Source organism: Poecilia latipinna, unplaced genomic scaffold (genome assembly GCF_001443285.1).
Source record: "Poecilia latipinna isolate Pla-1442-1.1 unplaced genomic scaffold, P_latipinna-1.0 Scaffold55, whole genome shotgun sequence".
NCBI classification, from domain to species: Eukaryota; Metazoa; Chordata; class Actinopteri; order Cyprinodontiformes; family Poeciliidae; genus Poecilia; species Poecilia latipinna.
The window spans coordinates 273344-345432 of record NW_015112671.1 but is presented as its reverse complement, the minus strand read 5'-3'; the positions used below and the strand labels follow the sequence as shown (position 1 = coordinate 345432).

The following is a 72089-nucleotide window of genomic DNA, read 5'->3' as shown; positions in this document are numbered from 1 at the left end:
AAATCCACCATTGAGACAGAACGCTGTGAGTCTGCAGGTTGTTCTGCGTATAGATTAACCTTTGTGTTTTATTGGGGTGTGGTGTCTGGGTTTCCTCACTGCAGGCTTTCACCACTTGGAACACCCTGCAGCTGCGGCATTCGCCAGCAATTATTAGCCAGGCAATTTGTGGCAGAACCAAAGCGAACTGAGCACAATCACATCTGGCTAGTGCAGCCACAGTCTGGTCAAAATGGGCATTTCTGACATTCCTACCACCTTTTGCCTCTCAGATTGGACTCTAATTGCATCCAGCCGAAGGAGAGGAACTTTCTCTTCCTTTTATTTGGCTAAACCCATCAGGAAGAACAGATGTTTTTGTAAAGACGCCTTTTTATGCCTCTACAGGTGCATAAAATAAACACGCACACATGGATGTTATTGTAATGAAGCAGATAGTGATTCCCAAGTCTTTTATTCTTCAATTTTCTCCCTTATTTTTTAAAATTAAACTTGAATTGCAAAGATCCTCATCATGGTTTACCCCACATGTGTCAAACTCAAGGTCCTTGATCCAAATCTGGCCCGCCGTAGCTTTTTATGTGGCCCTCTAGATTTTAGACTAAACACTAAATGTGCTTAAATATTATGCTATCAATCAAATAATGCAGTTTTTATCTGTTTACTGCCTAATTATATCAATCAAATTTCTGCAAAATCAGCAAATACTGTTCTCACTCAAAAGAATGGACTACTAAGTGGCAATAAACAGTAAATCAATTAATCGCATGATAAATTAAAACAAATTCAATCATTTTCATTTGCATGATTTGTCATTTTTCTCTTTCTACCAAAAACTGGATGATAAAAGTCTTCAATCTGTCGTTTTGGTCTTAGCTATCTCTTTTTTTGAAGGGCAATTTTGTTTACAAAGACTTAATAATTCATTTTAATTTTTTCTGTTGTTTATTTGGATATTTAAAGTTCCAGTTTTAAATGTTCACTAAAATTTAAAGTTTATTAATCTTTGCAAACGTGTTTTGCCTTTACCGTTATATTACTTGAAAGTTGTCTCAAAGCAACAATATTATCATTTATCGCGACAATTTATCGTCCAGTAAAATTTGTTAGGCCTGTGAACTGCATGTGTTTAATGTCAAATTTTTACAAACACAACAGTTTCAAAATAAAGCATGTTGATTGGAGTATTGAACGATACGGAAGCATTTATATGTGAAGGGTAATATTTAGAAAACTATTCCAATATCTGGATAAAATGCATTGGGACACATTTATTGGCGTCCCTCACAATGTTCTATAAAAAACTTTAAAATAAATAAATATTTCATTGCAACAGTGTAAAAAAACATACACTAAGACACAGAAGAAACACAAGTTTTAATTGTGGGGGGTAATCAAAAAATTGTTGTTTTTAACCTCTCAGTAGAACAGAAAATGTTGAATCTCCAGACATTAAATGTGTTTCCTTTACTGTGTGTTTAATTTAACTGAACTTTGGCTGTAAATTGCTGAAATAAAGATCTCCCTTTTCGCCTGTTTTGTTGCTAATGCCACTCAAGCTGTTGTTGGGAGGGGAAAAACTGGGAGAAATTCAGCGCTTTCTTGTGGCCGTCGTTCTAAAACGATTGGATTCCTTAATTGCCATGTTGATAATAACATAAGTACATGGTTGAAAACCATAAATGCTACACTATAATTACGAAGGCATTTGGAATTTTAAGAAAAGACAAATATGAAAATGCATGAAGTGACATCAGTCGAGCAGTTATTTTAAAAGGGAGTTGGAAGTTTCCAAAAGGTTTATAAATCTACTCAATGACCTGAAATGGCATGGATTCCAGATGTGATATTTAATTTAAAAAAAGTGCATCTTAATTCCAATTATGTCAATATTTTGGAAAGTGAGTGGAATGATAAACACTACCAGCCTCTTTTGACACCTCAACTGCCTTACTCACACCACTCCCGCCTGGGGTTGCAGGTTTTTAGAAAATCCATGTAATTACAAAGGATGTTCCGCTCCAGCAAACAGCTTCGAATGCGTCTTTCAAATTAGGGTAATAATTTCTTCACACTAAAGTAAGTATACAGTAGATGAAAGAAACTGGCCCAGATTGCACCATTACATCTGTCCTTGCTTGTGGTTGTGACCCTCTCATTTTCATACCAACAAGCATGAATCAGGTCACTGTGTCTGCTGTCTGACTCAAAACGGTGTGTTTAACTGGGGCTAAAAAGGCGTTTTCCAAAACGCATTCATTAAGTAACAGGAAAATGTTTACAGAGGGAAAAACAGACATATAACAACTGTTTAATTGTGTTTTTTCCATCGATAATACTTCTCTTTTTAGTGCTATTGATCATTTTGACACCTATTCCTAATTATCTCTGTTAATCAGAATGCTGATTAGTGCAAGTAAATAAAAAAAGTAGGGCTGTAACAATTCTTCGGATGACTCAAGTAGCTCAATTATTAAAATTCCTGGAGGAAAATTATCTGCCTCGAAACTTTGTTAAATTAGGTTTGTTATTTAGCACACCATGTTCCAGCTGGGTGATTATTTGCATTGTACAGTGTTCTTATTTCCGCCTCTGAGTTGTTGACAGAAGCTAAGTGTTGGCAGCATAACGTCCAATGAAAAGCCCTCAGTTTGGGGGCTTTTCATTGATCGATGATAATGTCCGGGTTTTTATAGTTTTGCGGTGGACCAATAAGTATCCTTTAACTGACTGGTGCGATGCCTGGAGCACAGCAGCCTTTCTGCTCCCGGAGCTGGTGCCTGGTGGTGGTGAAGAGCGCGGCGGGTGTTTTTATACAGGTAAGCAGATAGACTGAACACTACAAGTGGCTCTGGCATAGTTGATGCTTAAAATAAGTGTAGTTTTACGGACAAACCAGAAAATAAATTTCTTTTCATCCCGGTCGCAACAAATGGGTGGCGTAGTGCACCGTGGCAGTACATAGCTGCCATTTTTTGTGCTTCTGTGTGACAAAGGAGCCGAATCCCATCACTAATATGGACATAGAAGCTACAAATGACTGTGCAAAGTGAGAGTTTGTCTGTTAAATTGATTGAAAATTAATACATAAACTAAAGGGTGAAGAATCAACATTTTTTACAAGTGTCTTTGTGAGCCTGCCTCTTTATTTTCAGATTGAATATAACTTCAGATTTTTGTAAACTTTTTGTCCAGGTTAACTTAAAAAGTGAGCTATTATTGTTACTAGTTAGTTTTCTAAACAACACAAAAGTAATTGTTGTGATGTAAAAATATGAAATTTGAGTTGATCTCCATATCCTATTTAAAAAATTTACGATTATTGTATTTTAGCAAATTTTTATTCATTACTCAATTAATCATCAGTATAATCAATAGAATACTCGAATACTAAAATAATTGTTTAAAAAACAAATCTTTTATAGTTTGTACCCAACAAAGTTTGCAGTCTGTATGCAGTGCCTGGGGCTCAATGTCAGTGTCAAGGTTACCTGATATTCCATTTGGAAGATGATCACCAAAGCAGCTCAGTGTTTTGATGCAGGTAGGCATACATACCTCACCTGAAAAAGGTTTTTGTCTGCAATATTATTTTATATCCAATGCATGGTTCACGTCCTACTTGTGGGACAGAACAACATGTTGTTTGTCTGCTACAGTGGCGTATAAGGAGCCTACTGTTCTCCTAAGCTGTCACGTTTAGAGCCGAAGTCTGTAAGTTCCTAAAGGAATGCCAGTAATTAGCTCCATAATCTTAAGATTTAGGAAGTCTGCAAGAACACAGACTTTATCATTGTGTGAATATCTTCCATATCACACTCCTTTGGCTTTATTGAGAAAAAACGGTTTTCTAATTATCAACAGGTTGCAATTTTTATGGGTAGAAACTGAATAGCTAAATTAGAATTGGGCGTCCTCCGGACTCACTAATGCACAATACAAGCACAAGCCATTTACAACTTACGATTTGCTGAATTTTCACAACAATAAAAAGTTTCTCTCTTTTTGGACCAACACAGGGAGGTGCTCAAGTGGAAAAATTGGCACCTTTTGCAGCACATGGAACTGCCAACTGCCTTAGTAACATGAGATTTATTACAAACAGCTTAAACATCACTTCAAATCAACAACCATATACTGTCTGATGCAAATGTTTAAGAATTTCAGCCTGTTCATATCACTTTTCAGACATAGTCTCCAAATAAGTGGTGTATTTCAATTCAGTTTAGCTGACTTCAATGTTCACCCGGAGAAAAAGTTAACTCAAAACAAAAATGCATTGTAATTCATTTAATTCTTAGGATTATAAACTGATCAACAGGTAGATCAGCTTTGAACCAGTATTCAAGTTAAACTTTCTGAACTGAATTTAGAAATTACATTACCCTTAGTATTGTTATTATTTTTACATACTGAGAACAATGTGTTTGTCTGGACTTTTTGTTCATGTATTTATGCCTTCTGGAGAAGGCACAGACCTTATGGGACCGTTCAGAACATTTTCTTGGCCATGAGAACAACACCTTGCTGGCTTCTTCTATAAACATCTCCGCACTTCATTGTCTGGTTGTGTGAAAGAAGCACTGAAACAAGTCGGGTCTCAATAGCTGCATGCACTCAGAGTGGTTTATATGTGTCAGCACGACACCCACCGTCTCTGAAATTACAAAAGGTGGTGATGAAAAGTCCTTTTTTTTCCACAAAAAGCCTGCAGTATCAGATGAGATGAAGACGACTGATCCCCTCACAGTCTGAACTTTCGCCAAACAAACGTGATTGTCGTGACTCAGCAAGGAGATGAATTCTCGCCAATGCAAAGTCCCTTGAACGCCGCACTGCCTTTTTTAGGGCTCTAGAAGGACAAGATGAGCCTGAAGGGGATGTCTGTGTGTGGGTGTGGGTGTCCTTTATCAAAGACAACCCATCTCCCTTTAGCGCTGAGTGCTTCTCTGAGGTGTACAGTACAGCTAACCAGGATGAACAGAGAAAGGACTCCTTTCTTCTAGCCTTCCTCACTCACAGTAAAAGTGCAGTTCTACCTCAAGCTCTGGTTTCTGTGCTCCTTTTGTCCAAGGCCACCGATTGAGGACACAAAATGGGTCTGAAGGGAACCCAATACAGTTCCCTCACATGTCTCATTGCCCCTGTCAGTGCTGCTGTCACAAACATGAAAAAATCTGGATCCGTTTAGCAGTGTTGAATTATGCACTTGCTGTCTCAGCGTAGAGTAATTCTCCATTTTTATCTCGAACTTGACAATAAAAATGGCAATGCTCCCTTCCTGTAACCTTTAAAGTGGTATTTTGAACTAACACTTGAAGCTTTCCCTGGTGGGCTACATAGTAAAGCAATGCCGCTGACCTGGTAATGTGAGCAGAATGCCTTCCTCTGAGTAGCTCTGCTCTGCAGGCACTCCACCAGAGTTTTACAGAGGGCCTATCCAGCAACGGCTTGAAACATGAGCTTTTTATTGGTGAAGGAATGTTGCCGGTAAACAGATTTGCCATCAGATATGTGTGGTACCAAACCTGACCTTCACTATCAAAGGTATGGGCTGCCTGTAAGAAGTCTCATCCGGACAGCCTTACGTGAATCTGGTTTTGAGCTAAAAAGAACACACATTTATTCAATATTTCCTCTGAAAATGACAAAAAAAGGACAACAATGTGACTTATTGTCTTTGCCACCAAATCAGCGAACTTTAGGCAGTGACTTATGGTTACATAAGCAGCATTTTGAAACCTTGAATTTACCTTCATGGATCTGAGACACTTAAATGTTTCTTGTGGTGTAGTTTAGATCCCAATACTGTTTGTTGTAGCTACGGAAAATATTGTAGTTCAGTTTTGAAAAAGCAAACTGTTGTAAACAAATAGTTTAGTAATTGAGTATTCTATCAATTATTCTTACAATTAATTGAGTAATCGGATTTAAAAAATGTTTATAACTCTCACCTTGCCCATTGATAGCTTTTGTGTCCATGCTAGTGACGGGATTTGACACGTTTGTTCATCACACACAGAAACACATCTACTCTCTATGTTCTGCCACGATGCGCTCCGCCACCCATTTGTTGAGACCAAGATGATATGAAAATAATTTCCGGTTCATCAGTAAAGCTACACTTCCATTAAGCATCAACTACAGAGCAGGAGCCCTTTGTGTTCAGTCTATCCGCTCATCTGTATAAATGCACCCGCCGCGTTCTTCACCACCACCAGGCAGCAGCTCCGGGAGGAGAAAGTTTGTCGTACTCCAGTCAATTTAAGGATGCTTATTGATTCCCTGAAAAATGATAAAACCCGAACATTATCATCAATCAATACAATTCTCCCAGACTAAACTTGAAAATTGGGCGTTATGCTGTTAGCACTTAACACTAAGCAGCAAGTCAGAGGCAGAAGTGAGAGTGCTGTGCAATGCAAATAATGATAAAACATAATTTAACGAAGCATCGAAGCAGATAATTTACCTAGACAAATTTTAATAATCAAAGTACTCGAGTCGTTGGAGGAATCATTACAGCTTTAGATTATTTACCAGCATCCCATACTGAGTTGTAGGAATTGCTTTTAATGGAATCAAATTTGTGTGGATTGTATAAAACATGCATGTGTGCATTGAATCTTGAATAAAATACAGTGCTTCAAGGGTCACCTGGATGGTAAATCACTTCTGATATGATACCAGTATTGTAGATTTGAATTTGATACATACTTTATTACTTTTTTGGTAGTATGGAATATTAGAAAAGACTTGATCAAATTATATTATCCAGAGAACAATAGTGAACCACAATATTAGTGGAGTGCTTCTAATGGTATGCTTATGATAACTGAGATTTTGGATGCAGGCTGATATAATATGACACTTGTTTTTGAATCTTTGGTGAGGTTTAAAGTAGTTTTTGAACTTGATACTTTCAAAAAATGGACAACTAAAAGATCCAGTAAGAAGAGCTTCGATCAGAGCAGCAGCTGCAGAGATTCACAGTTTTGTTGGAAGAATCAGATGACTTTAGTGATAAGTCTAGCAATATGCATCAATATCCTGTTGGATAACAGTTTTTACTGTTGGATAACAGTAGTTTTTACTGTTATCCAACAGTAAAAACTACAATTCAGAAAATGCCAGACCTAGCTAATTTACAAAGATTAGCAACAATATACTCTGTAGATGTGTAACGATTATTTAATTTACCCATGTTCAAAAACATTTGTGAGCTGTGTCACTAAATGTTACTTTGTGTTGATCAATTGCATAAAATCTAGACGCTTTATCTAGATTTTTGAGGTTGTAGAGTGATGAAGTGTGGAAAAGTGGGTCGCTGTAGAAGAAAATGTAATTTATACATGACAGTCCAATGACAAGAAAAAATCCCTCAACCCTACTTCTTCAACAAGCAGAGAGAAAGAAAAAAGCTTTCCCAGAAATGTTATAACTTTGGCAGCAAACAGGATTAGCAGATCAACAGTGTGTTGCTCCACATTTTGGACTTTAACCATACTCCTGATATTTTGTCTTATGCTGCTGCCCCAATGTCTCTAATCTGTATAGCAAATCTATGGAGTGAGGCGTAACCATCCACAAAAAATATATAAACATAATTTGGCTTTGCAAAAGAGCATGTCCAATGCTTTACTATGCTGTTTATGTTTGTCCTGGAACAAAATTCAAAACATGTTCAATACCACAAGTGATTCTGTACCCTGTGTCCACCCAAGTCACTCATGTCCTCTGTGATCTGTTTATGAAGGTCTTTTGGCTGAAAGGTGTCACCACTGAGTTTGTAGTGAGATGCAACTTGGTTCAAATTTGTTTTATATTCCTTCTTGACGTACTAGCAGCTGGAAAAGAGTTACTCTTCACAACAGACATAAACAGATGAACCAATATTGGAACAGGATGTTCCTGGTCGTACATGTTCTTGCAAAGAGAATCCAGTCTTATAATTTTTGTGTCAATGGATCCGCCAATTTTTTTGGTAATAAGAACAATTTGATACTGGCAAATACAAAAATAGGTTTCTGGGTCATTCGTGACTCTGTTGACCTACTTTCAGTGTAGCCAGTTCTTGTACAAGCTTCCAAATCCAAACCATCCTGTGTCAGTTCATTGAAATGTCAACTTCAACTTACATTGGGCTCTGTTCTGCGAAGGACAGAAGGGACACAGGTGTTTGTCTTAACTGTTCACATCTGATGAAATCCCTGCGTCTCGTGAAATACCGTTCTGCAAAAAACATGAAGGGTGTGTGGACATCTGTCTACCACAACTTTCCCTAATATTTCACACCTTTGTGTTGAGAGTGAAAGGTGGAAGATTTCCCTTCAAATACACAGAGGATATTATACATCCTGTAGACACTTTCATTGTATAAAAATCAAACTTTAAATCAAGAGAGAGTTGGCTCAAACCTTCAGTCACATTAGTTTTCGCAGCTCACTTATTCTATTTTTGTTTTCATCCTAACTCTATTGGACATGTAAATCTTGAACTACCCATTGTTGCACTTTATTAAAGTTAGTCATGTAGTGTTTATAACAACAAACAAGTTATTTTAGATCTTTAAACGTGATTTATTTAGCTTCTTTTAACAGCTATATGCAAACATTTTTCGCGCAAAATCATTCTTAGTGAGACTTTAGTCTGTTCAGTTCTGTCTGCTGTGAGCTCTTTTCAGAACCAGAGGTTTTAGGGCGTCTTGTCACTTTAAATCAAAATAAGGTGCTGCTGGCCACACCCCCCACCTCAACATTTACACGCGCATGTGCAAATGGCTGCAAACAGATGTGCAATTATGCAACTGTACATCTTTGAAAAGTAGAAGTAACAAGAATGCAACAAGTGGTTTCTGAATAGAAAACTCAACTACAAAACACTTCTGTTTTCCAGCAGCCATTGTACAGCGCATATAGCAGTTGTCTAAATGTGCTGGAGCTCCACTAGGGTTGCTAGGTAACCGCCTGGGCTTTATTGAGGTCTGCTGATTTGTGACATTACATAAGGAAGTTCTTTGAAAGGGCTCGTTTTCCAGATGCCAAAAGTCATTAACTTATTGCCAAAGAACGATAGGTAGGGTGGTGTAGTATAATCATCAGATCTTCTGTTGGAGTTGTTAATGATGGCAAACAGGAAAATAAAAAATGTTTTAGACCATTGTCGACCTTCCTTAGAGGTTAGTGAGTCTCTAAAAGGTTTGTTTTGCAGAGGTTTATCAAACCAGGAAAGACGAGACGATGAATCCCTAGGAAGCTAAAATAGGAGTCTGTCTGGTTTTTCTATACAATAGTTTGATGATTGCACCATTAGTCTTTTTATTTCTACTCTTCTCTCTCACTCTCTATCAATGTGAGATGAAGAAGATGTGAATTTTAAGGATTTAGGGGCGGAGTGGTTGAACATTTAAAGGTATTTGAGCATTTTGTCGTCAACACAGGTATCTCTGAGATCTGAGTTTATTTCTGGTTCTTGGGGCAACCAAGTCCTGCAGCCTTGCCTTTTGTACATCGGATAAATTTTAATGTTATGTGTCATTTGTGGTCACTGAGTGATTTTTTTTTCCTTTTATTTGTCCAATGTTTTTATTTAGACCAAACAGTCCTGACTGATTAAAATAGTGTCAAAATTACGACTTTATTCTCGTAAAACTTTACCCATATTTAAAACAGAAAACAAAAAACTCATCTTGCAAAATGCCATCGCAAACAAATAACTGTAGTTCGCAGAAAAAGGTCAGAAAAAAATAAATATTAGCAATATGGTTGTACATTTTGCACAATAAATGTTAAATTATATGCTTTGTGAAAAACAATAAGCTGAAAAAGCTGATAAGTAACCAGTTCTTTTTTACAGTTGTAAAAACCCACATCGTGAATCATTTGCACTTTTTCTCTTTCAGACTGGATAGTCTTGATTAACTTAATGTCTTAATAAACTGAACTTGGAAATTGTTTTGAGACTGTTTTATTTGTACAGATAAATTATTCAGTATGATCAGATTCCCAATAGTATTTAAATTAGGAGGGCGTGAAAAAAATTATGACAAAAAATATTTGAGAAACACTGGATTAAAAGAACATTGCGATCACATTGGCAAACATGTTTTACAAGTTTGCTGATAAAAATAACTCACAATAGGATTAACATCCCCAGAAATACGCACCGCTAACGTAGCCGTCTAAAATCATTGTAAACCACTTGCAGCTGGCTTGCCAGCTCCTACAGTCATTATTAGTAGACCTGTGGTTTTACAGTGATGTTAATGCATGGTTGTGTTGCACTTGCTCACACAGATGAGGTATACAGAAGGGGCACACAGTGACTTTGCTGTGGCAGGCGCGCTCTTTTTGAAGCCCAGTTTGTAACTCGACACAAGAGCAGGGCCAGAAGGAATTACAGGTTGGCAGATAAACAGAAGCTACGGCGCAGCAGCAGGGTGTGCTCCCTTCATGAAATTAAAAGCCACTGCTTCTCTCATCAGCTGCCAGCTCAGCTAATGAATAGCAAACTAACAGGATTTTGGCCCATTCCTCTCATGTGTTGTCTCGGTCGAACACTGAACATTGTACCAGAACATGCTGTTTGCTGTTCTTTTTAAGGGCACTAACAACAAATGTAGACAATATAAATAAGTTAATTCAGGCTAAGACCACAGCACAGTCCTAATTTACTAAAACAGAAAGAAATTTAAACTTTAGCTAGAAAACATTACATTATTTCTTTGTTTATTTTGTATAATTCACTCATTATACCACATTTGAATTGTTGTATGGAAGTCTGGGGCAATACATATTATAAGCCTGGTGGGCCACCAGGCTTCATTTATATTGAAATGTAAAAAAAACACCATCCCCTTCTAAATAATTACCTTTTTTCTCTGTCATTTATTTTATATTTCAACTCACAATGCATTGAAAACTAAAGAGTCAAGGAAACCATTTATAGGTCCAACTTTCTGTTGCATCACAGGTCAGTTTTTTATTATTGTTTCACAAAAACAATATTAGCTTCTTGGTTGAGGTGTTCAGGATCAGGCAGCGACAGGGTCAGAGGTCAGAGCACATACTCGTCAGGAATCCCGACACTCCTGCCAACAATCACAGGAACTGTTTTGTTCTCTTGGGGGGTTTGCAGTTTTTCATGACAGCTTATACAAGGCACTTACAGAGAAGTAGCCAAGGTGTTTATGCGATTATATGGCAATTATGTCACACAATTAAAAGAGTATTGTCTTTGTTTTGTAAATGCAAAGATTGCAGCGATTTAAAAGAAAAATAAAATAACTGGCCTGGGTTTGTGCTAAAGGTTGGATTTTGGGGCCTCTGATTGTAAAATCCGCCTTTTTCTGAATATAATGCTTGAAAGGTTGATATTTTTGTAAAAATTTTGCAAACCGACGCACCAGAATTTACAGAACCAACCAGTACATTGAGGTTAGTAGAAAAACATCTACCAAACCACATTCCAGACTTATGCTGGTCACAGCTTTATTGTCTTAGAAAATGTTGTTCTTTTCTAATTCAAGTCTCAAAAACTGTATGTTCAGGTGTTATCCAAAAGCCCTTGTTTTTACAGAAGCAGGTTGCAGGGAAGTGTATTAATAAAACACTGTTTTCTGTGGGATTCAACATGAATCAGACCGTTGTTGGTTGGTGGAATATGAATCAAGTATTTCAGATTTTAATTGTGAGGTTTGAGGATATTTGGGCGTTTCCACCTGATGGTGGACCACATGGTTTCTCCTGCAGGAATTAAATAAACAATTTCTGTTTTGCAGGTGTATATATAGTCTTTGTGCACTAAATATTAGCTGCTGCTTTAGCAATCAAATTAAATAAAAAAAATACAACGGGTACCATGCGGCTCTCCTTTTAAAGGTTAATGTAATGTTGTATGTTCTATCTGCATAAATAAATAAACAGTATTAACAGCTTTAACATAAAAAGATATCTATATGTTTGAGTAAAATGAACGGTGGATCTCTTCAAACGAGCCTCTGGCCACAGTTTTTTTTTTTTTTTTCCCAGCAGACATTGAAAGTTTCAGTTTCCATCTCCTGAGTGGCCAATCTGTATTAAACACTGTAACGTTATTGGCACTCAGGTAGCGCGGAGACTGTTTTTACCAATCATATGGTCAATCAACCAGCGGTCAAGCAGGGCGAACAACACTGTAGGAAAAAAAACTGCACAAAAAAACCTGCGAAGCAGCGATACCGTGAAAAGTGAACCGCATTACAGCGAGGGTTCACTGTATATGAAATAATTTATAAAAAGCAACTGAGTAATTTGTGGAATGGCTGTAGCCTATATCTGAGTTTATTCTAGGTGTATCTGGGACTTCATTCTCATGCCTCATGATGCCTCAGCATTGAGGAGGTGGATTTATTTAAATAAGACAGTTTAGTTAAACAAATGCGACACTTAACCTGCAGAACATAATATGAAAGTAAACTAAGAGTCAGTTTCAGCTGAATTTGGATTCAGATAGATAAAGTAGAAACTGACAAGAACCGGATGAAACGACAAAAACGAAAACAAATTTATTTTCCAGTATAAGATCAAAATGGCCCCACACTGCGGAAGCCTTTCGTTTGAGGCTGCTCCATAGATGACAATGTAAACGATCAAGAATTTGTTTGGCAAATGCTTTTGACAGATTCGCTTCCTTATAAACAGTTTGGCATCCAGTGTCATTTCTAAACAGTTCTTGTATCGGTCACGTGACTTGCTGAAACCAATACATGCACCGATACGGGTGTTGGTCTGTGGGCTTGATGCATGCGCCGGCGCGTCACTGTTGCTGGACCCATCACTACTGTGTACGTTCATTGGCATTCAGAAATTATTTTAATTCAACACAGAGATTTTATCTTTTAAATTTTTTACAAAAACTGGAAGTAGATGGTAAATACTATAAATCCACCAGTACTCTTTATTCAATAACTTACTTATTAAAATTATACATCAAGAAATGGATGTTAACTGTTGTTTCGAATTCAAAAATACTTTTTTAATCCCAAAGGGAAATTAAGAGTCTTTTCGACTCATCTGGGATTTATCGCTTCAGCATTACTTCAGCTTTTGTTAATCAGCGGCTTCTAATTGTAAACAACTTTTCGCTATGCTTGTGCGTCATAAAAAATGATGAGCACCATCTCCCCCCTGGGCCCGGCAATGGACGGATGACTTTTATTACCAGAGCCACTTTTTCCAGAACAAATGTTCAGCGTAATTGTTTTTTCCAGAAGAACACCATCTTCTGGTGCTTCAACAATGTTCCCAAGGCCTTTGGATTAAAAAGACAGTCAGCTCTACAGATCCTCCAAACTACTTAAATTTAAGTAGATGCTTTTCTTCATGTCCCCTCCTTGTTTTACTTTAACGCTTACATGGAAAGCAGCTGAAAAGATATAGTCTTAGACATGATTAAGTTGTAGTAAACTTCAGCAAACTGATGTTTGTGATGGTTGGACTACTAGACGCATGTTCGGTTTGGTTGCATTCCCTTTGTGATCTTAAGTTTTGCTGACAATATGGCCATTGCTTTGACTAATCAGACCATCAGCTGCCAAAATTAAATGTATATTTGCTATTGTGTTGATTCTGATTGATGAATTGTCAGCAGTTTTTTGGGATTCTTACTTTAGCTGAAGTAGATGTTATTCTAACTCACTAGAAATCAACGGTGTCGTTTAAAAGATTTAGTTAATAGACTGACATTCACTGAATTACTTATATGCTATATGTACAGCTCTGTAAAAAATTAAGAAAACCTCCTGATTATTCCATCAAACATTGATTTCTGAACTCTTACTGAGTGAAAACATTAGTGTTGTTTCTAAATTTCTAATTGTTTGCATTATTTGAGCTCTGAAAGCTCTGCATTTCTCATTTTCTGCAAATAAAAACTCATTTTTTTGGCTTGTAATTTCAGAGATATGTTGTCAATAGTTCATAGAATAAAAGAACAATGTTCATTTTACTCAAACATATACCTATAAAAATTGAAATCAGAGCAACTGATCATTTTAAGTGTTAATTTTTTTCCACATTGTAGGTGAATATTCAATACCGAAACAAAACATAAGTCCATGCAGACTTTTACATTTCAACAGCTATTTATTTTCTAAAAGTTGGTAACAAAAAATTTGCAGTGAATAAAAACAGCATTTTGCTTTATACAACTAAGAAAATGTTTACAGACAAAACTAATAATAGAAACAGATACACAACAAAACAAAGTAAAACAATAAAGAACAGAACATCCTTGCGTCAGTGTGCAAACTGTTTATACAGACGGACATGTCCCCTTTTACAAGACCACACATCCTGATAAATTATTTAAATAGCATGTATCTATACGCACACACAAATCAAGCTCTCACAAAAAGCTAAGACAAACAAAACAATAATTTATTTGCTAAGAATAGCACTGAAAATATGTGGCAAAGCAAATGTATAAAAATCTCCCATTTTTACTGGGGTACACCACGGCCCTGGGAACTCTGCTCTGTTTCTTAGATACAACAACTATTTACAGCTTATGCTATGGTAGCACTAGAACGTCCAACATTTCAGAAGATTGTGAAAAAGCATTGTTTTGTTTTATCAGATTATAAACAGCAATGAGGTAATAATTGTACATTAAAAATGTCATCTCTCTGCAGAAAAGGTACAAAAATCACACCAACTTCATATTAAAAAAGAGTTCTGAGGAATACTCAATTCACCTTGTAAATCAGCTTTTACTAGAACAAAGAATCGGATATTAGGAGTTTTACTCGTTTTAGTACTACTTCTGTTCGCTGCCTACACTGTAGGCAAGAGTCGATAAGCTAGATGTATTTACATCATTTCATCTTGAAATCCTCAAAAGTTGAGGGACAGAAATCTCTTCAGTGACTAAATGGTAATTTTAGAATTGATCATGGCTTTTTGATACCAGGTGATTAGATTTTTCTCATTGGTTTCATATAGGAAGATCGTCATTTCCATCTTATCCTGAGTCAAAAATTCAGACATCAGTTTGTGGTTCTTCTGTTTAAACTAGAACTAAGCTAAACTTAATTTCTCTACTCAACAGAGATTCTTAGGTAGACAGGTGAAGGATTTTCTTTATCCATTCATGGCTAATTTTCCACGCACACTGTTCATGAATAAACACATACCTCCCGTAACTCAACATTCCCCTCAAATCATTTCAAGCCCTAAAATGCTCTGTGTTCATTCTTTGAATCTGCAAAAGTATCATTCACAAGTCATACAAAGAGTAGTCTGGTAAAGAACAGAGAGTATATGTTTTTCTTTCTTTCTTTGGGATGTCTATCCAAAAAGTGAGACTGAAGATGAGAAACGGAGTAATGAAAAGGCATTGAAGTGAAGTGCATTTTTTTCTGAGGAACCTTTCCCAATGTTGGTGTCCATCTTGCAAAGTCAGAGTCTTTTCAGCTCCCCTTGACCTTTGATCCTCAACCGGAAGTTGGCTAGATGGTGCTTTGCCCAAACCAACTTCAAGTTACCCTGAGGCTAATAGTACGCCCTTCGCCCCATCCGAGAGTGCGTGCCACGGAAGAAAAGTAATGCAGAAATAAATCAGCTCCTGGACTTCGCAGGAGAAAATATGTTCTTACTTTACAAATAAAAGGTGCATTCCTCAGAGTTTGACCGTCATTTTATGCATCTGTTGAAAGATAACAGGAGTTAGCATATGCAACTGCGGTGTTTAGAGGAATGTTTACACTTTCTTCAATGCTACCCACCTCTGCATTCATACTTGAGGTCTGAGAAATAAACCATCTCCTGTGAGAAGACAAAAAGACCTAGCCTGCCACCTGCGTACGTCTTGTCATAGATGCTACCGGAATCTGCCATGATCTTCTTACCCTCATACATCACAACTCTGTGGAAAGACAAATACAACTGAATAAGTTCAAAGATTGGAGTTCATGAATAATAAAACGCTTTTTGTTGTTCCCACCTGATCAGTCCGGTTCTTGGCCTGTGAATCAGATGCCACCTGTAGGCAGTGAAGTCTTTCCATCCGACATTTTTAGGGTCGTGCCAGAGAGTGCGGACCTAATAACCGAGAAAAAAGAATCTGCATTTTAGTCTGCCTGACAAACATCTAAATATATTCATCTAAATCTAGCCTACCTGTCCTGCGGTGTTGCCCGTGTGCCAGAGAGCGTTTCTAAGGTGCTCTCCTGGGCCGGTGGTGGAGTTAACTACTTTGATGGACAGGCCTGAGTATCCCTGGGCCTTGGTGGGTTTACTGGACCAGTAGGTCTGCGTGATCTGCTTCCACATCACCACGTAGAACCTGGAACTGGATTGGTAGCCGAACACAAAGCCGGCATAATCGTCGTCTCTCTCTGTGTTTATGAAGAAAGTTCCACTGAAGTCCACGGCGTTGAACTCGTGGTAACCTGTTGCAGAAAAAGGGGCCGGAGAAAACATTTTCATGAAGTTCTGCATTAAAAAAAGACAAATGCAATGACTGGAAAACTTTTTCTAATTCCATTGTCGGCCAGAAGAAGGCTTAAGAGAAATTAAATAAAAAAGTAAACTAACATACCGACTGCAATGCCAGGATCGCAGTTGACAGTCTGAACCAGCTCTTTGCCTTGATGCCGGACGACCCAGTTAGGATCAATCTGGGAGGTGCCTTTTGGATCCAGAGGAACCATCTGGAACTTGCGGAAGTCTGTCTCACTGATATCAAAGTTCTCAGGACAAACATCATAGATATCAGGAACGTTGTCTTGGTCAAAGTCGTCTTTGCAAGCGTCTCCACGACCATCGCCTGAGAAATTTGTTGTAAGTTTGTTGTTTTTCCAGAAGTACTTGCACACTGTGGGATGCATTTCAGAATTTTCTTACCATCAGAATCCAGCTGGTCGGGGTTGAAGGCCAGTCTGCAGTTGTCTTTGTCATCAGGGATGCCGTCGTTGTCATCATCATGGTCACAGGCATCTCCCTTGCCATCCTTGTCGTGATCAGCCTGGTTGGCATTGGGGATATATGGGCAATTGTCCAGGTTGTTCTGGTGTCCGTCCTCATCGATGTCCTGGTTACTGTCACACTTGTCTCCCACTCGATCATCATCTGAATCCACCTGCAATCGGTTAATGTTAAATAATCTGTATCATAGCATAATATGGGTTTAGACTGGATAGAATAACATGAACATTTCAACTGATTAGTCTTGTGTTTCTGTTGAGATATTAATAAGAGTTGACCTTCAACGTCGTTGCTGATAGGACTGAAATGATTAATTGGATTAATCGTTGTGAATCAACTATTGAAATAATCGTCAGGTAAGTTAGTAATCGATTAAACATTAACTTGAATATACAGACTCAAAAAAAGACCAATTTCTGAAAGAACATACAATAATTAAGCCAAACTTATAAAAACTAAATAAATACATTTTGAATTTAAGATAATAAAATTCTTTGTCTGTAAATATGTTCTACCCAAACCTAGCTAAAACTAGCTTCATCTGGAAGGTAGCTAAAACTAGCTAGTTAGGTGACTTGCTAACTAGCTAGTTTTAGCTTCATCTGATTCAAATTCTTCTACTATTTCTACTATTGCGTAAAAAAGACTTAGCTGGAAAATGTGCAAAACTTGCCAATTTTTTGACCGATGAATCAATTAATCATCAGAATAATTTGATAGATTAATTGATAACTAAAATAATTGTTGGCTGCAGCTCTACTTGTTTAATAAATTTGAAAATATTAGGACTAATGCATTCAGTAATGGTAAGCAAGTCTCTTCTAGTTGTTTAAAGCAGCCCACAGTTTGTTTGTAAAAAAAACACGTTGACACACCCTATCATTACCCCAAACCCTCGGCCCAATTCCTGCTGTTCAACACATTCCTATTTCTCAGTGTAGCATGGCACAGGTGGACTGAGCAGGCCTGTGCTGAATTGACATGGCATGCACATACCCCAGGACCAGCCAATTCCTCCATAATATCCAGCCTAGGGCCTCTTCCCTCACATTAGCCAGCCAACGTCAATGGACCATTGAAAAGGCCTCCTGCTCCCCCCCTCCTACCACGCCTTATTGAACTAATGTGCCCTTGAGCTGCATGCGGGATTTGCTCCACCATTACATGGCGTGATAAAGCTTAGACAGCCACACAGGGCTAATCGCCGGGGCTCTCTCTCAATTGAAAGACAGATATATGCTGAGCTAGAGAGAAAGGCTTGGATCTGAATGTGGATTATTGTTGGTGGCTGAGGCGGAAGGAAATGGGGAAGGGTGTTTGCGTCTGTGTCCACACACCTGATCGGGATTATGTTCCAGAGGACAGTTATCACACATGTCTCCCACTCCATCCAAATCTGTGTCTCTCTGGTCAACGTTGTATATGTAGGGACAGTTGTCCTTCTCATTCAGTATTCCTGGCAATCAACAAGGAGACCTTAAAGATTGGAAACACCAAAGTAAAGTTTTTAGGGGTTTTTATATGGAAAATTTGAATGCCTACCATCTCCATCGATGTCCACAGCGCAGGCATCTCCCTCGCCGTTGTTGTCTGTGTCTGTCTGATCTGGGTTGCTGTTGTAAGGACAGTTATCGCAGCGGTCCCCTACTTCATCGCGGTCATAATCATACTGCCTGGGATTGTACACGAACGGACAGTTGTCCTGTTTCACAAAGACAGAATGAGGAGCTGATGACAAGTTTTCAGTCGCAGTGCTTATCTTTTGCTGCCTGGACCTGTCTATGTACACGGTGCATGCAGAGCAGGATGAAAAGCTGCTTTATTTTCAGGCTCAGTTCTAATGTTGGGATTAGTGTCAGATAATGCAGGTGCCTTTGCTCGCTGTCTTAGCTTTGGTATTTATGGTTTTGGCTAAGAATCAGTGAAAAACATTTGCTTTCCTGCCCCACCTCAGCTTTTGAGGTGCATGAGAGTTAGGAAACCAGAACACAAATACTAACCCTGTCATCAGGAATACCATCATTGTCATCGTCATCGTCACATGCGTCTCCAGTTCCATCCTTATCATAATCTTCCTGCCCCGAGTTTGGAAGATTGGGACAGTTGTCCTGAATGAAGAGAAATATGTTCAGACGGGCTGCTGGAAGGCAACATTACATGTAATTTTATCGTTTCATCCCAACCCTGACAAACCTTTTTACAGTGGTAGGTGGCATTCTCCACACAGACCAGATCGGCATTGGGCCATCCGTCCAAATCCGTGTCCTCTCCACAGATGTGACCATTGCCAGCATATCCGGGTTTGCACTCGCAGCGGAACATGGGGTCGGAAAAGTGTCCCAGGTAGTTGCAGCGAGCGTTTTTGTTGCAGTCATGGCTTCCATCGAGGCAAGGATTACGGGGTGTGCACACCTGTAGATCGAACGGTTTAAACAAAAAGTAATCAAACTGTACCATTCTAAATCATTACATTTCACGTCACACTATTATATGTCACACGTAGTTCGTCCACAACATAAATCAGCTTGTCACAATTTATTTAAACATTGAAAAACTCATAATACGTCTTGATATGCATTCCGATTAGGCTCATTTGTCAGATTAAATGAGCAATTATTAAACATACTTTCCATTAAGAAACGTTCTCATTTTAAAAGTCATATTTTCATTAGCTGCAAGTGGAAAATCATCATAATTAACAACAAAGATATATGTTTATAAACATCAGCCTGAGTGTAATTAATCTGCATAATGTGTTACACATTACTGAAATAAATGAGTACATGTGCTACTCAAAAGATGGGGAGTAGTTGGAAGTAGTTTCTACAGGTTCATACATATTCTGGACTTTACTTTGATGGAAAAGCCAGGTGTCCACTTGCCTGTTTGTTAGCAGCAGCTTGCTCAACTCCTTTGCCAAACGGTTGGGGTCCTGAGTAGCGAGGAGGGCAGGGCAGACAGTTGTATCCTGGCTCTGTGTTCTCACAGCGGTGCACGCCGTTAAACTCAAAGCACGCATCTGGAACCTCCTTGCACTGTTTTTGTGGTTAAATAAAAATCCCTGTTACTTTTTTTTCCAGGGTAATAATTTTTGCTCTGTAATCATAAACTCGTACCTCATCAACATCTTTGCACTTTATGCCATTTCCTGTGAAGCCAACTGGGCATTTTCCACACTTCCAGGAACCATCGGGGAAACTAGAGCACTTGGCTCCAGAAAAGCAAGGGTTGGACAAGCATCCATCTGAGAACAACAAGAATAATCTGTTTTTAATCTTAAGAATGCTTAAGTGAAAAATGAAAACTCAAACAACCTAAAGCGGGCTTTAAAATGACTCACCTATTGGGCAAGCTTTCTTATTGCACATCTGTCTGTCTATGGCATCACCAACACACTCTTTACCACCATGCAGTGGGGCAGGATCATTGCACAGGCGCTTACGACTTTGAACTCCACCCCCACAGGTGAGGGTGCACGTCCCCCAAGGTGACCAGGGTCCCCAGTTCCCATTAACTGGATAGAGGAAATCAGTCAGTTTCTACCCTTGCTGCAAAATTCAGGAGTGAAATCAAGATGTCAGTAGCTGAGTTTCCGTGAAGCGTACATCATTTCCACTGCTCAAAATGAAATGACGATTTTAAAAAAAAAACTCATGGATTGTGATTAAATAAAAAAAATTGCACCAGAATGAGGTGTTTTTTCAACCATATTGAAATAGATGTATTTTGCAAAACTACAATGGAAATACAAAAGTCACATGACTGGATGTTACTACTGAAGAAAACCACAAAGAAGACGACAGGAAGCTGTAGGAGGATGAAGTATTTTTTTTCTGGCTCCACCATAGCTCTCACTGAATCGCACAGTTCATAAAAATTGTGTCATTTGAACGTGTGGAATCCATTACTGTTCTGCAAAATAGCCATCTATAGATTCCCTAAAACGCTGCATATGTTTAAGGCAGGGGTATCAAACTAATTTTCGTTTTGGGCCAAATCCTGATCATGAACACTCTTAAAGCTCTGGTTGTGCCAGAATGCACCGATAAAACCTATTCATAAACTGTTAAAATATCAATAAATTCTTAGTTAAATAATATTATTGAACATCTTTTCAGTTCATACAGGATTTTGTGATTCTTTTTGTAATTTTTTTGCGATTTAAAAATCAACATTTTTGTGGTACAAATTTGGAAATATTTGATCTGACAGTAAATTTGACTTATCATAAACTATAATCTAGCATCAGTTAAAGCTGAGGCAGCTGTTTAGTACAAGTAAGAAAGTTTTTGACAATTATTTGAGAAAAATATGCAATAAACTCCCAATTATGTATTGGTGCAAAACGGTGTGGGTATTTGTTGATGTTGCGTGAATTTCCACGATAATTCTCAAGAACCTGGAAGGACTGGTAGATATAATTTGGCAGTAAATGAATAAAAACTGCATTGATTTGATTGATAATAATGTTTACTTCACTTAGTGTTTAGACTTGACTCTATGGGCCACATAAAAAGTTATGGTGGACCAGATTTGGCCCACGGGCCTTGAGTTTGTCAAACGTGGTATAAAAATGTTGTCACTCCAACGCCGAATAAGACGCCAACGCCTCCTTTGATGATTGATGATGATGATGAACACTAGCGCCATGACTGAATTATGAATACATCTCATGTAACTGTTTACATCCGTTGCTGCCGTTGACAAGGATTTGTGCACATTTGTCATGAAAACCCGGCTAATCCAAGGCGTTGAAACTCACTGGGACATGGAGACTTCTCGCACGTCTCAGTTTGTCGGCCCTCTCCCACACAGCCCCTGCCTCCCAGCTGAGGGGTGGGGGAGTTGCAGAGGCGGATACGAGTGATGACACCAGAACCACAGGTGACGGAGCACGACGACCAGGGTGACCAATGACTCCAGTTTCCGTCCTGCTTGACTGAAGATTTAAAAAAAAAAAAAAAAAAGAGGTCATAGGTCAACAGGGAGCAACTAATCTGCTGGATTAATAACTAAAGCTAATTTTACAGATAACAAAACTTCAAGTAAGTGATATATTTGTTACTCACAGCGCTTGTCACACTCCTGGAGGTAGCAGTCGCGGGTTTGCACTGAGGTGCCCTCGCAGATATTATTGATACGGTCGCAAGAGCGGCCACGCTGCTGGATGCCCCGCCCACATGACACAGAACAATGAGTCCATTCAGACCAGGGCGACCAGCCGTCCTCAGCATAGTCACTCGCTGCGCAAGGGAGGGAGCGGGAGAGAATACGAAAAAGAGGGAAACAATTAAAATGGTATTCCAGAGAGGCAGCAAGCCTTTTTAAAACGCCCCTGAGCATAAACAAAGAGGGCAAGCTCCTCAAGTGAAGGGCTAATAGAGAGGATTTAGCTGGGAACGAGATGCAGAAAACTTCTTCTGTTCAGAGCCAAGGCAGATGACTAACACTCCGAGATAAGCCGGGGAAACAGAAAAGTCCACTGTAACTCAGGATGAAACGACTCCAAAACACTGCAAAAACACAAAATCTTAACAAGTTTTTTTGTTGAGTTTTAGTGCAAATATCTTGCTGAACTTGGACAAAGACAAAACAAGCACGTTTTCAGCAAGTAAATATGAAAAATATCTTGTTACAAGTGAAATAACTTGTACTTTTTCATCGATATTAAGGAATTATTTACTTAAAGCAAACTCCTATTTCTTGCTGAAAAATTTCTTGTAAGTTAATTTTGTCTTATTTCAAGTCGACTAAGATATTTGTACCAGAAACTACACCAAAAATACTGTGTGTTTTTGGTGACATTGAATCTTTCAGTCCAACTTTACCTCTGCAAAATGGTAAAATATTTTAGAGCTCACAGTACTAAACCACATAAGCCCCTTTTTCACATCAACTGGAGTTTTTTTTAGCAGTCAAATTATCTTAAAAGTTAGCAAGCCTTCTGTTTAAAGGTAAAGCGCTCCATCCGGGGTATTTCTGTGGTAAAGCAAACACAAATGGGTCTTTCAGTGTTTGAATGGATCTTCTGTTAGCTGAACTGTGTGTATACAAACATATGGTGTGCATTCATTTACATACACAGAAAATATAAATTCTTACGTGTTCCACAACGAGGACAGCATTCGCCATCGGGGACGGTGGCGTTGGCACACGGGATCAGAGGGCAGGAGATTTTGCGGCACACAGTGGCAGAGTTCTGCACAAAGAAACTCCTAATCAGATTAGTGCGTAAGAGATTAAGGGGAACAATTTGAGAAGAATTTGACTCTACAAACTTGTATTTGCCCCTAATGACTGACAAAGCCGTCATAACAGGTACCACATCATTAAATAAAAATGTGATTGACAGTAACTTGCACTTCAGTGTTGAAACTTGTGCTTCAACTTATCTGCTCTGGCACAGATCATTGTTCAGAGGTTGCACTGAGCTTAAGAAAACAGTCTTTTCACTCGTATTGTGCGTGAGTGGAAAGTCAATTTACATGTTTGTTCGTGCAACCAACACATTACATCCCAAGGTGAAATCAGCCATGCCAGAAAAGTTAAAACACGGAGCCCTGGGAGGGAGTTTATGCCCCCTGCAGATAACCACCTGCCCTCTGGGTCAGGAGAGGGTTGGCATAAGCTCAAAATCCTGAATACAATCAGTCTCACATTGGTGCTTTAAATATCCAGAGGTACAAACAACTAAATATTGCCTTCTAGCACAACACCATAAGTGAGTCTGGGCTCACAACTGCTCTATAGGTTTGCATGCTGATGCTCACCCTCCTGGATTTGATTACTGGCAGGAAACAATGTGGAAATAGAGAGACGTAGGAGAGAAAAAACTGCCCATAGGATTGAATTGTCTGTAGGATTCCTGCCAAGTATCCCCCCTTTGTCAGGGCCAAAGTCTTGTTCCTAATTATGGACATCACTTAAAGTCTGCTAGAGTCCCCAAGAGCTACACTCATGCTGAATGTCTGACGAGAGACATGTCATTACTACACCAAAGACCATCTACCTTCTGCAAAACCAACAAACTACTAATTACCAACACGAGCAGCTGAGGTGATGGTTAAGTGCTCCTCATTCAATCTGTATTGTCTAAGTTTAAGAGTTTGTGTGCTGGTATAAACCCTTCATATTTGTGTGACAGTTTAGCATGCAGCAGGCACAAATGGTAGGTCATTGGGGTGAAGGGTTTCACCTGACAAGTGCACTCAGTGCAGTCATCGACGGTCCATTCGTCTTTGTTCTTGCGCAAAATGCCGTTGTGGATGCAGACGCCTCTATGTAAGCCAGTGTGATTCTTAATAAGCTTGTTCTCATTTGTCTGGCGTTGTGGAAAAAAGAAAAATGCAATGATGTAATGAGTTTTGAGATCATATAAGTAGACTGAAAAGTACAAACACAGTTAGCGTGGGTAATCACAAATGTTTAATATAGAAACTAAACCAAATCTACCAGAGAGACATAGTAAACCAACATGCATACCCTCAAATGGAACAGTGAATCCTGTGGATAAGACAGACTGTTTTTGCTTTATATTAATGATATATCATTTGTAAGTTCAAACTGTATGCAGATGATACTGCAATTTATATACACGAAGATAGCATGACACAAGTTGTGAATTAACCATTTTAGATCTAAGTTTCAAATCTCTGCCTGGATATTTTTGCTTGTTTTAATTGTACACAGTTCTTTAAATGTCCTGTGAGTAAATATATTTGCCCATTTATCCATAACATCTGGAACTTTCAACATCTAGCAAGTTATTTTCGCAATTTACCGTCTATTAAAAGAGTGTCCCTGCTACAGCGGGGATGAAATTACAGTAATAACCCGATATTAGCTGGGAAAGGCAAAGTCTCCCCTTTCAGAAACTGTTGGAATTTTTCTGATGGCTTAAAGTATCGCAGAGTTACGGTACTGCAAATTTGGCTGAATCGTCGCTGTTCGGTCTGGAAGCGTTAACGAACAAACTCAATGATTAACGTTACACTACGGGTCTAAAACTGTCTTTATGTTATTCTAAAAGCCACTTAAGCCGTAATGGATTAAACTGTAGCACATTTGAAAAACAACTGCTTGTCTCACTCTGACACATTTATAAACGCAAACTGCTCCTGTTAATTAAACAAATAAAACGTTGATGTCTCGTCCTTACCAGTTGGCGGAGCTCATTGGACAGCTCCTTGACCACGACGCCGAGGCCTTTCAGCTCCTTGAACATGCTGATCAGATCCTCACAGGAGAAGCCACACACCATCTGCAGGTCTTAAAAAACACAGCTTAGGTAAGTCTGTGGCAGACAGACCTGTCACAGGAAACAAGGTATATCAAGGTTCCTGTTTTAAAACTGCTGAAATTCTTCTATGTAGCGTACAAGTTGATGTACACTTGTGGTCAGCTGGCTTAAAGTGAGCTTCTAAACCTTTTCCTTGCTTTTATGTAAGGAAAAAGGTCCATAAAAATAAGGACAGCCATGGTGTAAAAACCAAAGGAGCATCACCCATCACTATAACTAAAATAAATTTGTTATAAAATGCTGTTGGGAAGCTTCTAGCAGCATACCAACTGCTACCAGTGCATAATAATTGTCATATCTAAGATCAGTCAGATTATGTCATACGTTTTTCGTTTCACATACTTCTGTAACTACTGGTTAATATCATATCAGCCCATGTGATGCCAGTTTTAGAGCTTCACTTACAAAGATGATGAAGTCCAAGTATTACGTAGTTTTTACCTTTAGTTTTGTGTCCAGTGTACTCTGTTCTGATGGCAGAAGAGCCGTTCAGGTTAGTCACAATCATCGTCTCACTTGGAGCAGCTGAAAGGCAAAACGTCATAAAATCTCCAAGAGATCCCCATTTATTTCTATGTGCTCACTTAGTGTCGCAGCTAGTCAGTTTAAATTAATGTCAAATGTAATTAGATAAAACACAAGACGTCAGACAGATTTATACCCTGAAATTCCTCAGAGACAAGTTAACCACTTTTAAGCTTTTACCAAGTAATTGGCGTGTAAATTACAACCAAAACAACTCCCCACTTACAGCAGCTTGCTTTGTGTTGGCACGTCTGGCGGATAATGAAGAGCACTGCGCTTCTTGGACTCGATTACTTACCGCTCTGGCATCCTTTGTTGCGCAGGATCGCGTCCAGCGTTGTTCCAAACACAAACCGCACGTTTTGCAGCACCCCCTAAAAGCATCGATGTCAGAGAGGAAAAATTGTTATCAGTGCTGGATATTTCAGAAACGCTTAATTTGTCAGTCCGTCGTTCCTGAGTTGTGTGCGTAATTGCGCATAAATCCAATGTTTCGGGCGTTCTTTCTTCTAAAAACATAAGAAAACACAAGGCGTTCCGGAGTAAGAATCAATCTCCTGCGCTCACCATGAACCTGTCGTTCACTGCTCCCTTCCCGACCCGGAGCTGCGCGCTGGCCGCAGTGCCTTGCGTCAGGATGTTCTGGATGGGCGCTTCCAGCTCCACGGTGTTCACCTCCTCGCATCCTGCGAACAGCTGCGCTCGGTCCTCCTGCACGAACAGCGTGATATTCTTCCAGCCACCAGTGGCCAGGTCCACCTCCTCGATGGAAACCACCTGCTGCTTGTTCTCGGTGGAGTAAACGATATCCAGGGTGTTCGCCTTGCCGTTGGAGACGATTTCGAAGACGGGTCCGGAGCCGTCTCGCTTCTCCACGGTCAGGAGGCTGCCCCTGGTCCGTTTAAACTGCTTGAAGTTGAGGAGAAGTAGGAAGCCTTTTTCGACGTAGACCGAGTCAATCAGGTCCCTGAAGGCGCTCTCGGGGACCGGGGGGATAAGGTCCGGGTTGAGGATCTTGTAGGCGGGGCTGTACGGGTCGTCTCCTTTCGCCAGGGTGACCCCGTGGTTCTTACTGGGGACTCGGATGAGCTCAAACAAATCAAACACACTATTGTCGTCTCGACTCTCTGCGGGTGAATAAGAAGAAGCAGTAAGCTTTTGTCTGCATGAATACTAAATATTAAATCTTTTACGGCTTTTTAAAATCAATTAAATATTGGAAAATTTGAATAATCCGATATTTAAATAGTTGAAGCTCACCTGCGACTCTCGCACCGTCACAGGAACAAAGCATCAATAGCAAACATATTCCTGTCACCTTCATGGTGCAGCACAAACCTGCTGCCGCAAGTAAATTGAAATATCCGACAATTTAGGACTTAAGACAAGGTTGAGCAACGTGCAAAATATTTTTGACACTCACCTGCTCCCTTTAATGAAAGAAAAAGTTTACAAAAATATAAAATCCCTTGAAAATGTGTAAAAAATTGCAATAATTCCAACGTCCTTATTTGTGAAGTTAAAAATCCACAGTGAAAAGGGGGAATAATTAAATCTTGCTCGTCTTTTTCCTCTTTGCCTAATTGAAAATGTGCCTCCTCTGGTATCCACCGCTAAAAAACTCCCCTTTTAAGCCGAGGCAGCACAAAGTGTTATTTAAATAGTTTGATGCCTTTCCTAAGACGTGGCCTCGTCCAATCATGGTGAGGAGAGAAAAAGGGACGAGGGAGGGAGAGAGGAGGGGGACCGGACGAGGGACCTGCGTCTGTGCGCCTCAATCAGACCCTTAATGGTGCTGAGTTTCCTCTCCCAGCGCCCATCCATCACATCTCTGGGGCATTTTCACCTCTCTGAGAATGTCTCAGAATATTTCAGAACTCATATTTTCACTAATATTAGAAATTAAGCTTCTAAAAATCAACCAGAGTACGCAATGAGTTGAACAGAATCAGATTCAATAGATAGATATCTCAAATAAATATATTTTGTCAAACTTCTACCTTTGTTCAAACAGATTTGGTATGTATTTTGGGTATTTTTTTTTTCTATTTTACTTTGGTATTATGTTCTCTAATGGACCGGGGAGCTTCAGTTTCTGGGATTGCCTAGTTGCAGTTCCAGCTCCCACCACTAGGCGCCGACGTGAGTTCACAGCAGAAATGCCTGAGGCTTTTCAAGGTGGAGCTGCAGAACACCTGAACTCCTGTTTTCAATTTATGAGTTCATCGATATGTTGGTGCATATTAAATACTCTACTGAACAGAATGTTAGATGTGTAATATTTTATCCTTATTTTGTGGTGAAAGGACAAATTTCACACAAGTATCCAACAGTTTTCTTCAGTTAAAGCTGTTCCAAATCAACAGGTTCTTCTAATATTTTAGGCTCATTTTGAGCAATGGAGTTGTGTTTTATGTAGTTTATTGGGTCAAACGTTTTTGGTCTCCTTGTTATTGGAATGACCAATATTCCTAATGCCTGAGGAGATTTGATTAGGTGACTCAAAACATTTATCCCTTAGGGAAATAAAAAAAAAAATACAGATTTCTAAGGAAACCTTAATACATAACACTTAAAAAGCATGAATTAAAACACTGGACTAGAATAACAAAAGACATTTAGCAAACTCAAACCAAGACTTATTTGAAAGCCCAGAACGTGACGTCACACTCTTCATAACTCCGCCAACTTCGCCATGACGGACGTCAAAAAAAGAGAGAGAAAAAACAATACGATCCTTTAAAGCTAGTCTAAAAACAGGCGTCTGTAACCTAATATCGCTTTTATTTAGCTGATTTCGCAGTTAAAATGATCACAGGGTGCTGCGCGGTCGGCTGTACAAAACAGACAAACTAAACTTGTCATTTTATTTTAATATCTTTTAATGAGGAAAGACGCAGTGGCGATGGATAGCAGCCGTTAACCGTGATTGGCAGCCTTCAGTGTAACCGCGGATTTGCAGCAAACACTTTTTTATAAGGTAACAAGATTAACGTTCATATACTATATAAGTAAGTGTGATTAGAAAGATATCATCGCATTAGGGAGAAGATAACCATTAGTAACCATGGAGACAACGCCGCACCGTCATGTAGCCTAGCATGTTTGGTAAAACGCTAGTTAGCATCTCGTCTTTTGTATGTTTTTTATCCTGCTCCGGTTTAAGGGGAAGCGCTTTTTATGACATAGTGACATAAATCATGTGGTGTGAATTCAGGCAAAGTCGGTAATTTGATCAACACGTCACAACGTTTGTAAATATCACCGTCTATGAGCCTCAACCAGGTGTGCTACTCCCGCCCTTCACTTTCGATGTCCATCATGGCGCCTCCAATGATTTAGTGATGTAGCTGCAAAAGGTCAATAAGGCATTCTCCTTAATATGACAACCAAATTTAAATTGAATAAATATGTTTAAGATATTTAGAAGAAAGTGACAGATAAAAAGGATTAAAGAATATAAAGAACAAGAAAAGGATGAGCACCACTTCTCCTGAGCATTGACAGATAGGTATTCAGAAAGTGAAGTTCTTTGAGTTGATTTGTAAGACCCATACATCTAGGTGTGCTGTAATATGCTGAGAGCTTTGTGCTTTAATAGAGATGGAGGAACTGGATGATGCTGAAGCCTGGTTCAGATGTCCTAGGATGGAGCGGTACCCTGAGGGGTCCTGAGGTCAAAGTCAACCTGACTTCTTTGGTGCCAAAGAGTCTGTCTGGGATCAGCACCCTTCATTGAAGGCGCTTGTTTCAGCCTGTGGAGGAGAAAGTTTTACTCATACAGGTATCTTGATAGTTAACTGGCCTGCTTTGTAATACGAAAGATTTATCACAATGGATAAGTGTTAAGCAAAAGGGGCGATTTGAATCTGGTTTATTTCTTAATCTGAGCTTCTGCAGATATCAGCTTTTTGGTCTGTAAACCTGCAGGTGGAAATTACCATGTTTTTTTTGTTATAATCTGGTATCTCTGTATCTCTCATTTTAAAAGGTTAATGAAATGTTGTACATTGTCTCTATATAAATAGATTATAAACAGCATAAACGGTATTAAATCTATCCAGATGACAAACTGAATGCAAACTGTCTTCAGAGGCGGTCAAAAGGTGAACAGTTTTAAAAAGAAACGCTGAGACCATTAAGTAAATTAGAACACAAATTGTGCTTTAAATAGCAAAGAAAAATAACAATAAAAAAGAAGCATGAATGAAAATGAGCAAAAAGTAACAACACATTTTAGGCAGAAAAAGGGAGTAAATATCCACCAAAATTTTTTTTATTTAATAGCAATTTTCTTTAAAGAAAAACAACAACAAAAAAATTACATTTCTGAGACTGAAAAGTCAAAATTTTGCTATAAAAAACACAGAAACTCTCTAGAAAAAAACTTGAAAATGCATGAGATTGAAAAACTGTAAATTTTCTAGAAAACTACCCAGAAATTTTAAGATTAATATCAGACATTTTCTAGAAAAAACTGGAAATTCTGAGCTGCGAAAGTTAACTTCCGAAACTCAGAAATTTCCAAAACTGTCTGAGATTAAACTTGAAATTCCTGAGTCCTTTGACCTCAAGAAATAGGTCAAAGAGGAAAGGTATAAACAAGAAGAAAGGAAAAAAAACAGTGAAGTACAAGTATCTACACGTTATTCCAGCATTCAAATTTACGCACAGGAAATTGATGAGCTACATTTTATGACAGCTGAAGAAAATTTTCTGTGACCTCCACCCTGCTCTCTTCCTTGTTGTTGCTGCGGAGGTTCTGCTTCCTGACAGGTCGTGACCCGGCCTCAGGCTTCTTTCTGATTCTTGATCGTTTGACACACCTGCCTTCCTGCTGTAAGTCATCACCTGGTGTCAAAAAGAGGATGAGTAAAGATGAGAATTCACTGGAAAAGCACTAGTGCCTGATTGGCTGTTTTCAAGCTAAGAGGAAGTGATAGCAGGTGGAGTAATTTGCTTGTTGACTGGGATGAATTCCAGAGGAACTGGGCTGATGGAGGAACATCCAGTAAAACCTATCAACTTTAGTGTGTTTCTGTTTTACTCTAGAGTCCCTCCTTGCAGTTTATCACTGATTAGATGACCTTTTTTTGTCAGTTGCTCATATTTACACTAAATCTATTAACATTTCATATCATCCTTAATAAAAAAAAAAGGAGAGTTTGTTTTAACAAAAAAATTAGCAAAAATGGAGCAGAGAAAGAAATACAGACATGGACAGAATGAAAACAAACATAAAGCTGTTCTCTAAATAGAGAACATTATCTGGAATGTCCTCTTCAAAGCTCTAATCTTAGCTGTTCAAAAAAAAAAAGTACAGACTGCAGATTTGATGTTGCACAAACTGGAAGCAAAAGAAAGAAGGACTTTTTCCAACTGTTTAAAAATTTTAATAAACAATGACTTCAGGGCTCTGCAGCCTGCAAGTCTGGAGGTGCAAGTTACTCTTTGGTCCGTTCACAACGACTATTCATATGTTTGGCTTTCGATATAATAACAGCATGCAGTTCTGATATTCTTATCTGTTATTTAAAAAAAACACAGAAATAAAATGTTTCACTGCAAAAAACTAAATCTTACCAAGTATTTTTCGGTTAGTTTCAAGTGCAAATATCTTAGTAAACTTGAATAACACAAAACAAATTTACAATAACGTTTCAGTAAGAAATATGAGCTTGTTTTAAGGTAATAATTCTTTAATATTAACAGAAGAGTTCTAGTTATTAGTAGAATAATCAGGTAGATACAATCCTTTAAAAATGTTTTGTTCATCAATTTTAAGGATTTATTGCCTTGACGTTCTTTTATCTTGCTGAAAAGTTACTTGCAAATTTGTTTGGTCTTCTGATAATTGCACTAAAATTAGACCAAAATACTTGGTAAGATTTTGTGAATTTCCTGGAGTAGATGAGAAGTTGTCTTTTGTCAAAATTTAAATGAGTTGTTAGAGGTCAAAACTCCAGCCGTGACCTTGTTTTTTTTTGCATGATATTGGACATTTAACCAAATTCTAATAGCGTAACCACATTACCTTCAAACTTTTACTGAAGTCTTGAATAATCTCCTATATCTAAGCTTCTGATGTTCACTGTGGCTGCACTTTCTAAATGTTCCACTTGAATTCATGATGTAAAAACAGAGACATTTGCTTGCAGCCTGTACTTGGGCTTTTTTTTCACCCTGAAAATATTTTTGAAAACTGCTTAAATCATTAAAAAAGACCAAAGTTATTCTTTCCAGATGAGCTCAAAGAAAAAGAACTGACCTAAATTTCATCATCTCTCATTTTCATCACACCAATCAGTTTCTGATAACGGCCAAACCTTTGACCACATGTGCTGACAAATCAATTACAGTATCCATATGAGCGTGCGGCATAAACGAGGATCCATGTTGCACATGCGTCTGTTTCCGTCACGTTTTGGACCCGGTTTAAAAAGAATCTCAAACCTGGGCTTCATTTTCTTTTTGCAAAAACAAAATTTCTCCATTTGAATGAGAATAAGAATGCATAATTGGAAACAAAAAAGCTCTAACATGATTTGAAATAAAATAAATATTTTAATTCCTGCCTGACTTGAACCAAACACAGAAGCAAAAGCTAAACCAGCTGAACAAGCTGAGCAGCTATGACAGTTTGGCGCTTAGTTTATGTCTAGTTAAATTCCTGTTTTCACCTGTTTTGCATCTTTTTATTCCCGGATTTTTGATTTTGTCAAACCTCAAATATGCCATAACAGCGCTAGATGTTTAGCATACTGCACATTTAAAATTATTTATCTGGCACTGACTGGTTTCCACTCGAGGTCATATGACTGCAGCGGTGTCAAACTCATTTTGGTTTTGGGCCAAATCCAGATCATGAATGCTCTTAAAGGGCCGGTTGTACTAGAATGTATTGATAAAACCTGATCACAAACTGCTAAAATATCAATGAATCCTTAAAATTAAATAATATTATTGAACATTCTTTGTGTTTTTTTGGAATAAAATCTAAGTTTTTGTGATACTAATCTGGAAATATTTGCACTTATTTATGACGAGAAATGTGACTTCTTATTATTCTCTGTATAGGTCATGGATTATAATCTGACATCAATTAAAGCTGAGGTAGCTGTTTAGTACAAGTAAGACAGTTTTTGACAATTTTTGAGAAAAATCTGCAATAAACTCCCAATTATGTATTACACATTTGTTGATTTTGTGTGAATTTCCACAATAATTCTCAAGAAACTGGAGGGACAGAGATATAATTTGGCACTAAACAGATAAAAACTGCATTGATTTGATTGATAAATCAAGAGAGCCACATAAAAAGCTACGACGGACCAGATTTGACCCCCAGGGATCGAGTTTGACACGTTACTTCTGTATTACTCAAATAACTTGAAACACATTTGTGTTTCAGTGAAACAGTAAGTAAATTCTTCTCTGCGTAGTTGAACTTGTTTTTAAGTAAGAATCTTCGAATACATCCAAATAAAAAGATGACCTTTGTTTTTAGACTATTTATGACAAATACAACAAGACATGATATTCTCTGTACCGCAAAATCTCTTTTCAGCACCATTTTCAGACGAGTTCCCACCCTCTCTTTTCTCCCACTAATTAAAATAAATTAGGTCAGGATCATTAGCCACTCAGGAAATGATGCTGGCAGCAACAGTGATTCTGGTTGCTCAGTGAAATCTAAATATCTAACAATGCGTAGGAATGCTACGTTGATGCAGAAAAATATGCTCGGATGTTCTGAATCATCTAATAGTGGCTGTGCGAGTAACTGCAAAATTAATTCTTATGGGGCTTTCAGTAAAATGTTTTCCCCAAATTTGGTCAATTATCACAAAAAGCTGTTCAACAGCCGTTTGCTGCTAACTGCGGAGTTACACCAGCAGCAGTCTTGAAATTAAAACTTTTAGTTTAGACTGAGTGGGATATTGGTCTTGCATAGAGTGTATTTATTACATTTTACAGCAGAAAACAAAAAATGTGACATTGAAGATCCCAATTTGTGCATAAAACGTAGAAATAAGGCAGTTGTTTTTTTAAAATAGCCACATGGTATGAAACTGTTAGTTAGAAATTAGCAATTTCCAAATATCAATAACATTAAGTATCTCCTGCCACATATTTTGCCAGTGTCAGTTTTCCAAGAGCAGCAACTGCGGTACTCATGAGTCTCCATGGCAACCAGTTCAGTACTGGCTCAGGACATTAGCTTAGCATTCTTTATTTATAGCCGTGCACAAATTCAGTAGCTGCATCCTTCGAAGGCCAGATTCCTACGTCGATTACGTCACACCGAATTCAAAGACTCCTCCAAATGGGTACTTCTTTTCCCCATATTTGAAGGATGGGTCCGGTTTATCCTTCACAGCCCACCATATCCCATAATTCATTGCATGTGGGCGTCCAAGCGAAGTGGCAATGGCGGTGAAGAGCGGCAAATTATTTTTGCTACACTACACTAATAGTGACACCAGATAATTTTTACAACGTTTTTAGGCGAGAATGTAGCTGTGTAAGTCTCAGATATCTGCTTGGTTCATCAATACATCACCTAATTGCAATATTGCTGACATTTTCGGAGATGTGTGCTCCCGCTGCATTAACAGGCAGCTCCCCTCACCAGCCGCCCGCTGGCCAGACAGTCCAGGTTCGGACTCTCGGCACATTGTTATAAAAACTCCTGCTAGCTTTCCGTGATGAGTGGAAGTTAAATATCAATATTATTTACTCAGGTAATATCTAGTTGCAAAATGTTTGGTTTACTTAAGTATTTAGTTTATTCCTGAGCAAATCGGTTTGACTGATTAAAGTTAAGCCTTCAAACGTAGTAAGATTTATTAAACTGTAATGTCTTATCTGAGAGCTGGAGAGTATTAAATTTGTAAATGAATAATTTGAACATTTTAGAATCAAACTAACAGATTTCTTTTTTATTATGGAACAGCCATTATTACTGTTATACAACATACAGAAATAATACAGAAATCAGGAGGAATACATGACTAAAAAACAAACTTCGGCTTTGTTCTTTTTTTTTCCCGCTTTGCACTGTCATGGTTGCTAGGCAACATGAGTTATGCTAAAGCGGAGGCTAAGCAGCTAACTGAAGGCTATTCCTGTCTCAGCTTTTGTTTTCCAGTTGTTGCTTATTCACTGCCTTTGAACTTAATAGCCGAACAATTGGCTCGTAATTTTTTTTTTTTTTTTTGCCTTTGTTGGTCATATTTTTCTGGATCTGTTTCAGCTTTGGAAACAAATCTTTCCTTTTTGAGCAATTTTTTTCGTCTAGAGAGTGTGCTACAATACAACCAAAGAAGAACAAATAAAGCTCCTGAAGCCAAAAATAATCCTCCCAGTTTAAGAAACGCATTCCTAAATCTACATTCAAATTTGTTGCTGTTCTGTTGACCCAATTAAATGTAACTGGATAATATTGAAGTCAGATCAGAGAACATCAAAGGCAGGTTGATTGAGTTGAGGTTGTTTTAATAGATGTTAATGAAACTGCACTGGTCTGGATTCGCTCTAATTGATGCAGGAAGTTATTTGAATATTCGATTTCTTTCCTGGTTTTACTCTCCCAAAAGCCTCACATGTTTGGACGTCATAAAACAAATCATGTTTGGAAGTTTAAAGAGTTTAGTTTTTGTTCTCGCAGACATAACTCTAGGAAAACGTCAGAGTGGACGGCCTTTTGTGGCTCCACATTGCCAGAAACAAACAAACTGTATTGACTTTAGCGAGAAGAGCAACAGACATAGTCTACAACATTTTTGAGACCATAAAATAGAGTAGGTCACCGTCTGCGTCAACATTCTTGACATACCTTGGCGATGCACATAAATATTCCCTTCTAAACACCATGTCTTTTACTGCTTTGTCAAATTTATAAACTAAACGGCAGATAAAAAAAAATTGTTTTCAAATGTTGAGTTAATTTGTTGAGCAAAAAACCAAAATCTAAATCCACTTTTTCCTGTGGTTGAACGATGATTAAACTGTGATTAACCACATTTGTTATACAGTTGTGTTCAGTTTTGCCAGCCACACACAAAACTAATCTGTAAAAGCAACAATTCAACAACTATTGGTGGGTTTTAGATGATGTGGCAGATGGGGGTCAGGAAGTAAATGCAGCCCGTTGATCCAGCTTCAAAATGCCTAAAATCTGAGTCATGTATGGTTGCTACAGCTGTTCTAATACAAAAAAGATAAATGTCATTTTCGTGTTTTGAAGGGAGTTAATTTTAAAAACTTACCAAAAAAAGACAGGAAAAATCCATCACCAATCTACGACTAAAAATAGGAGGTGCAGAAAATGACAATGGCAGAGTTTAATAATAAATATCAAGCGATATTAAAAAATTTTTCTGTCAACTTTAACTCAAAAACACGACGAGCCGCTGAATGAACGACTGCCCAACGCCCAAACACTGCGCTGAAACTTTGATGTTCAGAGGTGTCGATGTTTTCCTGTTTTTCTCTTCACTTCGACTAGTTTTCTGTGCTGCCATTTTCCCCAAATTTCTAAGTTTTTTATTAATATATGTTAAAAAAGCACAAGGATGAGCAGAAGTGAATCAGTCCAGACTTGCTGAGCCAAATAAAGCAACACGATTAGATGAATGTTGTCAGTTGGTTGGAGTTGGGCGTGGATAGAATGTTGGCAGTGACACGCACAGTTAAAAATACATATAAAACCAGCGTCTTAATAAGAGTTATGTGTGCAGTGCTTGCAGGTACAGGCTCTTTGAAAACTCAGGGAAGCTTTTAAAGAGCTGAGGTGTAAGGTGAGATACCTTACACCTTCTGGTATCTCAGAAGGTGTAAGCTGAAAGATATTTAACGTGCTTCATTTATTCATTCTGTCTGAGCCTGCTGTCGTTAGCCATGCTCTGCTTTGATGGTTAATGCTTTGGCAGCAGCACCTGATCCTCCGTCTGAAGGGAACATTATGTTTTTAACCTGCAGCTGTTCAGATTATTTTGTGCTGTATTAGATATTTGTTTTCCTTACGTTACTTTTCTCACGTGTGAGATTTAGTGCACTATTATGAGTTTGTAATGAATTATCAGTGAACACCTGCATTCATTCACATAAATCCAAGCAAAGAAACCAGATTTATTCTGGTAATGTAGCACACAGTACTTTACGAAATTATTCACGCTCTTTATCAACTTTTTTCACATTTCAATTTAAGTGACAAATATAGTGTTTTCTTTGCGTTTCCTCGCAATACTTTTGGGTGCGTTCACACTGCAGCCTGAAGTGACTCAATTCCGATTTTTTGCCGGGGCCGTTCACACTGCCAGTAAATGCGACCTGTACGCGTTCTGCAGTGTGAACGGGCAAACGACCTGAAAGTGTCCCGCATGCGCAGTAGAGGGCGCAATAGCGTCAGCGTTCTCAGTGTTCTGCCAACCGCCATAAAAAGAAGAAGTGCTCAGTGGAGGCTAACGGTGGAGCTTAGCCTACATATTTGAAGTTGTTGTCTAACCGGAGCAGCATATTAACAACTTAATCCTCATATAGTCCGTCATGGTTGTTGTTTTTCTTCCCACTTGCGCATATCAGGACGCAGAACAGTGAGATTTGTTGAGAAACAGTGACGTTCAGTTCGGATGAATGCGACCTGGACGTTAGGTCGCATTTGAATCGGATACGTATCGGATATGGGTCACATTCGAAAAAGAATCCGACCTGTGCTGTTCACACTGCCATGAAAAGATCGGATACAGGTCGCATTACGTCAAAAAAATCAGAATTGGGTCACTTCAGGCTGCAGTGTGGACGCACCCATTGATTTATGTATACTGTCACAAATGTCAATTTGAAATTTCAAATATATAAACATTTAAAGCGCCTGAGTAAAAACATGTTTATATATTCTTAACTCTTTGGTGCAAAAACAGATTAAAGATCGATTTATTCACCAAATGTTTGTTTGTGTAAGGTTGACCATTCGTAGCCATTCGGACTACCAATACAAACAAAACAATCAAAAACTCAGATATAGCTTTAGTATCCCATGAAAATAACTCAGTAATAGTTTGTATGTTTCTTTCCATCTTACAGAAAGTTTGTTTACATCTTAGAAAGAGATGGAAACCCCATGTTTGGTCTATTGTGCTTTTGCACTTTGCACATAGGCTTGTGGTGCATTTATATCCTAAAGAAAAAAATATAAACCTTCAGATTTCTCACAAATGAGATGGAAAAACCTATCAAAAACCTTATTATTGTAGAAAGTATAGTGGCCACCATAAGACAGACTTAAAGTTCATGTGGCATGGACTAATCAGTACATTATTGCGATAGAACGCAAAAGAACAATTTTTTTTTACCATGTCCCCAAAGGGGGGTTTGTAAAAACTAACATACAGAGAGGGAATAGGAAAAAAACATGATGGATCGGTAATAAAGGTGTTTGTGGATGGATAAACGATGTTTTGATGCATGTTTTGTTGGCAGAACCAACAAAAATATGGAGGCTACGCATGCTAACAAACCTTCACAGAGATGCTTTGTTTAAATCTTTGTAATGTTTTTTCAGTTGGTTGAGCATCTTGTTATGTTTGTTCATGTGAAGATTCACTGATAAATTAGCAGTTACCTGCTCTGGAGCTCAGTGACTTTACAAAAGGCTTATAAGAGGCCCGGTTTTTTAGGCCGAGAACCCCCTTTCAGAGGGTTTGGTCTCCGAACGACAAATCCTTTGTTTACTAAATCTGTCTGACAAAGCAGATGTTAGCATTTCTGTCACGCAGACATTCATTTCAGTGTTTATTCAAAGCCTTTTCGTTTGCAGGTCCATGTTTGACGTTTTATCCCCTGGCTTTAGCGTAAAATACCCGGTTGAAGCAGACTGCCTCTTCCAAAATGTGTTGTTTTTAGTCTCTATGAGAATTATTCAGATACAAAAAGGTAGATTCTGCCTTTTGTAAAACATTTTATGGAGCTAATCTTTAATACGTCTGTGTCTCTGAGTGAACACTGAAAGTCAAACAGAAGCATTTGTGCTGGCTAACAACCAGGCTTACAGAAAACGATTCATTTGCCTCCCATTCAGTTTAAGCTGCAGTTCTCAGCAGCTTCTGATCCACCTGAATCAAATTAATGCTTCATTAGGCCTCTGCAGAGCTTTATATCAAAAACCAAGCAACTAATTAAGCCTTTCAGGTGCCTTTTAACAGAAATGCATTTATAATCTGCGTTGTAGTGGCTCTCAAAAACCGGGCAGATGACTTCTGGTTTGGGTTTTTAATAACCAGTGATTGGAAATAGAAAGTATGGGCTTGATTTTGATCTTTAGATTCAGATTAGTTTTGTTTGTTTTGAACCATTTGTCTTTTTCTTGATTACAGAAAACGACGCGACTTTTTCAAGTTTGTTGAGGTTCAGCACTGACTGTTTGGTTTTTAAAGTTTTGCTTTTAGTAACTCGATGGATTTGATGAAATGTCAAATGTTTTTAGACTGAATAAATATTTAAGATTTAATGTTTTATTAAAGGTTCTACTTGACATGTCTTTATGTTATTAATCAAAGCTCTGGAAGTACTTAATTTTGTGATATTTAACCTTTCTTCATCTCTTTTGTCTTCTTACGGCTTGGTGATAAATCAAATTTTGGTTTCGAAAATTTTATTAAGGTATTAGAGTTTCTGTATCAAAATAATCATTCTCAAAGTGACTGCTATTTCATCTGACTTTCCCCACTATGGAGAGTAAAGGATATTTTTATTCTGTTTTATTTATTTATTGGTAATTTATTTATCTTTTTGATTTACCTTATATTTTAAAATAAACTATTTCTGTATACTTAAACCAAAATGTTTGATCATTTACATATTGTTTAACTTTTAAGCAGTTCAAACTCAAACCTGTCTGACTCAGGAAAACCCTTTTGGTAAATATAACAACTTCAGATTTTTATACTGGGCTGCAAAAATGCACAATTCTTATTTGGGGGGATTTTGGCAAATTCTTCCTGCATAAGCTTCTTACGCCACCTGCACACAGCGCTTATTCTGTCTGGGGTACACACTGAAATTTCCTTTGTGTACTTTGAGAAGTGTACTTTTGTGTATTTTATCTATTAGCCCACATGTGTCAAACATAAAAAGCTATGGCGGGCCATATTTGGCCCACGGGCCTCGAGTTTGACACATGTAGTTTAGAGGAAAGGTTATCTTCTGATAACACAGATAAATGCAAAATAATTGTTTTTGTAAAGAAAAGTGCAAGTTTAGTTAGTTTCATTTTCTGTCATTGGCTTAAACTGAATCTTGACACCTGTAAATATGTTCTTCCTGATTCCTTTTATTCACAAAAATATCTGACATGAGCTGCTGTGAGATTCTCACAGTTTAACTTTCGCTAAGAATACCACAAATGGCATTTATTCAAAAAAAGTAAGGCAAAGATGCCTCACAGGATTTAATTACTTAGTTATTGGCTGTTTGAGTAGTAAAGCTGTCTGGCCGGTTAACCACGCTGCAATTAGCTGCAATTTTAAAACCATAATTTTAACCTGGAGAGTGAAAGGTGGCTCTGGCTTGTTTTCTTCCCTGCTATCCAAGTTTTTTTTTTTTTTTGCTAGAATAACTGCAAAACAGCCAAAGTTTCTATCCCCTGAAAGAGGGAAAGTAAATTAAAATTCTTGCAGTCAGATGAAAAACTTCTTGTTGCTCTCGATAGAGGCAGACAGTATGCAGAAATTGTACTCAAATAAGAGCAGCACTACTTCCACAGATTTTTACTCTATTAAAATTAAAAAGTACTATTTGGCAAAAAGTTTGCACTTAATTTTTCCTCATTTTGTTTTCCTACCGTGTTGCAGCTCTGGCCTTTGTCCAACACACATTTCTTCTATTGACCCTTTGCAACTACGTCACTTAATCATTCAGGCGCCATGATGGACGTCGGACGTGAGGATCGGGAGTATTGAATAGAGCGACTGAAATTGTTTTCCAAAGTTGTTTTTGCCAGTTTATTCATGGCTTCTACTTGTTCAAGTCGAGTTAATTTGTCTGTAAGCGTAACACACCTGGTTGGGGCTCATAGACGGAGAAATTTGCAAAAGTTGGACATAGCTAGCTTAGAAACTGACCCATATCTCGTCCCTCCTGACGTGTTAGGGTACCATTTGTTTACCATTTGCTATAATGCAATATATGATATTTCTAATCACACTTACTTATGCAATAAATGACCGTTAATCTTCTTACCCTGTAAAAAGTGTTTGCTGCAAATCCGTGGTTACACCGAGGGCTGCCAGTCATTGTGATTAACAGCTGCTCTCCATCACCGCTGCGTCTTTTAAAAGTCATAAGATGAAATGACAAGTTTAGCTTTCCCTTGTCTGTTTGTGCGACTGACCGTGCATTTCTAAAGTGAAATCAACTAAATTAAAGCAATATTACATTACCACATGTGTGTTTTTGACAGGCTTTACAGGAGCGTATTGGTTGTTTTGACGTCCGTCATGGCGGAGCGGGAAGAGTTTCAAAGAGAGCGACGTCGTGTGCAAAGGGTCAGTACTAATAAAGTTACCTTGACAGAGTGGATCAAACATTTACATTCCAGAGTTTCTGGTTCTGCATCCCTTCCAGTGGAGACGTTTTCTCAACAGTTTTAATGTGTTTTTCCTTTTTGTTTGATTCTTTTTTATTTATTTATCTAACCAGTAAAACTCACATTGGGATAACACTTTGTTCCAGACCGACAGTACAGGTTAAGAGAGGGCGAGAAACAGCACAACAATCAAATCACATATTAAAAAAAACAGTTTCCACCTAAATTAACATTTACAGCCAGATGCTTATTCCTCAGAATAATTAAAAACACTTGGAAATTTCTGAGGTTTTATAGTTTAAAATTTACTAGATAAAACCTGATGAATTTGGGGATTAATCTTTGAGTTTTTCTAGAAAAAATCATTGCAAATGTCTGACCTTGAAAAGTCAGAGAAAAATAATTTCTTTAAGAAAAAACAATTTTCTTAAGAAAAAAGTGAAAAATTATTCATACATTTAAATCCTTTAAAAGTGTGTGAAGGACAATGTATTCTTATTATTTAGGTCACTTGCTAGGCTCAGAGGAGTTTGAAGAAAAAATTACAGAAACGTTTTGAGGTTCTGTTCTTCATCGTTTGAACGCTTCATCAACAATCGGAAAAAATGTGCTTCCTGGAACATCTCGTCAAACTACGCAACCCAGTAAACACACCATAAATGTTACAATATTTTAGACAAAATATTCCCGGGAAACGATTTTTAAATTCCTCCGTTGTCAGAGTTGAACCTAACCAGGCCTGTGTTGATGGGGTAACCGAGCAGCACGGCTGCAGAACAACAACCAACAAACAAAGCCATTTCAGGGTCATGAACCCAGAAGGAAAGGAACTAAAGTCCAAGGAAGAGGGCAAAGATGTTGACATATAGACAGAAAACTCCTGTTTCTGCTTGAACTAATTAAAACTCTACAGTACAACAGAGTTTAAAGCAGCTCTGACATCCATTTGAGAGATAAATAGTGGAAGCTACGTCACTCACATGGACACTGTCTTGCAATGCTTCAAAGCTGGAGTAGTTTTTTCCACTTCTAGAGTTACAGACATGCCATACACTTTCTAAAGATCAATATTTTGGCTGCTTTTTAAGGTATTGTAGGTGTAAACACACCATAAGGCATTCACATCTAAACAAACATTAGATCAGAGTGTCAAACTCATTTTCAGTTTGGTCCAAATCCAGATCATGAATGCTCTTAAAGGGCCGGTTGTGCCAGAATGTATTGATAAAACTTGTTCACAAACTGATAAAGTATCACTGAATTCTTAAAATTAAATGTTATTTAACATCTTTTCAGTCCCTCCATGACTTTATGATTCTTTTGTGATTTATTTGCAATACATTAGTACAATTTGTGGTACTAATGTGGAAATATTTGCAATATTTGCTCTTATTTATGACGGTAAATGTGACTTTTTATTACTCGCTGTATAGATCATGGATTATAATCTGACATCAGTTAAGGCTGAGGTAACTGCTTAGTACAAGTAAAATTTTTGACAATTTTTCAGTAATAAACTCCCAGTTATGTATTGGCACAAAAAAGTGCAGGGATTTTCACAATATTTCTCAAGAAACTGGAGGGACTGATTGACATAATTTGGCAGTAAACGGATAAAAACTGCATTGATTTGATTGATAACATCATATTTAAGCACATTTAGTGTTTAGTCTACAATCTAGAGAGCCGCATAGAAAGCTATGACGGGACTTGAGTTTGTCACATGTGCTTTAGAATATGACGGCAAAATCTCATTTTAAAAATTTTAATTCACACACGTAGGGAAATATTTCAATCCTTCATTTCATGTCATTTAATGAAAACCCAAAATTCAGAACATTTGGACCTTCTTTTGCTTGAACCTCTCAGCCAATAGAATGCAAGTGCTGTATTGGGTGCGTTTGTTTCCTTCTAGTGGGTGTGCCTTCTGTCGATTGTAGCAACAATTGATATCCATCTATCCTCCCTCTCCCTTACTCGTCTGTTTACTGAGATGCAGTGAATTTCCACTAAAATGAAAATGTGTGCTCTTGAATTATATAACTCCCCCATAAAAATGGGGTTGAATCTACGGAAACTCTGTCCTTGCTTAAATCGCTGTGCACCAACAATATCTTTAATAACAATGAAGCAAAGCATAACACCTGTGGCCCAGCTGTTCAGCTACAGCATGCTTCAAAGCATCTTTTTTTAATTTATTATCTTAGAGATTTTTAATGAAACTATTTTATAGTAAACCTGCTATTTTGAGAAGCGTTTTTGGACTGAACCCTTGTGCATATTGTGAATAATGAATAGGTACAGCGCATGCAGCATAATCATAACTTTATGTGTAACTGGATGTAAAGGTTATATACTTTAACAAAGCATTGATTGACAAAGTAGACAGCAGAGCTGAGCTGGTAGATGTTTACTAAAAAAGTTTAATTTATGGGAAAAAAATTTTTCCAGAAATTAATCCCATTAAAAGTGTTGAGACGTTTCCAGTTACGTATTTGTTTGCATGTCCAGAGCAAAAAAAAGGTTAAATTTAGACAAAATACTTACAGAATTTTATATAAATTTTTTGACACTGAATAACTCTGTTTCTTAAGGGTTTTTTCAGTATGTAACAATAAACTAAAATCAGATTTAGATCAACATGAAAGTCTAGCGGTGTTAAAGACAGCAGTAATGTACTTTATACCATGTACCTCTAAAATGGACTAAACTCAACGGCTAAAATCTGAACTTTTGTTATAGTCCTTGTGTCTTCAGGTTTTGGTTTTCATGTGTCTTTGTATTTTCAATATTTTCTTTATTTTGATCTCATATTGCCATTTTCTGTTAATTTCTCTGATCATTATTGGTAGTAAGGTATTGCCATATAAATTAGTTCTTTGAGTTTCTTTAATTATTCTCTGTTTCCATTTGAATTTAGTTTGAATTAGCGTTTTAAGTTTTACTTCACCTCTTTTGTTTCAATCATTTACTTTCCCTCATCTGTCTGGCAGAAACTGAGGTTTTTTTAATTAAATTGTTTTATTTGAAGACATTAACAAGATGGAAGTAACTAGAGGTACTAATATCTGTGTTTAGCTCTGAGTTTTAAAAAAATTATAAACGATCAGCTTGTTTTCTAAACCCCATCGCGATCAAACTTATGTAGGAGTCTCAGGCGCGGAGCTATAGGGGGGCCGGCCCGGGCGGGTGCCTATGGGGGCCCGGGTCCGGAGGTGCCAGGGAGGGAGAAATGGTTTCAAGTCGCTTTAATCCATTCCTCCATTGCAGAATTTTACTAAGGTTTTTAAAAACAGCTGTTAATGTGACTCTTGGTCTGGGCAGCTTTTTACGTTTTATGTAACGGAGCCTTTAATTCAGAAGCAAAATCTTGATCCATACGATATTAAGTGGCTGACTACGCTAGTTTTTGGTGTACAAAAGTCAAATTATAACTGCAAAGTACAGCTTAGGAATCCAAACAGTTTTCCCATCCTGTTGATGACCTTGAACTTCTTGGATTTAGGACATAAAAAAAGACATAATTGCAAAGCACAGTGTGTGCTGTCTGCACCAGATTACTGGTTCAATCCGTATCTATACTGGGAACATTCAAATGTTTGCATTAAACAGCACAAACTTTACTCGCTTTTCCATGCAGATTTATCTCCAGTCACAGCACGTTTTATGCATCAAGCGCGGGAAGATTTGAACCGTTTGGAGCTTTTGACGCGTCAAAAGCGTCTGACAAATGGATTCAGCAATGGAAAACAAAGGCTTGAGCGATTTTGACGCATCGCCACATAGACTTTGAATATAAACCAGGTGCACGACACGCTAGGTGTGAAGCAAAATGTCAAGTGTCTGCATTCAAAGTTGACGCGTTAGATGTGAACGCACCATTAGGATTTTAAAATTGTTTTTAAATTATAGTTTTTCTTCTTTCCTTGCAAGTCTGCAAACACAGATGTCTCATTGAAGCCATTATAATGATGCCAAAACCAGATTTGGTGAAACTGTGGATTAAACTGGTTGATATTAATTAGGAATATAAAAGGAAAGTGAAGTCAACCCAATCAGATGAATGTTAAGAATTTAACTTCTTTTATCATACATCAAACATCTGTGTGTCAGGAGACTTTCTTTGTAGTTGCAAGAAGAAAAGTCGTGTTAAGCCGCTGCACCCTAGTGATTTACTACAAGGCCTTCGGCCCCGTTAGTCCAACAGTGAGTAAGCCTTTTCCCTGCCTTTTCTCTCTCCAACCTGCTATTACATGCCAGGTGGATAAGCTCCAGGGGTATGCAGGGTATTTGTCACAGTGATCGAGCATGTAAAGACTGTATTTTCTGAATTTATTACACATGCACAATGTCTGCTGTACTCTGAGCGTAATTTACTGCTACTGTTGGTGCACAGACGCATGCATTTGGACCAGTGACTGTTATATAATCACTGGTCCATACAACAGAAGAGAAATAATGTGTTTGTCTTCTGCAGCATCTTGTTGGGTGAATAAAAGAGCAGCACATGAAAGAGGCATCAGCCCAGACAAACCAGATGACTCAATTGACAGGTGAAGTTGCTGATGGAGAAATAAAAATGAAAGCCTGGCTTTTGAAAACCCAACAAGTGAGGAAGAATGCAGAGAATGACTGCCATCAGAGAGAAAGTTGTTCATAAAGAAAATCCCAAATAAATCCCTTAAACTGTCTTTATTTCAGATTCAGGATGTTTGGAATTACACTTTCAAGTTGTAATAGTCTTATTCTCAGTTTCACCAACTTTATTTCTAAATTCATATTAACATTGATCTCTGAAACATTTTTAGTATTTCATATCACCAACCTTTATTTTCAGAGTTCAGAAGAAAAAGTAGAAAACTCTGAACATTAAAAAAAAAAGATTTTCACTTAATCTGAGAATAAACGATAATTATATGGTACTGTTGATCAAACTGCCAGCTGGCATCTAAAAACACAGTGGTAAGAGTTAGAATGCAAATATTCACACCCTTGCTTGTTTTGTAAAGAGAAGCTATGTGGGAACTCCCTTATAGTTTGCATTTTTCAGGCATTATGTGTTTGTCACCATGTGTTGCCTGTACCTGCCCAGAGCGTGCAGCTTGTGGTGAGCTCTCGATTACCAGGGAATCATCCTCTGCTCTTTCATGTTGCCAGAAGCAAGTTAGCTCCGACTGTTACAATAACCATACATGAGCCAGAGTTCAGGAAATATCAAAACCCAATACACCCAGGATCTATCAGGCGTCCAGAACCTGGACAGCATCCATGTTTTCTTAAGTTCTGTGGTCTTTTTTAATTCCCTCATTCTTTCTGGATTTTTGAGATGATTAGCTTCCTGAAATCACAGTTGCCACTCACTTTTTAGCAATAAAATGCCAACTTGTCACAGTTCTGTAGCTGTTTTTCATATCCCCACCACTAATGGCAACAGCGGATCCCATGTTTATAATTGTATTTGTATTAAAATTACAGCTGCGTGCCACTGAAGTGTTGGGTTATTGCTTCTAACTCGCTCCAGGGAGCAGCGGGACACCACAAGTTCTGGGAGAATGCTGTACGCAAACATCTCAATTTAGGATTAAATATACACAGTTACACATGTGTTGCTTCTATTTATTGCTTGTCTAATTTATGCTTGCTCTATAATTTTCCTTTTAGGTCAATGACCACAGGTTAGCAGCTCGTTTGAATGTTTGAATTAATTTCAAGACTTGCCGCATCTGCTGACTGACCAATCATGCAGTGGATAAAAGTTTTGGGAAAAAAAGCATAAATCCCTCAACTTCAGCAGTTGTTGCTGCTAAGGTTGATGAAAGGAGCACAGCAAAAACACAACTATTATTGGTCTAATTTCTTAAAATAAGACAAAGCTAACTTACTAATTACTAAGTCATGCAAGTTAAAAATTTAGTGTAAAACTGCCACTTCTCTCTTTTCTTTCTCCAAACTGGTAAAAAGCTACTTTATTAAATTAGATTATTTGCCTTCTACATCAGGTTGCAGTCATTCAGCACTTTCTAACCACAGTAATTGTTTCTCTCTCTCTAAAATATTCCAGTCTGTCTTCATCTCTCTCTCTTCTTTTCCTGCTATGTCTGGAATCAGTGCGACTTTCTCTCAGCGGATCAAAGCGGCAGTGACCGAGTCAAAGGAAACATTGTTAACAACGCTGATACCGTGCCGTTGGCCTATTTTGTACAATGTTCCCCATAACAGGAAGCCAAGAAAAATGAGTTCTCCCATAATTACATTGAGCTTGTTTCCTTCCCCCACATATAGTGTTGTTGTGCAGAGATCAAACACTTGAATGTTGAACGCTGATCTCATGCAAGAGGAGGTCTCCAGAGCACAGCAGCAGAAGTTTAATAAACCCAAAAGCTGCTTTATAGGTGGGACCATCAGTACCACACGCATACAAAGGCTAAAACCTCATTTGGAAAAGATGTTGACATTTTCTGCACAAATAGATAGCGGTGCAAATGTTTACCTGAGGGTAAACACTGGAGCAATACTTTCTTTTACTGCAGACTTTCTGGAACATTTTACCTGATTTCTTTTATTTTATTTGACGAACTTTACAACAGCCCAAAAACACAAAATCTTAAGTATTTTACTTTGCTTTTTATTACAAATATCTTAGTACACTTGAAATAAGAAACTAACTTACAAGTAGCTTTTCAGCAAGTTGCAGAAGCTTGTTTTAAGTTGCTAATTGCTTAATATTGGTGAAAAAGTATTACTTCTAGCGGGACATTTTAAATCGCTTAAAGCATATTTTTATTTGTTGGGACTTAATTTTCTGTTGTGATTTTATTTTATTTCTCTAATTTAAATTTTAATGCATTGTTTTTTTCTTTTTCTATTTTCATGAACTTTTTCTACTGCGTTACTGTTTTGTACAGCACTTTGATGCAGTTTTGAAATTGCTTTTTTAAAGTGCTATATTAATAAGCTTGACGGCATTTTTTCTGTTACAAGGGAAATAATTTACCAGTGAACTATTACATTTCCATTTTTTTCATGCTTTTGCATCTTGCTGAAAAGTGGCTTTTGTAATTATTTTCGTATTTTTTAAGTGTGCTAAAATACTTGCATTAGAATCTAGACAAAAATACATGGTAAGATTTTGTTTTAGCAGTGAACTCCTTTACTTCTAAGCATTAAATGATGCAACCTTCCTGCAAAACAACACGACATAAGAACTTAATGTTCACTCCATTAGGTTCAATTGATGCTGGCTAAAAATTAGTAAACGGAAATAAAGTGACATTGCAAATCAATGGTTCATGAAGAACAGCCGTAAAGTTGAGACCAAGTGGTCCATATAAATATTCTCTCTGGTTTGGTTTAAGGTTAGTAGGCAGCCAAAAATTCATGTTTTAGAGAATCAGATTAGAACAGCTGCCAACAGATCAGCATCAGATTGGAGTTTTTTTGGGAAAGATTCAGGAGTTGAATTTGCATTGATGCCTTCTGACACTTCTTACATGAACTCTGAGCAAACTGCTTCTCTGCGTTTTAAAGGGAGACCGGGGATATGATGTCAGAATGGATGCCGTTCAAAACCGCCATCTTGAAAACAGCTGCAAAAATGCAGGGCCACAAAGTGGTCATTAAATGTCAAGGCAGGGATCCAAGAACCTGTTGGAGGTTGTGAGCAAATCTGTTGTAAGGAAGAGTCCTTCTGAAAGTAGTTACTATAAGCAAGTGTTGAAAAGATCCAGAGAAAGTTTATCACAGGTGAAGGAGATAAACCTCAAACGCACAAGCAGAACTTAGTGACGTTTTTAACAGCTCACTGTTAAAATAAACTTAACAAAATTATATATATACATCTATAAAAATACAATACAGCAAGGTTAGAACTACTGGCTGCTTATTTTTATTTGGAAAGTTCACATTTGGTAGGCCTGATATAAATACCTTACAAACTTGAAAGTAAATGCTTATTTCAATAAAACGGAGTAAGCAGTAACCAACATACTAGCCACGATATTAGCACCAATTGAAGTGAATAACACAGCTTCTTACGTTAAAGATCTATTACGCAAAATTCACATTTTACACGTTTTTATACTTCCATTTGGATCTCTACTGCTTCTTAAAAAACCACCAAACTGCTTTTTTGGCAACAAGTTTATGTTTTTTGGTGTGTGGAAAATTAGCCGTTTCAAAAACCTTTGGAATGTTAAGCCCAGCCTGTTGCCTAGCAACCAAACCAGAGCTCCAGCACGTGTGGTCACCTGGTTTTACCGCTGGAAAAGACAAGTGTTTTTTTTTTTTGTGTGTTTTTTTTATTTGCAGTACATAAACCACTTGTTGCATTCTTGTTGGTTATACAGGAGGCACTACTTCTGCTTTTCAAAGATGTTCAGTTGTACAAAAAATTTTGCAGCCATTTTCACGTCTGAGTGTAAACGTTGAGTTGCAGAGACGTGGCCAGCAGCAGCTTACATGGATTTAAAGTGACAGAGACCCTAAAACAGCTCATTCTGACAGGAAAGAACTGAGCAGAAGAATGATTTTGTGCACAAAATGTTACAAACTTGTTTTTTTACAGTCCATAGATCTATCCTAGCCTGTTTAAGGAAGCATAATACTAAGAGGGCACCTTTTCTGTGTTACTCCAGGTAAATCTGAGTCTTGGCTGTGATTATTTTTGATTTCGGCAACATGATTGGGTGCCACAGACTTCTTCAAAGGAAAAATCCCTGCTTGTGTCTAAAAGGACTTAAGTTGTAGCTTTTGTTATAAGCAATGCAAGCAAATATAGCTGTACTCCAAGAACTTGGGTTTGTCAAGCGTCTGACTTTTTTTCTTTGGTATTTAGTTTTGCCATTAATGGCCTTCAACATTAGTCGATTCCTTTGTGTTTTATACGTATTGTAAGTATTAATCTTTAGCTTCTTGTTACTAAGATCATTTTATGAGCCAATCCCTGGCATTAAATATTGACAGCCTTTCTTCCTATTTTCAAAATGCACTCTAATTGTTTTAGACAGCAGATTCGTACATCACTCTATGGTATTTAGATATCATTTGTTAATCATGTTTGGGTTTTTTTGTCTCACTTTATCGGATTATTTTGAATGTTTTCCAAATGTTATGAAACTGGAGCCCTGGGATCAGAGCTCTAATGAAAGATTTACACCCTCGAATGCTGGCGTTTTTATCCCATCAAAAGCTCCATGGGAGAATGTCCTTTACCTTTGATTCAACTTTAAAATTGTGATCAGAGAGGTTTTAATACCTTTAAATCTGTGATTACACACGTTCATTAATGCCAAAGGTTGTAGGGGTTCTCTTTGAAATCATTCATGTTCCTTGAGTCATTAAGTCACTTAATGGCCTATCAAAGCAGCTGAAGGAGAGGAGAATAGAGCTGTTGTGTAGCTAACGAGCATGGGAGAGAGAAGCGACAGGAAAAAAACAGAAAGCGAAAAGATCTTCTGGATTTCTTTTTCCCCCAAAATACGGGAAGGAGGAATCAGAGGTGAATAGCAATTATCTGCCAGTAACTGTAATCAGGTACAGTGTGAGTGACGCAGTGATTGGGCCAAAGGAGGAAGACGGTGACAGTAATCCATGGGAAAATATGGACCACAATGAACAGGTTGTCCTTGCAGATGACAGCAGTGACTCCATCATTTATAAGTGGAAACAGGCAAAAAGGATGTTCATATAGCAGGGAGAAAGATTCAGCTACTGATTAAAAAGTGCAATACGCAGATCCTGATGTGTTTTACCACTCGCATATAATATAAGATTATACATTTTGGTCTAGTTTCTCGTGCAAATATCTTAGTATACTTGAAATAAGACAAAACTAACTTACAAGTAACTTTTCAGCTCAACGTAGGAGAAAACAATTTTGTTTTAAAACTTATAACAAGATTTCTTTCCCCATGTTGTGACATAATCTGCCAGTGGAACTAGAACTGGGTTGCTAGGTGACGGACTAGGGTTGCTAGGTAATGGGCTGGGCTTGGCTGGCGTTGCTAGGTAACGACGTCATTGGAACAAGAACTTTTTCATCAATTTTAAGGAATTACTGGCTTAAAACAAGCTCTTATTTATTTCTTAAAAGTTACTTGTAAGTTAGTTTTGTCTTATTTCAAGTGTACTAATCACCTGAAACTAGACCAAAAATACTTGCTAAGGTTTTGTGTTTTTAGCAGGTAGTGGAAGTACAAAAGAACTCGAAGACCACATTTTTTAAAATTAAAACCTGCCTGTAACATGGCTGCCTAAAAGAAGGGAAAAGTTTTGGATTGGTATCTTTTTCTTCATCCTGATATAAAAAGCATTAAAGAATATGATGGTTTTTAGCTACCAACACAACTGAAAAAGAAAAGTTTTAAAATTCACAACATATGCCACTTAATAAACAATTTCATGAGAGTCTGTGGTGAGGTTTTCCGGTTTTATTCCACATTCTCCCACATTCAGAAATAAATGTTCTATTTTCAGTGTGTGGAGGAAACTTTCCTGCTCAATCGCCTCTGGGATCTGAGTTCAATTACTTTACGTCACCGCCTGTAAAAAGTGATGAGATGAGCCCTGACATTCTTTAAACAATAAGGGAGATTGTTGCAGACAAAATTATGACACAAAGAGGGATGAGTTTTTCTGTGTTTTAAGGGTCTGTGGTAAGTCGGCCATTTTCCTGTCAGTTCTGATGGGCTGTAGTCCGCCACAGCAGCCACACATTGAAAGACCAGAACCCTTCAGTTTACAGAACGGCTTCATGGAAGACAAATTACTGTTTGTTGTTTACTGACGTATATTTTAGTCTGAAAGAACATTTTGAGTACAATCAAAGCGGAACAAGTCAAGAATTTGCCACAAAAGCTGTTTTTCTGGATGCTTTCATTCCGCTATCTGTCCTATATGTTACTTTTTCATGTGTCAAACTCGAGGCTCGTGGGCCAAATCTGGCCCACCACAACTTTTCATATGGCCCTCTAGATTTTAGACAAAAAACTAAGTGTCCTTTAATATTATGTTATCAATCAAATCAATGCCGTTTTTATCTGCTTACTGCCAAATTATATCAATGTCTCCCTCCAGTTTCTTGAGAATTATCCTGGAAATTCACGTAAAAATCAACAAATTGAGCTAAAAACTTTGAGTTTATTGCAGATTTTTCCCTAAAACTGTCAAAATGTTTCTTACTTGTACTAAACAGCTGCCTCAGATTTAATTGATGTCATATTATAGTCCATCATCTATACAGCGAGTAATAAAAAGTCACATTTACCAGCATAAATAAACACAAATATTTCCAAATTGGTACCACAAACACACAAAAATTACAAAATCTCGAAGGAACTGAAAAGATGTTCAGTAATATTATTTAATTTTAAGAATTAATTGATATTTTAACATTTTGTGAACATGTTTTATCAATATATTCTGGCACAACCGGTCCTTTGAGAGCATTCATGATCTTTATTTGGCCCAAAACGAAAATGAGTTTGACACCGCTAACTTAAATAATGAGTCCAAACTAAAAGAAGCATCTTTTTTCTTTAATATTTAACTTCTTATTGTTCTTCCTAAATTTTAAACCATTTTAAAGTCATCTAAATAATCACGATGCTCCAAAGTCACCAGTCTTTTACGAACTAACTTCATAAAACGTTTTTAGCTAAACACTGGATTCATTTCCCACCAGAATCATCTCTTTTGGCTCATCCACTCGTTCACTGTCAGGGTAATAACCTGATTAAATTAAACTCTTGTTGTTGTTCAGGAACCTCACCGTCTAACAGTTCAGCTGGCCTGGTTTCTTCGCAGCACCTGAACACATCCTGCATGTCTTGCATGCTTGAAGGATCCCAGGTGCTAGCTTGCATAAGAGTGCCGCCGACACTTGCCAAACCCAGTTATGCCCGGAATGGGTTTTTAATTAACTCGTACAGTCACTCTTTATCTATTTGCCTTCCCTTCCCCTGAGAGGCCTTATTTCATTACAGCTTATTAAACATCAACGGGGCATTAAGACAGGGAAAGCAAACAATATAATGGATCTATATATAATATTTTTCTGCTCTCTTGTTTGGTTGGTATTGGCAGTCAGTGTCTCACCGACAAAATCATTTTTTGTTTTTTTCAGTTGTTGAGCCAACAGAAACTCAGACTGGTGTTTTGTTAAAATATGTTAAAGTTAAAGTTTTATAATTTCACACTTTTGTCGCTTTTGAAATAAACAGTTATTTAAAATAAACCCATTGTCCAGGGGCCAAATTGTCCAGACTTTTTTTTTATTATAGTGACAAATATAATCTAAAAATAAAAAATGTTGGGTACAACACAACTTATTTCACAAACAAGATTTACATGTTAATTTTAATTGTGTACACTGTAAAACATCTGAAGGTGGTTTAAGTTGAAAATGAAAGTCCAGCTGCTGCCTTGACAATGCAATTTAAGTTAACAAGAAAATTGTTTTGGTTTCAACTTAGAAGTTAAGGTTTATGAAGTTGATTTAACAAAAGACAAATTGTCTAAGCATTGTTTTTTTAAAGTTCATTAAACTTGAATTGTGAGTTTTAACGTCATGCTGCAATTTAAACCAAATAATTATTTCACAATATGCAAGAAAAAAAACCTACCCTCAACAAAATAAAGACTTATTTTACTTTAAAATAATTAAAATTTTAGTTTCGAATTGCATGAACAAATTCGCTGATCTGATAATGAATTTTATTAAATTCTGACCAAAAACATTGAGTGTGAACAGGAAATTATCCTCAAACTGCATTAAAATAAAACAAGAGTCAGATCAATGTAGCGCACTTTCATCTCATAACATAAAAACATGCCGCTAAGCATTCTGGGAAATAGTTCCCACTCTTTTTCTTCTGTCAGCTTTTTAAGTGCTAACCTAAAATCTCTGGTTTATTCAACAAGTAATAAAAAGTTAACACAACTTACTACTGTGAGTTCGTCTTTCACAACCTCACACATTTAGGTTCAAAATCTAAAACTTGATCAATTTATTTGACTTGAACAGTAGAAGACAGTAGACAGAACTAAATGTGGCTCAAATGTTTTACAGTGTACAGAAACTTTCACTCAGGCACAGACACAGGTCATGAAATCAATCAATTATAAATTTAGAAAACGTAATAACCAACCCTGTTTGGTCTGAATTTTTTGTGCAGGTGTGAGTACATCCGAGTGGACTCTAAAACTTTACTCCTGCTACTTTTTGGACTAACGGATTAATCTCAAAGTATCTCGATTTCTGGAAAAGGTTCCCTCAAGCAGAAGACGTGTCTTAAAAGTCATAGCTATTTAGTTCTGAAGATGGTGAGTGAAATAAGAGACACACACAGGTAAAAAAAAAACAAAAGTCTTTCCAATTCCAGTCACTCCTGTAGTTAAATGTTACGTAATATTAATTTACAGAAGAAATTCATGAAACTCTGTTAATCTGCTAAATAAAAAAGGAACAGATTCAAATTCCAGTTGTCATGTTAAAATAACTTATTTTACTTTAGAATATTATCACAATAACATATTTTACTGGATGATAAGTTGTCCCAGAAGTTATTGCGATAAACAATAATATTGTTGTTTTGAGACAATTTTCAAGCAATATAAAGGTAACGGCAACATTTCAAAGAAGAATAAACTCTAAATATTAGTGAAATTTTAACACTGGAACTTTAAATATTGAAGTAAACAACATAAAAAAAACTAATAAAATCCTCCAGGAAAAGGGATAGTTAAGACCAAAACGACAAACTGAAAACTTTTACCATCTAGTTTTTGGCAGAAAGAGAAAAACGCTAAATCATGCAAATGAAAATGATTGAACTCGTTTTAATTCTTCTTGCAATTAATTGATTTATTGTTTATTGTGGCATCGTCATGTGTTGGTCAATTTTTGAGAATTTGTTAAACATATTTGCATTCTTCCAGTATTAAATAAAAGTAAACACATCATCTTATGCTCTTATTAGTTAATAAGGTAATCTTTTCGGATCGCAAAGATACTTTTGCATTTTTGAGGAATCTGAAACAGATGCTGAGCCACAACAGGCTCTCTGAAATAACCATAAATGTTAACTTCTTATCAGTCCACTGGGAACTTAGTTCCTGCCTTCATCGGTCCTTATTTGCTTCTCTATATTCAAATATGATTGGTATTGTAAAATAAGAGCAGTGGCTCCTTGGGGAGCTGTGGGAATTATTTAAGTGAGCAGTGCTGAAATTAAATATTATCTCACTTCCTCTGTATCTCTGACATTTTGCTTTCATCTGTAGTAATCCAAACAACCTAACTGAAGATTGCAAGAGAAGTTTAGTCCATTTTTTTTATTTCTTTTTCTTTTTTGCAAGTCTTCCAGAAGGAAAAAGGTTTGGTTGTGTTTGCTAAAAATCCCACATTGAAGAGAAATCAAAGGACGTAAGTTTAAGCTGATTGAAAAAGTCGTGTTGTGAGGATATTATTAGAACAGGTGCTCACCTGAATAAAAGTTTCCTTTCCAGAGGAAAAAAAAAATCTAATTACATACAATGACATAAGCTGAGGTAGATTTCTAGCAGTCTTTGATATACAACCAAAAGAATGTGTATGATAGACAGTATGTCTATCATATTTATTTTGTCGCATACCAATGTTGTTTTTTTCTGTCACTTTCCTCTCTGTTGGAAGACTGTGACTTTTCAGAAGTGATAAAAATCTTAAATGCTCTTCTTATGTCTTACACCGACACCTACACTGCAAAAACGCAAAATCTTACCACGTATTTTTGGTCTAGTTTTCAGCTGAAACATCGTTGTTCTCTTGAAATAAGACAAAAATAACTTATGAGGACCTTTTCTGCAGGGTACAGGATTATTTCACATTTTTCCCATGTTACAAGTGAAGCAATTTCAGTGGAACTAGAAATTTTTTCATGGTTATCAAATCATTATTGATTTAAAACAGGCTCCTATTTCTTGCTGAAATGTTACTTGTAAGTTAGTTTAGTCGTAAGATATTTTCACAATAAACTAGACAAAAAGAATTAGTAATACTGAATAATGCATCTATTTGTTAAATATCTTCAGTTTATTTGAGGGAAACGCATCTTGAAGGGGATTCTTTTATTTTCTAAACATTTATCAGTTTCCGATTGCTTAATCATCTTTTTATAATACACTTTAACTTTCTTTAGTTCCACAAATTCATGATACGTACTGCCAACCCTCCGCTACATGTGCACCTGCTTCAAATCTGCATTCACTCTGCAACTCCTGCCAGCATGAATCAAAGTCAAAACCAACTCCAGATAAAACTGACGGCTCCATTCATAAAGATGAGTAGTAGGAAATACATTTGAGAGTTTCAGCCGCCTTTTTCCTCGCTGTCTCAGACAAAGAATGAAAATCTTCTGCATTTCTGCCAAACTTTACACCTCAGGTCTGAAACCTGACCAAGTCCGAAAACATGAGCAGGAAATTAATGACATTCCTGAAAGAAAATGGCCTTTTAGAACGAAATCTAAAGAGTTTTGCTTAAATCTCATTGAGCTGGTTTACGATACCCTCTTTGGAGAAGAAGGATTACTTATGTTCTGCTTCTTTGAAAATTGATTGTAAGCCTCTACTGTATGGATAATCCATCGGTTCCTCTATTCCTGACTTATGTGGAAAGAAGAAAAACACGCGGATGGCTGAGGTCAGGAGGTCACGGCATGAAGAAACCGATGGAATCAGATCTTCTTTGATGGGAAGGAAAAACTCCTGACAGCCCAACCAACTAAATGAAGATGGATCTCACTCCATACAGACATTTACAGTAATCTAACAATTGTTTTATTGTTCGATTTAGGATTATTAACAAAGCTGAAATGAGAAATAATTAAATAAACCCAAATACGAGAGGATGTCACAACATCCTGCTTCAATCCAGCCCCTAAGCGGCTGCAAGCCTCTTCTCCACTTGTTCTGGTAATGATTATCCTCCAAGCATGTTGCATTCACCTGTAATTATCTGCTGCACATCAGGCCTATAAACGGCAGGCATGCTCTGTCTGCTGTTTGCTACCAGACGGCTGTCTAACAAGTCATTAAAATGTTTTTTACTGGAGAAATCTGGCAGACTTCTCATACTAGATCCAAAAAATGAGCCCATTACACCGTCAACCGCCTGACTGATTCGATGAGCGCGTTTCCTAGCACCTTTGTTCCCAAACACAAGGAATACAGGAAAACATCCATGACGGATATGGACATTATTGAACTCGGCTAGCAGCAAAAACACGTCCAAAAAAATGTATTTATGAATTTGGTTTGACTGTAGGGTATCCGACAAACTGTCCCATTCTGGATGCATTTCATATCTGTTTCATATTTCTTGGTTTAAAGATAAAAATCTGGTTGAAAATAACGTCACGCCGTCACATGCTCTGATTTTATGCAGTAATGCAAAAAATGAAACCTTTTTTTAACTTTCTGGATAAGTGTCGGCTTTGTAGAATTAAATAAGTGATCGTTTTCATAAAGAGAAAGTGATTTCTGAACATACTTCACATCTCTGATATTAATCACAAAGCTTTTAGGGAAACCAGAGTTTATCTTTTCTGAATGATGTCACCGCTCTTCTCCTCGTTTCTCTTTAAATTAAATAAAAATCATAAATGCCTTGAAAAGCAAGAACAACCTCGAGACAAAAAGTGTTGCATCCTCATCTTTAGCGAACGCCAACAAAAGCCAAGAGATGTTTTCTGAGCTCGGAACATGTCACTGCTGACATGATTATCCTCTGCTTGGCAGGACAGTAAAAATTAAACAAAATAGTGTTTAATACCAAGTGTAACAAGTTTAGGAGTAGTAGCAGTAAAATGTTGAAGATTTAAGGCTTGTCTTCTTTTTTTTATTTTTTGAATAAAAGTTTCAGTAACACTTAATTGGAAGGGGTGTGTATAAGACTGACATAAACATGATATAACACCTGTCATGGACAGGAATGACTCTTCGTAAATGTTTACAACTGTTGTCATGAAGTGTCATTCAGTAAATAATGACACTTTTATTGCAACGGTTCACTAAAAGCTGGATTAAAAGTCAGTTAAAAGTGTCAACTTTTCTTTATTCAATAAATAATGACACTTTTAAAGCAAAGTTAAATTAAAACTTGCATTAAAAGTTAATCTAAAGTGTCAACTATGCATTATTCGGTAAATAATGTGAACATTTGTGCACCCTTTAATGCAAAGGTGCACTGAAAGTTACAATAAAAGTTAATTAAAAGTGTCAACTTTGCATTATTCTGTAACTAATGACTCTTAATGCAAAGTTCAATTAAAACTTGCGTTAAAAGTAACTTAAAAGTGTCAACTTTGTATCAAGAGTGTCATTATTTACCGAATGACACTTCATACCAGTCGTAAACATTTATAAAGACTCCTTGATGCTCATAACAGGTGTTATATCATGTTTATGACGGTATTATACACACCCCTTCCAATAAAGTTTTACCAAAATTTCTGAAGCAGACCGAATTTAACAGAGCTTTGTTTAAAACTGTGTACACAGGACAAGTTATGCGAGCGCATAATAAACTGCTGCAAGTTCATCAACAGATTGTTAAAGTGATGGCGTGAAGGCACTGAGCGGAAAGTAAACGCTGCTGAGTAATGACTGGAGCGCTGGTGGCTGTTTGGGTTTAGATGGAATCACATCGGGAGTGTTGAAAAGAACACATTCCTCCACTGTTCCTTGTCTGCCGCCCAATCGGGCGGCTTCTGTGATTCGGACTGCGCCGGGTGTTATTAGCTTTATCTGCACCAGGCCTGCCACTGAACTATGCGGCTCCTCGGTGCTTCCACTGCCTCGTTTGCAGATAGGATCTGGGCTAAGTTGGAGCATCACACCAACAGCAGGGCATCCAGGAAAAATCTGAGAAAAGCTGCACTGCAAAAACACAAAATACCTGGTAAAACTCTTGAGCCTGTGTCTACTGTCTTCTACTCTTCAAGTTAAATAAATTCAGCAAGTTTTAGATTTTGAACCTAAATGTGCGATTTTGACTTAAAACAAGCTTTTATATCTTGTTTGATAAGTTACTTAAAAGTTAGTTTTATCTTTATTCTAGTGTACCAAGATATTTGTGGATGTTGACGTTAGAGCACAAAGTATTGACCATTTGAACGTGACGTCACTGTCTTTGAAACTCCGCCCTCCCCGCCATGATGGACGTCGAAACAACCAATGCGCTCCTGTAAAGCCCGTCAAAAAACGCACATCTGGTGGCCTAACATCGCTTTAATTTAATACATTTCGCAGTAGAAGTGGTCACAAGGTGCTGCACAAAGAGACAAGGGTGAAAACCAAGCTTGTCATTTGATTTTAATAACTTTTAATGAGGAAAGATGCGGCTGTAATGGAGAGCAGCCGTCAATCATAATGACTGTTAGCCCTCGGTGTAACCGCAGATTTGCAGCGAACACTTTTTACAAGGTAAGATGATTAACATTCATTTACTTTATAAGTAAGTATTATTAGACAGATATGAAATATTGCATTATGGCGAAGGTACGCGTCTAACCGTTAGTAACCATGGAAACAATGCTCCACCGTCATGTAGCCTAGCATGCATGGAAAAAGCTGGTTAGCATCTCGTCTTCTGTACGTCTTTTATCCTGCTCCGGTTTAAGTGGAAACGCTGTTTGTGACATAGTGACATAAATCATGTGGTGTGAATTCAGGCAGAGTCGGTAATTTGATCAGGAGGGACGAGGTAGGGTCGGTTTCTAAGCCAACTTTTGTAAATCCCGCCGTCTGTCAGCCTCAACCAGGTGTGTCACGTTCACAGATAAATTAGCTCGACTCGAACAAGTAGAAACCATGAATAAACGGACGAAAACAACTTTGGAAAACAAATTCAGTCGCTCTGTTCAATACTCCTGTCCCTCACTTCCAACGCCCATCATGGCGCCTTGAGTTGCAAATGGTCAATATTAAAGAAGTTAAGAGGTTTCTTGTTGTTTGTTTTTTTACAGTAGCAGATAAACTAACCCCCTCCATAAAATGTGTTGATGGTGTATAGTGCAGTGAAACAGGTGGCTCATTAAAAGCTTATGCAGCTGCTTTGCTTGCTGGACTTAGACCCCTATTCATCCGTAGGCAGGAAAGGAAATCACATTAACAGTAACCCAACACATTCCTGCTTCAGATGCAATTTGCGCTGCAGCACTTTCACAATACACTTCAATCAGTGCTTTTTATCCTCCCGATATAAAAAATCTCTTCTACTTTGTACCAGGGGGGAAACTTAACATTAGTCTGCTTGACAGATACTTATTTGTGGACAAGGTTTTAATCATGTTTTTGTTTTTCACACTGTGATTCTCATTATGTGCTGCATGCAAACCTCAAACCTCAGCCTTTACTCACCGCTCTCTTGCAGTCTTTACTCGCTTTGATCGGATGTTGTTGAAAGAAAGATGGAAAAAAAGTTACAAGTGGTACAGCGGGGGGGTAATTATTTTGATGTGGTTTTGTTCTAAATATTTGATCTGTGTTGGTGCAACAGCCGGAGAGACGCAGCAGGCTGTAGCAGCCGAGATTTTCCGGTTTCGGTAAATGTGATCCAGAAGAAATCATTAGAGCTGTGTTGTGTCTGCTGGTCTTTGAGGGTGTTTGTCACAATTCATTCTGCTTTGAAGAGAGGAGAATAGCTGGATTTTATTTATTATTAATTTTACCAACACATTTTTACAGGAGCAATAGAGAAAACAATCAAATTATACTGCAAAATCTTATCCAAGTTTTTGGACTAGTTCTTGTACACTTGAAACAAGACAAAACTAACTTAAAGTAATTTTTCTGCAAGATATAGGAGCTTGTATTGGTAATTATTTAATATTGCTTAAAAAGCTTTAGTTCCACAGGCAGATTATTTCACTTATATCAAAACATTTTTACATATTTTAAGTGAAATAATCTGCCGGTGGAACTAGAGAAGAAGATTTTGACATCTTCATGGAAAAGAATCATCCTCAACCATTTAAGTTCATTACAGTTCAGCTTTTATGTCTTCAGTGATGAGCATCTGCTGTGTGAAAGAATCAAAAATAGTTTCCCTCCATATGTTTCAAATGTATCTATAAAGACAGAAGAAGCTTCTGGACTAGTTATTCTGCCTTTAACCTTTTTTATTATATCTAAATCTTGATATTGTAAAGGTGGAAAAAGAGGATTTTTGAGCATCTGCAATATCTTTCCGTCATCTTTAAAACATCCATTTTAACCAAAAATCAAACTTTTTGTTAAAGTTTTACAAGTCCTTGAATGAAAGAAACTGATTTTGAAAATTTATTTTGTATGATTTTGTTATTTTTTGTTACTAATATGAATTATTGTAATTTCCATCAGTAAAATGCCAAAATTTCCACTTAACTTTATATTTTATTTTTACATATTAAATTATTGATAATCTGACTGGAGTAGACTTTTCACCAAATATTTTTTTTACTCTTACTAATTTCTTGTATGGAAACGTTTTATTTTCACTTGAGTAAAAATATGTTCAAGTAGTACTAAACTTATTTGAGTATAATTTTTGGATTCTCCAACCACCTCTGGTGATGTGTCACATATGTAGTGATGAGGATTACTTTCTAAAAACCTGCAGCAGTGAAGGACTCTTTGTAAGTCACATCTGGTAACGTGATCTGTGTTTGGGTTTGCATTGTTGGCATTCCTCTGCGGCTTTCGCTTACTGTATGTCAGTGTTTCACACCGCTGCTCTTCACACACGTCGCTTTGTGCACCGACCCAGCCTGGTAGGAGGCAGAGAGGGAGACTTCTGCATGTGAAGCTGATGCAATTTATAATCAAAACTAAGATGGATGGAGAGTTTATTTAAGCTACTGGATGGTTTCAGTAAATGTGAGAGATCTTTTCTGTAAGAATCAAGTTTCTTTGGCCGAATCGCAGCTATCCAAATATTTGGATGGGTGTGTTTTTTGGAGCATTTTAAGTTTAAAAAAGCATCAGATTTTTTTTTCCCTTCAAACACTCAAAGGGTTTCCTAAAATATCTCTGTAAAATAAGAAGTGACAAAATCTTTCTAGACCTGCAAAATGTGCTAAATTCTGGGGGTGGGGTTTTGTTTAATTTCCCATGACCCACTGTCAAAGGCCAATTGGGTTTCAGCTAGCCTGCGATCTTGACCCAGAAAGCTGAGAGCAGTGAAGTCATTATTAAACCACTAGAAGAGCCAAAAGCAGCCTCACTCCATCAGACAAGCCAGAAAGATATGAAACAATATCTGAGGTCTCAGTTTCTCCAAAGAAACATGTTTTTCCACGTGTTTATTTAGTTTGCAGCTACTTTATTAGCAGAAATGAAGGTAATTTAAAAAGGTGTAAGAGGAATTACTTCATTTTGACTGTAAATAATTCCCAGGGGTTTGGCAGTGAGATACATGCTAACTTAACAGCTGGCTCATGAGGTAACAAATCTGGACTACAACAAACATACAAAGTTCAAACTTATTATCTAGAATATATATAAATTATTCCTGTTTGGATGTAAATATGATACAAAACATATTACAAATGAGAATGCTTAAGCAAAATGGCAAAGTAGCCCCAAAACATGTACACTGTAAAACATTTGAAGGTGGTTTAACTTGAAAATAAAAGTCCACTTGCTCCCTTGAAAATGCAATTTAATCCAACAAGAAAACTGTTTTGGTTTTAACTCAGAAATTAAAGTTCATGAGGTTGATTTAACAACAAGGGACAAAATTAAGGAATTGTTTTCACAATAGGAACTCTTATATCCGGCTGAAAAGTTACTTAAGTTAATTTTGTCTTAATTGAAGCTAGTCCAAAAATTCTTGGTAAGATTTTGTGCTTTTGTAAATTAACTCTGAGTTCTGTGTTTGTAGCAACAAAGTGGTGTAACATAAACTACTCTATACACACACCTCTCCTTTCAGTTTTAACTTCGAGTGAAGTAAAAATATTGGAATGGTGAAACTAAAAATCCAGTTAAGATAAATCCTCCAACACCGTGTGATTGTGCATTTGCAAACTGTCTCCAGGCAAGCACAGAAGCTAATTTGAAAGGATGTGCAGGTTGTCATTGGCTTTGACCGCTCAAGATTTATTGGATCTGAGAAATGTGGAGCAATTTCTGACTGCCTGATGATGGCTGTAGCATGATGGGGTAATAAAATTTCTGGTGGACCAAACCCCTCTGCAGTCCCTTGTTAGCTCATTAGTGGTCGTTTCTTGGTGACTCTTTCGATGTTTGATAAAAATGACTGCCTTGGGGATTTTGTCACAATTTTAAGCCAAACAGTGACATAAGGCTTGGTAAAAACCCACTTTCTGCTTTTAGGTGACTGCAACGAAGACTTACCATCTGCGATTCAGTAACTGAAGCCATTTGTGACTTTGGGAGAAGCTTCACTCAAAATTAAATCTTCTGAACTCTGCTTTTCTGGGCATCATTTCATCTTTTTCTGTCATCCTCAGATGAACTCTGTTGGAACATGCTGCTGCTTATTTCCAGTGGAGGTTTATGTTAAAGGGATCCATGAGTAATTGTTACAATAGACTTTATGTGGGAAATATTTATTTTAGATGTAAAAGCAATACAGTAATAATACTGTAGGTTGTTTAGTTTTTATAAATTTTAATAAAATATTGTCACACAAATGTTGCCATGTTGTTCATGCTCCAGTGCATTATGGGGAAATGACATCAAATGGTACGGACTGTGTGATCCGGTAAGTACTTCTATAGCTTTGTGTCCGGTTTGGCAGCAGCTGTTTAGGGTCTGATTTTTGTCCGGTATCGATAGTGGTTTTACATTGAGCACCAGTGTTCTAGCTTCATTAACATGTCAAGTAGCAATAGTTCTGTTAGCATTTCAAGTAGCAATAGCTCTGTTAGCGCTGCTTGTGTTTGATGTTTCTCCCAGCGTCTGTAGCGCTGTGTCCAGTTCGGCAACAACTGTTTAGGTTCCTGCCGTGGTCAAGTCGGATCAGCGGGTTCATATTCAGTACCTGCTGCAGTACAGCTCTGTTAGCATTATAAAGAGCTTCCAGCTCTACCTGGCTCAGCACAGCATTTATTTTTAGCTCATTAAGGTAATGATAACCTGTTAGAGCCTTTGTCAGTTTTGCTCATACAAATGACTTGAAGTCTTCTGGAGAGAAATATTGAGAGCACAAATGTAGGTCCTTTGGAAGTTGTTTTCTTCTCCAGCTCCTCCCGCTGCGCTCTGCTTACATCCAACAGTGACACAGTGTGGCATTATCTAAAATTGCAACAGTCAAACGCAATATGAGGTTAAATTAGCCTGTGTTTACAGATTCCAGTACAGAATGGACCTAAACATGTCAATAACCAAGGGGGTGAAAAAAATGGCAACCTCCATGGGTGAAAAATATAACAAAAGATGTACATTTTAAAGTAATTATGAGTTTTGGCGTATCATAAACATCTATTTTTTAGTTGATAGGAAAATTACAACACATCTAGGCCAACATGGTCAACTAATTCAGGGCTCTTCACTGAATCACAGAGGTGGTCCAACAGTTCATGTGTGCACTGTAACCTTTTTGGATGGAGAACCATGAAGTCAACCAGACAAGCCTATTTACAGATGAAGATTCCTGGCACCAAATATTGACAAAGTGTTGTGTCAAACTCTTAAGGTCACGCCCTACAAAACCCCACTGCCTTGTTTAAAATCCCAAAATGGACCTTAACTACATTCCTGTGTCTCTCCTCAAACTAAAAGTGTGTAATAAGAGTAAAGAGTTTGTTTATTAAAGATTATGATTACATATTTAGTATCAACACATATGCTTGAACTCTGATATGCTCTGCCTCTAATTTAATGTTATATAAGTGTTCAAATTTTCTGGGAGTTTTTGGAAACTTTAAATGTCTGTAGCCGCCGCCATCACAAATTGAAGCTCACAGTCAACACAGCAACAAACCAATCAAAGAAAGAGTGAATCAGCATGAAAAAACTGCACAAATGACTCCAAAATCCCCACCTCTACCTCATGTTAATAACAGCAGCTGTGGGTATGAGACATCCACCGCACAAGACAAGACAAAACATGATACCAGGTTCACAAGAATAAGACAAAGTTTGTATGATACTGATTAAAGTTTTCACAAAACACAAACTATCTAAAAAGCTGCAAAACTAGTCCAAGGAGCTTCAAACAATAAAGTATTCACTCCATGCCACAAGAACTCGTTACATCACTAATACCAGCATATTCAGATCATAGCCATTTTTATACCCTCTAAATCTTGTTCGGCTGTATGGAAGAGGATTAGTGCCACTGAAAAACAAAAAAGAAATCTGACTTTTTTCTCAGAATTTTTACTTTAAGTTTGAAATTAGTCAGAATGCTGAGATAAGTCATTTTCTTTTTCAGTGGCTTTACTCCTCTTTCATACAGCTCTCTTCTTCAACAACACAATGTTAATTGCTCAGGCTACTATTGGTTGGTTTCGCATAACATCCCATTGCTATACTGGGACTAATGGATTAGCATAAGTGGAGCAACCAGTAGCCAACAAGAGCAGAAAGCACAGAGCAGAAGAGCACCATGAATCACGGCAGGAAAAGGGATATCATCACAACATACATAACTTTTCTTGAATTAAATAGCATGTGTAACTACAACGGCATATCAGGGCTATTGTGGATATCTATATACACTGCTCAAAAAAATAAAGGGAACACTCAAATAACACATCCTAGATCTGAATGAATGAAATATTCTCATTGAATACTTTGTTCTGTACAAAGTTGAATGTGCTGACAACAAAATCACACAAAAATCATCAATGGAAATCAAATTTATTAACCAATGGAGGCCTGGATTTGGAGCCACAAAATTAAAGTGAAATGTTCCCTTTATGTTTTTGAACAGTATATATATATAAGAAGAGTACATATCTGCCAAAGATCTCAGAAATGTTCCCAAAGAAATTTCCTGAACATTTCTGAGTTTCATATTTAAACAAAATTTCTAAGATGAATCTAAAATGTTTACATTTTTTTTAGCAAATTTTCAACTTTTCAAACTCTGAATTCTTTTTTAGAAAATCTGAGCTAAATCTCAAAAGTTCTTTTTTTTTCTAAAAAATTTTGAATTTCAAACTCAGAAATTTCCATATGTTTTCTAGAAAATTTCTTAGATCTCAAAATTTTAGTTTTTTTCTAGCGAATTTTTTACTTTTGACACTCAGAAACAGATGAATTCTCAGATGAATATCAAAAGTGAAAATTTTTCTAGCATTTTTGCTTACTTTTCAAATTCGGAAACCTAATTTTTTTAGTTTTTTTTTTTATCTCAAAACTTTTTTTTTTGCAATATTTTAACTTTACAAACTCAAACTTCTGCGTTTTTCTAGAACATTTATGAGATGAATTTCAAAATTAATTTTTTTTCTAGCAAATTTTTAACTTTTCAAACTCAAACTTCCATATTTTTTCAAGATTTTGGCAGAAATGAGTTCCTTTTTTTCTATCTATAATGACCCTAAAAAGCTGTGGTATAAAACAGCATCACGAAAGCTTAAGCCAGGATATGAACTATTGCCTTACTATTTTACTTCCAATGAATAATTAAAACTCCTCCAGGCACAACCACTGCGGTAAGTTGATTTGCAGCCTTGTTTTTCATTTAATAATAATCTTGGCTGTCAGCACATTGTTATTTGTCAATGCTATGAACTAATCAGAACATTGTAATAAAGCTTAAACAAGTCACAGCAAAAAAAAAAAAAAAAATCATTAGTCAAAGGAAAGAATAAAGACCTGCACAGTCTAGGAGAAATTCTCGTCTGCATTCAGTCATCTGTGAGGTTCAGGCCTGTCAGATCATGTCCAGTCTCTGATTTGCTTTTTCTCTCTCCAGCAAACTTGTTCTTGGAATGGTTTTCAGCAAAAATCATTAGCAGATTGTGTCTGTCTTTGCTTGTCTACGGTTTCCTCTTAAGTTGGGCTTTTGTTAAGCTTGTCACACTATGATGTTGCTTGTTGGAGAGAATAGTGGAGAATTTGTGCCTGCGGGGTCAGCATACTTCTCCGATTTAATATCTCCCTCTGAACCTGGAAGATAAAAGGATTTAATCATGGCTGAAGCAGCTGGAAAATAATCTTCATAACACCGCCTTATTAATGCAAACAGTGAATGTTGGCAACATTTACAAGATTTCAAGATTGTTTGGGTATAACCCAAAACAACTGGTAAAAAAAGACTTTTCATTGCACATGTTTTTTATTTTTTATTGTTTTGAAATGTCTATTATCTGATTTAAACTTCCAGTTGGTACCTAGAATTAGGGAATTAAAATTCCAAATTGAATCTTAAGTTACCATTTTGACTTGATCAAAATTTTTGTACAAAGTTGAGTAATAAATGGGTTTCAAACGTTTTAAACCAAATATCAGATCCTGAGGACGACATTTTTAAATGAAATGGAACATAATCTTAGACTGTTTCCACTTGTCTGGCTTTCACAGTTGTATTGTACAGCACACACCAGTTTGTTGTTCAAAACAATCTCGGTTTTTCATGACAATCTAAGTGTTTCTTACAGCAGACGACTGTAAGAAACACTAAAGCTTTCTTCAGCTTGTTCCAGAGAATGAAGCAACAAGTCATATCAAAACAAAGGTTAAAAATGCACAAAGCAATTAAGAACCTGAGACTTTTACTAACATTCTTGAGTTTTGAAACTGGATGTAACTTGTTATTCTGATGCTCTAAAATGTATTTTGAAAAATGCTGCCTTTTTATATTTATTGTTGCTCATTTTCTTTGCATTTTAGGTGCAAAAACAGTCATATCAATCTATCTTGAATCTTCTATGTGATGCTAACACACTTAATCTTGGGAATTGTGTTTAAACCAGTAAAGCACTTGGTTTGATTTTTGGTAAGGTAATTTCAGTGATTAATAAATAATTTTAGTTTTCCTACGTATTCATGCTCACCTAAAATTTGTAGACTCCATCAAAACAGCAGTCATTTAAAGTACGAAAGCCATTCAAGCCTACATTATACTTTATTGCTACTCCTTGGATACCATTAATCATTTAAACATCTCATCATAAATGCCCGTAACTGAGTGGTTGTAAAAGAGCTACAGATGGAAAATGTTGGTGCAGAGCTTTATTTAATTCCTCTTCCCATAAAAATATGATCAGACGCTTGAAAAACAAGCTGTCATAATAGAAAACGGCAAAAGTCTACATAATAAGTTACCCCTCCCCCCCATATTGTTCTCATCCTAATTTGCAAGTGCACACACATCTTGCTAATTGTTCCAGTGAGGGCCTCGTTTACGATTTGCCCACACATGATTACCAACCGTCACTCCTTATTTTCTCTTTTATAGATATTCTGACTCTGAGCTGTGTGAGAGCGCGCGTCTCTCTGAGAACGTTTGGGTTTCAGTGCGAGTGATACTCTTGGGAATAGCCGCAGCTCTTCGGCACATGAAAAGCGTCGTGTCGCTGCGGCGATGCTCAGACTGTCTGGCTCTGCCTTTGTCCTTCTGACTCACTGTCATCGCCGGCGTCGAGGCTCCTCTCATCCACCGGCCCTCTCCAAGCTCCTGTCTGGAGCGGCGCAGTAAAATCTTTCTTGGGTCGGACCGCATCACGGTTGTCAGAACTGAGAACTCCAAGGGCTGACTTCCAGTTGAGTCCTGAAGTCTTTCCCACTGCCTGAGCCAAAGCATAAGCAAAATATCTGACGTAGATTTGGCAGATGTTGATAAATAAGTTCTCTCAAGCTGCGAAAAAGTGCAGGATGTTTTAAAACTTTCACTTCTCATAGATGTCATCATTAGCAAGGGATCTAAAGTCGGAATAAAACCAACATTAATGTAAAATGTTCTGTTATCTAACCACTTTTTTATGCAGTTCTCTAAAAGTGTCCATGTGGATCATTAAGCAGTGAAAGCACATGATTCTGCTGAAGGGGGATTGTATATCTTCTGGCAAAGAAAAACTAATATTTTTGTAAATATCTCTTGAAAAATTTCCAAAAAGAGAAAAATGTCAGTACCAAACCAATTTATTTATTGAGACGCTCATATCTGTAGAATTTAATCCATCTCATTGATGTTATGTAGTCACCCACAGCAGCACTGCACTCACTGTTCCCTACTGTCAGCTGAAATCATGAACACTGGCTGACTTTAAAAAACCAAACTGTGACCATACAGTATCATGGTTACAGTGTTCATCATGGCTCACTATTCTTCTTCAGCACAAACTGGGATATTTCTGTTAAACTACAGCAGCGGTGTCGAACTCATTTTGGTTTTGGGCCAAATTCAGATCATGAATGCTCTTAAAGGGCCGGTTGTGCCAGAATGTACTGATAAAACCTGATCAAAAACTGTTAAAATATCATTGAGTCCTTAAAATTAAATAATGTTATTGAACATCTTTTCAATCCCTCTAGGATTTCGTGACTCTTTTTTTTTGTGTGTGTGTGTGTGTGTTAAAAATAAAAGTTCTGATTTGGAAATATTTCCGCTTATTTTTGACGGTAAATGCAACGGTAACACTTAATTTGACGGTGTGCACAAGACTGACATGACAGTGTCATAAACATGAAGGAGTCTTTATGAATGTCTGACTGTTGTCATGAAGTGTCATTCGGTAAATAATGACACTTTTAATGCAAAGTTGCTTTAAAAGTTGAATTAAAAGTCCATTAGAAATGCCAACTTTGTGTCATTTTGTTTATAATTACACTTTAATGCAAAATTGGCACTTTGCATTAAAAATGACCCAATCTTGTGTCATTTTTACTTTAAAAATTGTCAATTTAACTCAACATTTGGTGAGTTGCCATAACCCAGTATGCTGGGCCAAACCATCAACCCAACCCAGTTGAGTTAAAATAACCCAGTGTTGGGTTGGTCCAAATTTGACCCAAGTTGGTTTGTTTTTAGCCCAGCATTTTTAGTGTGCATCCATACAGAACGTTAATTTTACTTATTTTTTTAATACCAGCTGGGTAGAGATGCTTCACATTCCTTTGCTTGTAAGTTTAATAAATCGGAAGGATGTGGTTTAATCCTCCAGGCCTGTTGTTTTGCAGAGAGAGAGGAACTGTTGCTGTTGAAAACAGAGATCATCCTGTTCTTAGTAAAACTGCTACATGTCAAGATAATAAAGCTGTGCACCTAAGTGGACATTTGTTGGACTTTTGGGATAAAGGAGAACAAGAGTCGCTGGCTTAAGTTGGCTAAAGCTTTTCAGTTCAACCTGCTCCTGCCATTTTAACGAGATTAACATCTTATTTTCATTAGTGGAGGTATTTTACATCACTGAAGCCGTGTCAGACAAAAACTGTTCCCAAGGACGTAAGACTGAGACTGTGGGTGAAAATGGATAGAAATTCTCTTAACCTTGCTAAAATGTTGTTGCGTAATGATCTTTTTATTGCGTCTCATCTCATGGATTTCACATGTGGGCCATTATGATCCAAGCACAATCAATATTTTTTATTATTACTGATGATTTTATGGAAAAGCAAAATACAATCTTCTGATTGCTCTTCAAATGGCATGCTTAAAACTATTTAGATTTGTTCTTAAATCCACCCTGACTCATTGATTTAGATTTATGTCTCAGTGAAAATACTCATGCTCTTTGACTGACATGACTTCTTCTGTGGATTAGCTGTTGAAAGGTTCGCATCTGTCCTAATCAGCTGTTTTTCTCGCTGCCTGCTCTCTGTGATGAAGCGGTAATAAACGTGACTCCCTGCTGAGCCTAGAAACCAACACAAAAAAGAACTCCAATAAGCAGATTTCACTCACTTTGGCCTCAAATCACAAGCTTTTGTTCACTTTCTTTGTCTGAGCGGACGCTGTGGACCACTGGGGAACCGTTTAACCATAAGGAGGAAAAAGAGAGAAGTGTACATGTTACATAACTTTTTCCAAACTGAAACAGATTCCTGGAAAATTTGCTAATTCCTTTTTTTCTATTTTTTAATCCACTTCCCAATCCATTAAAAGTTGGACAGCTTTGATGTGATTTCCCCTAATATAGTTCTGGCCCATTTGCTTCTAATTTGATGGTTTGTAGCACACTCCATTTCCTCACTCTGAACCATTCACAGAGCTTTAATCGGGCACTTTTCTTAAGACTTTGAACCAAAGTTTTGGAGCATGGGGCGTGATTGTGTTGAGAACAAATTCCTTGTATAACTCTGAAATTGCTAATAATAGGGTTGGAAATCTAGATTAAGCAGAGAAATGTGTTTAATCATGGACTCGGGTTTAATAAAAATAGATTTGTTTGTTAGCAAGCTATTGTTGTGAATACGCCACAAATTCCAGAAGATCATCAAAACAAATTCTTGGATGCAAGTTCAGATTCAAGCTTTTCCAATTTTAATGAAGTGGACGAAAATCACTAATGTGTCATTTTCTCAATTTAGTTTAAGTTGCACATATTGAACCAGTCCAAAGCAAAAGGCCTCCACATCTGGCTGCAGTGATTGCTAACTCAGCTGTCTTCTGTTTGCATGACTCAAACTTTTTACTTTGAGATGAAACTCGGCACACTTTGCGATTTTATCACCATTCGTTTGGACAAAACGAAAAAAATGCTGATATCAGAATGTACATCGCATTTATTTGATACAACTTCTCCTCAGATTTGTCACTTTTCTTTCTTTCATAATT

The 72089-nt window shown here is 37.3% G+C and overlaps 1 protein-coding gene and 1 long non-coding RNA gene across 3 annotated transcripts; both read right to left on the bottom strand.

Annotated features, from left to right (window-relative positions):
• Nucleotides 1-14396: 14396 nt before the first annotated feature.
• On the bottom strand, nucleotides 14397-27460 carry thbs1b (thrombospondin 1b). Of its 2 annotated transcripts, none has more exons than XM_015054118.1 (23): nucleotides 27212-27460; nucleotides 27049-27129; nucleotides 26356-26915; nucleotides 26087-26162; nucleotides 25705-25788; nucleotides 25123-25232; nucleotides 24160-24285; nucleotides 23067-23163; nucleotides 22034-22207; nucleotides 21727-21903; nucleotides 20305-20478; nucleotides 20081-20208; nucleotides 19847-19999; nucleotides 19158-19376; nucleotides 18965-19072; nucleotides 18507-18666; nucleotides 18302-18420; nucleotides 16884-17118; nucleotides 16579-16806; nucleotides 16158-16429; nucleotides 15982-16079; nucleotides 15764-15903; nucleotides 14397-15684 (listed from the first exon to the last, which is right to left on the bottom strand). In XM_015054118.1, the coding sequence occupies exons 2-23, from the start codon at nucleotides 27110-27112 to the stop codon at nucleotides 15677-15679; spliced, it is 3510 nt and encodes a 1169-aa protein (XP_014909604.1). In that variant the 5' UTR covers nucleotides 27113-27129; nucleotides 27212-27460; the 3' UTR covers nucleotides 14397-15676. The 2 variants fall into 2 exon arrangements, with proteins under 2 accessions (XP_014909604.1, XP_014909612.1); XM_015054126.1 differs by having other exon boundaries at nucleotides 27049-27126.
• Nucleotides 27461-29311: 1851 nt separating this feature from the next.
• LOC106960800 (uncharacterized) lies at nucleotides 29312-41189 on the bottom strand. The gene is made up of 3 exons (XR_001427652.1): nucleotides 41029-41189; nucleotides 30461-30639; nucleotides 29312-29543 (listed from the first exon to the last, which is right to left on the bottom strand). It is a non-coding gene; the product is annotated as an uncharacterized LOC106960800 (long non-coding RNA).
• Nucleotides 41190-72089: the final 30900 nt, after the last annotated feature.

Coding starts and splice junctions, on each gene's coding strand:
- thbs1b (XM_015054118.1), bottom strand. CDS start 27,112: ATGAAGGTGACAGGAATATGTTTGCTATTGATGCTTTGTTCCTGTGAC. Junction 25,233..25,704: donor CACTGGACACAAAACTAAAG/GTAAAAACTACG, acceptor GTGTTTTTTAAG/ACCTGCAGATGGTGTGTGGC. Junction 21,904..22,033: donor CCAGGAGTGTGACAAGCGCT/GTGAGTAACAAA, acceptor TTAAATCTTCAG/TCAAGCAGGACGGAAACTGG.